The following is a 69,909-nucleotide window of genomic DNA, read 5'->3' on the forward strand; positions in this document are numbered from 1 at the left end:
GAGCCACTGTCTAAATTAGTTTGCTCTGGAGCCATTTTTCTGAGCTAAGACAAAAACGTTTGAGCCATAGGCTAAAAAACCTAAGAGCTAGCTCACACTAACTCAGCTTAGAGGGAATGATGTTTATGATATGTGAATATGTAGGAAAATCCACTGTTCCCACACAAGGAATGCCCGGAGATGCATAACACTGTCATGCTTCTGCCTTAACCATTTCCCCTGGTTTGCCCTCTGCAGAAACGGACAGAAGCAGAGAGGAAGAAGACAATAGCTACATTCAAGGACCTACGTCAGTTTTTGGATGAACAGGAGCGTCTTCGGCTAGCCAAACTGGTAGAGCTGGAGAAAGAGATCACAAGGAAGATGGAAGAGCATGACAAAAAAGTCTCTGATCAAATCACTCTCCTGGTCGATATCTACTATTGGATGGAGGAAGAATATGATCACAGGAAATTTCTGCAGGTGAGCCTAAGAAATGTTGGACTCAGTCAGGGTAGTTCCAGTGGTAGGCTCTTCTAGGAAATTGGTTGCAGAGCCATAAGAACATAAGAGAAGCCATGTTGGATCAGGGCAATGGCCCATCCAGTCTAATACGCTATGTCACACAGCAGCCAAAAAACCCAGGTGACATCAGAATGGCCATCAGCAAGGCCAGGACTCCAGAAACCCTCCCACTGTCCTCCCCCCACACCAAGCACCAGGAACAGAGAGCATCACTATCCCAGAAAGGGTAAACAAGGAGCTCATCTGAAGGCACTTGAATATGAGGGAGGATTGTAGGAGAGCATGCTATCTCCAGTTGACACACTGATTCAGTATTCTTCGTTTAGTGGAAAAGATCCCATGTGGCAGAGCTGAGAAAGACCCAAGTCTAGCTCAAGGGTGGCCAAACTGTGGCTCAGGAGCCACATGGGGCTCTTTCATATGTGTTGTATGGTTCCTGAAGCCCCCACCACCCCATTGGCTAGCTTGGAGAAGCCACTTCTCTTTTTAAATTACTTCTCCAATTACTTTAGCCAGTGGCTTGGAGAATGCATTTAAAGTTAAAATTGTTTTCTTTCCACCTCTCCCTCTCTTCCTTCCCCATTTATTTTCCTTCCTTCTTTCCTCCCTGCCTGCCTGCTCTCAAACATCTGATGTTCATGTCTTGTGGCTCTCAAACATCTGACATTTATCCTATGTGGCTTGCTCTTTAAGCAAGTTTGGCCAGCCCTGGTCTAGCTAGCACTGGAGTGTGGCTACCGGTTTGGAAGAGAAGGTCCTGGGCCTGATGAAGCCGTGTCTGGGCCAGTTTACTGTGAGGCACCTTTATATGCAGCACCAGCTCTAGGGTGCCAATGGCCTAGGCAAGACGCCCCACTCCCAGCAAGGGCAAGCCCAGCTGCAGCACAGTGTCTGCATCCAGAGCCACCGCTGACTGCCTTCACCTGGCAGCTCCCATGTCTGACATGCGGACAGAATGATGGCAGAGGTGGGACGACAGCAGCCTGCAGGTACCGTTCCGTGCCATGGCTGATGGGCTATTTCCCTAACTGTAGATACAAGGGTGAGAGGCAGGGCCCAAACCGGTACCCCCTGGGCCCCGCCCTAGGCAGCCACCTAGGACTGTCTAGCAAACAGGCCGCTCCTGTTTATATGTTCATGTGGAGGCTGGTGTGTTGGGTGGAGCTCTAGTTTGAGCAGATTAGCTAACAGATTTCTCTTTTATGGAGTAAGAAACCTTCAAGGGTTTGATCTCATGGCTGGGAAATGCTCTCTGTCAACTGGAAACCAATGAGTTTTTGGTATTATCTGAATGAAAGTTACCAAAGCTAAGCACCTTTATGTCTATTAATTTATACTTGCACACATTATCTCAGCCTCCTTATAACATCATCATCATCTCTCTCTTCTCTCTCGTGTCCAGGAGTTTGGAGGTGGCTTGTCCAGGTACGTGGCTTCCTTTTATCCTCCCAACTACTGATGTTCTATATGGCTCTGTTAAGAGCCTCCGGATTTTACTGGAGCCAACATTACTGCTGGAGAAGCAAAATACTGCATCTGCACACACCCCTTTTTTCTAACTTAGTCTAGCCTGGGAGACAGCCTCCGACTTTGATATGAACAATCTGGCCACCTGAATCTATGCCATGGTAACATCGAGACTAAACTACTGTAATGCACTTTACATAGGTCTCCTCTCAAAGTCAACTTGGAGACTCCAGTTGGTGCAGTACGCTGCAGCGCTGCTATTATCGGGAACCAGATGGGGCATGCGTATTACTCCCATGCTGCAGTCACTGCATTGACTCAGTTACCTGGCTGTCCTGTATGAAACCCATCATAGCCTTGTCATATATGCAAGACCACCTCTCTCTCTCCCTGTGCTTCTCCACGAGAGCTTTGCTCATCTGAGCAAGGACTTCTGCGGGTGCTACCCCTGCAAATGGGCAAAGTCAGCTACTGCCCACACAGGTGCACTCTTTGTTGTGGTCCCCACTTTGTGGAACAGCCTGCCTAAAGAGGTCTGCAAACTCTGCAAAACAGGAGGGCACTCTTATATAGGTTATGGGGCTGTCCTGCAACAAAACTGTTTCCGAAAGATCCTTGGATAAAGGATTAGGAACTGCGGATTATACCACTGTGTATAATGTGTGCTGTCTGTAGCTGTAGGTAGATTCCTGTTGTGCAGTTTGGCATTCTTTAATGCATTGTATTAATACTTATACTTTGCTTCCGCACCGTTTCAGATTTCTGGTTGGTTCCAGATATCTACAAGTCAAGTTTTATTGTAGAATATTCCATTCTATCGATTGTCTAGACTTATACCATGTAGTCCATCGAGTCCCAGTGTAAAAGGCAGACTACAGTCAACGCCAATCAGGGCTTTTTTTGAGCAGGAATGCAGTTCCAGCTAGCTTGGCATCAGGGGGTGTGGCCTAATATGAAAATGAGCTCCTGCTGGGCTTTTTCTACATAAAAACCCTATGTGAAAAAATGGTGATGGCAGGGGGCATGGCTTAATATGCAAACGAGTTCCTGCTGGGCTTTTTCTACAAAAACAAGTGCTGATGCCAATAAATAACTTTAAAAAATGTTAGTGGAAAAACTGCTGGCTTTTCTTTTCCTCTCCATCAGTTACGATGACAGGCAGCTGGAAAATCCTGTCCGTCTCCCCACTGATGTGAAAGACAAAATCCGGAACTTTTGTGACCGAAAGCTGTTCCTGGAGGACGTCCAGAAGGAATTCAATGGTAATAAAGAATTGATGAGGAGGTTTTTATACTTTGGTTCCTAGCGTGGAAAAGATGTTTTGGAGAGACTGTAAAATCCTGCCCAGCCCATGAGGTGGCGGCACAGTCCAGTATGAGCATAAGATTTATCGGGGCACCATCTTAGATCTTTTAATTACATGTCTAACTGTGTATTTAAATTCTTGTATGATTCTGTCTACTGTTTATCACCCAGAGCCCTGTCTTTACAGGGATGGGGTAATTCATAAATTGATGACATAACAACAACAACACTGTTGGGGACCACTGCATTAATTTCTCATGCAAGTAATGTAAAGTGACACTCGGAGTCTTACAACAAAGCCTATTTCCGTATATGAAAGAAGAACTGCCAGAAAATTATGGTTGGTTTTTAAAGAATGGCTGCGCCACAATATCTGACGGCTGCGATGTGAAATCTGTACTCTGGAGGAAGGGGCCATGGTTAGGAAAGAGTATGGAGAACTAGAATGGTTCCCACTTGGCAAAGGAGTCAGACAAGGATATATCTTATCCCTTTGTCTCTTCAGTTTGTATGCAGAACACATCATAAGGAAAGCTAGCTTAGATTTACATGACAGTGAAGTGGAAATTAAGAAGCCCCGTGGTGCAGAGTGGTAAAGCTGCAGTACTGCAGTCCAAGCTCTCTGCTCACGATCTGAGTTCGATCCCAGCGGAAGCTGGTTCAGGTAGCCGGCTCCAGGTTGACTCAGCCTTCCATCCTTCCGAGGTCGGTAAAATGAGTACCCAGCTTGCTGAGGGGAAAATGTAGAGGACTGGGGAAGGCAATGGTAAGCCACCCCATAAAAAAAGTCTGTTGTGAAAATGTGATGCGACGTCACCCCAGAGTCGGAAACACAGTGGACTGCCTTTACCTAAAGTGGAAATTGATGGGAGCAACATTAAGAATTGGATATGCTGATAGGAAAGGAAAAGGAAAGGTCCCCTGTTCAAGCACCAGTCATTTCCGACTCTGGGGTGATGTTGCTTTCACGTTTTCATGGCAGACCTTTTTATGAGGTGGTTTGCCATTGCCTTCCCCAGTCATCTACACTTTCCCCTCCAACAAGCTGGGTACTCATTTTACCGACCTCGGAAGGATGGAAGGCTGAGTCAACCTTGGGCCGGCTACCTGAATCCAGTTTCCGCCGGAATCGAACTCAGGTCCTGAGGAGAGAGGTCAGACTGCGCGATACTGCTGCTTTACCACTCTGCGCCAAGTACTTGAAGGGCTGTCATATAGAGGATGAGATCTGATATGGTGTGGTGGATCTGCGGCCCTGTGGGAAAGCCTTTTCTCTTACAGCTGTGCCCTCACTGTATATTTGTAAATAATTGTTTTTTAAAGCCAGAAGCCTCCAGGGTAATCTCTCCCCACTGAAACTGGTGGGAGGCATGTAAAAATGTTAGCAAGTTCATCAGGGACCATCTGTGAATGGATATGAGGCTCTCAAAGTGCTTTAGATTGGTTTCTGCCCCTGATATATTAATCTTGTCTACCCTTTTCCCTCTTCCAGATGAAATGGCTGCTCTTTTGAAAGGGAGGAGGAGGAAGAGAACAAGAATGGAAGTAACGGTGGAAGACAGAGGAACCAGAGGCATGTGATCTAAAGAAAATCTGTAATGTCTTGTGAGATGGGATGGTGGCTCATTGGAAGAGCATCCATTTTGTAGGCAGAAGGACCCTAGTTCAGACTTCGGCATCTGAAGTTTGAAAGGATCAGGTGTGGAGTTGTTTTCTGTTACCCCAGAAGGTTGGACTAGAACCAGTGGGTTGAAATTTAATCAAAAGAGTTTCCAATTCAACATTAGGAAGAACATCCTGACCATTAGAACAGCTTCTCAGTGGAACAGGCTTCCCGGGAAGGTGGTGGGCTCTCCTTTTTGGAGGTTTTTAAACAGAGGCTGGACAGCCATCTGACAGCAATACTGATTTTGTAATTTTAGGCCAATAATGTGAAGGCGGGCAGGAAGTTAGTGTTTAGTTCTTGTGGCACTTTGGGGTCAGGCAGCAGTTTTTCTCCAGAACAGTTTTGGCAAAGATCATGGAGGGTTTTGTTTTTTGCCATCCTCTGGGTATGGAGCAGAGATCACTGAATGTGTATGTGAGGGGGAAGGTATTTGTGAATTTCCTGCATTTTAGAATCATAGAGTTGGAAGGGACCTCCAGGGTCATCTAGTCCAACCCCCTGCACAATGCAGGAAACTCACAAATACTTACCCCAAATTCACAGGATCTTCATTGCTGTCAGATGGCCACCTAGCCTCTTGTTTAAAAACCTCCAAGGAAGGAGAGCCCACCACCTACCGAGGAAGCCTGTTCCGCTGAGGAACCGCTCTAACGGTCAGGAAGTTCTTCCTAATGTTGAGTTGGAAAGTCTTTTGATTTAATTTCAGCCCTTTGGTTCTGGTCCTACCTTCTGTGGCCACAGAAAACAATTCCACACCATCCTCTATATGACAGCCCTTCAAGTACTTGAAGATGGTGATCATATCACCTCTCAGCTGCCTCCTCTCCAGGCTAAACTTGCCCAGCTCCTTCAGCCTTTCTTCATAGGACTTGGTCTCCAGACCCCTCACCATCTTTGTCGCCGTTCCAGCTTGTCTATATCCTTCTTAAAATGTGGTGCCCAAAACTGAACACAATACTCCAGGTGAGGTTTTGCTAGAGCAGAGTAAAGTGATACCATCACTTCACGTGAACTGGACACTATACTTCTGTTGATACAGCCCAAAATTGCATTTGCCTTTTTAGCCACCGCATCACACTGTTGACTCATGTTCAGTGTATGATCCACTAAGACCCCTAGATCCTTTTCGCACATACTACTGCTAAGACAAGTCTCTCCCATCCTATAACCATGCAATGGATTTTTCTTACCTAAATGCAGAACTTTACATTTATCCCTGTTAAAATTCATTTTATTGGTTTTAGCCCAGTTTTCCAGCCTGTCAAGGTCATCCTGTATCCTGTTTCTGTCTTCTACTGTATTTGCAACCCCTCCAAATTTAGTATCTGTTAGCAAATTCTGTTTATGCACAAGTCACCAAAATTGTTCGGGGATTTATACTGTACCCCCAACAGCATGAACAAACTAAATCTGCAGTTATCAAAACAACCTGCAGTTATCAGAAGACTAATACATACTCACTAATAAGTTTTAAGACCTCGTAAAGCTTTATTAGACTCCCATGTTTGGAAAAGCAAAACAGTTTTTCCTGTTTTTCCTTTGGACAGAAGGCTTAAAATATAGTTAGAAAGGCAAAACAAGAGATTACATTAGTACAGTTGCTCGTACAGTTCCTTTAGACAGAAGGCTTAAAATATATGGATAGAAAGGCAAAATAGTTAGAACTCAGTCAAGCATAAAGCATAAAATACAATAAAGGAGAGAGCATACGGTACTGAAAAATATGTCCCAAAAGCAACAGGGACTTTACCCTATTGTTCTACATTTTCCCATTTCAAATCTAAGTCCCAAGTCCCATTCTATATTAGAGATCTCTAATAAGATTGTTAAGCTCATGGCCTGACCATGAAGTCAGCCCAGAGTCCAAGTTCCAGTTAGCTTGGCATGATCTGACACAGAGGCAGTGCAGCAAACCTCTGGTGCAGATCAGCAGCTTGTGCCCCAAAATCCACAGGTTTTAAAGGCTCCAACCGATCTCTTATCAGATCTACTGGGTCCACAGCTGTGCCTTACTGTAAACAATTTCACAGGCAAGCATAAACAATCAGAGCTCAGATTGTCCTTAGTTTATTCTCACCTTCAACCCACTTTATAGCAGGCTTCCTCCATCTTGTTTCCTGCCATACCAAATAAGGACCCAACCCAAATATGGTCTTCCTGTCATCAAAAGACTCTCAACTTTACCCTAGTTTTTTTTCCTATTCTGCTGCCCTGTAGCAATATGAATGCATGATAGTGCTGAATAGCTTAGAACTCTGGTGGCCAAGTTCATAACTGCAGCCAAAAATCATAGAGAGCCATCTCCAAGAAAAATTTAGAGGCTTAAGGTGTTTGCAGAACTTAGTGCCCATTTCATAAGAGACCCAACCCATAATTCTGCGACAGTATTATCTGCAAATTTAATAAGCAATCCCTCTGTTCCTTCATCCAAATCATTTATTGGAACCTTATTTTGAAGGGGGTTGGACTAGATGACCCTGAAGGTTCCTTCCAACCCTGATTCTAGTAGGTGGCACAAAAGACCTTGACCTGACACTTCTACCAGTTAGAGTAGACAATATTCATCTTGACATTCAAAGGGTTTTACTCAGTATAAGGCAGGTTCACACAGAACATAAGATCTTTGTGCTCATGTCATGTTCGGGACTTGAAAAGTAGGTTGTTCAGGAGATATAGATGGTGTCGTTAAGAGTCAGACTAGGATCTGGGAGACCCAGATCCAAATCTGCACTCTGCCACAGAAGTTTACTTGGTGACCTTGGGCCAATCACTTTCCGCCCAACTTCTCTCATGGAGTGTTCATTGTGAGGAGAAATGAAAGGGACAAGAATGACATAAGCTACTCTGGATCCTCACTGGGGAGAAAGGCAAGAGCATAAACAAAGTAAATAAACAGCAACAGTTCCTGAAGTGAGGCGCATCCAGAAGTGTGAGGGGAGGGATTTGAATGGCATCTGCCCCCAGGCACCTCCCTTTTTCTTCCAGTGGCAAGAAAAACTTAGTGGTGCCAGCAGTGTCTGTTCACATGTGGGAGGAAGCCTTTCCACTCTTCCAGTACTTTATTTTCTACGTTTACCACCCTGCTTTTCTCCCCAGTGAGGAGACCCACAGTGGCTTCCAGCATCTTTCTCCCCTCCTCCATTCTTATCCTCACAACGAGCCCTTTTCTTTCTCTCTGTCCTGTAGTGGATGTGACTCTGGATCAAGACACGGCGTATTGCTACCTTGTCCTTTCAGCAGATCAGAAGAAAATGTACCACAGTGTCTACTATACAGGTCCCTCGCTGAGAGAGCCAAAGAGATTTGAATCTATGCCCTGTGTGCTGGGTCGCCAGGCATTCACCTCAGGGAGACACTGGTGGGAGGTGAAGGTGGAGGGAAAAGGATGTGGTTGGGCTGTTGGGGTGGCCAGAGAGTCTCTGGGAAGAAACAATACAGGTAATATCTGGGATACAGGGAATATTTGGAATAAGGCTATTTGGGGTAAGATTTGGATTGTTGGGAAGCAGTCAAGCGGCCCTGTCCCTGCTCGAAGGCTCTTAGCTCTTTCATATCCCAAAGCCACCGAATTGATCCTGATCCATAAGCCCGAGAAGATCCGGGTGTGCCTGGACTACCCAAGGGGCCAAGTGGCATTTTTCAACGCAGAGACAGATGAGTCAATCTTTGTTTTCCATTCCTGTTCTTTCTTGGGTGAGAAGGTCCGTCCTTTTTTCTGGCTGACTGGGCTTTCAGTCACTGTGAGCTGTTGAAGAAACCCCCCAGTCATTCTACTGCTTTGATCATCCCTCCTGGAGAAAGATTATTCATTAGGTGAGCAATCTCTGGAGCTGTGATTTGAACAGAAGCTCCCTGTGGGAGTGAGATGGCAGAAGAGGGACGCTGTGGGGCTCTTAGAAAAAGAGGGATATGGAAGATGCTCTGGCTTGTGGAAGGGAAGTAAGTTCATCGGAACCTGAGGAGGAATTTTCACAGGAAAGTTTTTGTTTTTCTATGTAGGTTATCTTTGATATGGAAGGCATTTTGTCTAAGAGAGTAAAGAATTTGTTCACAGGGGGAGTTTGTTCACATTCAGTAAAAAGTTTATTCAACTTCTGCCCCTGCACAGGGAGACAGGAGTGACTGAATGTAAAGTTGGGTGCAGTCTTGGTGCTGACCTCTGAGGTAATCCTTTGAGGTTAATCCCCCAAGTAGCTTGAATGGCTACTTTTGGGACTCCTCAAAAGCCACTATTTACTGTTATTGATGTAATGCCACATATGTTTCAACATCTTGTGTTTCTCTCCCTCCCCATGTTGTGTACTAGAGCCAGGTTTTCTGCCAGCCAAATAAACGACTCTTACCTTTGCCTCTGTCTCTGATTTGTGATGGCAGGGTTGGGGTGGACTCAAAATCCCAGCAGGTTTCTGGGTTTTGCTATGTGAACTCTGTTATTCCAAAAAAAAATGAATGCTATCATTAGTTGTTACCCAAAAAGGCTCTATCCTAATTAACTGGGGAAATTAATTTTAGGCAGCAAGAGGGGGCAACTGGGAATCTCCACCTAGGTATACCAGGATCTTTCCCTTAGAGAACTCTCAAAATAAACAAGACTGAAGTTCAGCTGGTATTGAAAGTAAAAAGGTCAAACAAGCATACAAAACACTGAAAAACACACATTGCTTCCAAAGCAGCAATCAGGGACGAGTGGGAATAGATGAAGGGAGAGCAATAATTATTAATCTTGCAGGGGTCTGCAGTGAAGACTGAAAGGGCTGTCATTTCATGAAGTAGAAAAACCCACAAGCAAGTGGGGGTGTGAGGTATGGTGCCAAGAACACAACACACAGCTCTGGATCAGCATGCTTATAGGAAAATTGTTCCCTGGGCCTGTGTTGAGTGACTGCCAAAAAAATTAAAGATTTGAGAGATCCTTTGATGGTTCTTCCTGAGTTGGGTTCTAGCTGTAAATATTGCTTAATGACACTTTTTATTACAGGACAGGAAACTTAGAGTTGTGTTAATTGTGGCTCAGTTGGGGTAAACAGGTTAGAAGGAAGTGACTGGATTAAATCAAGGTGAGGTGAGATGTTTTCTTCGGAAATAATTTGTCCTTTATTGTGCATTTTTCCAGAGTGCAGGGAGGACTGTTAGTTGGTTGTACTTGTGATATTTAGAGTTATACAAAGGGTGTTTGTGCTTCTTTCTCTCTGGCTGCCAAATTGCCCCTCTGTGGGTGGAGCGTCTGACTGCTAACACAGTGTTCTTGCTTTCTTGGCTGCGGGATTTTGAGTTCTGCTTTATTTCTGACTACTGCTTACGTGACTTAGGTAAAGGTAGTCCCCTGTGCAAGCACCAGTCATTTCCGACTCTGGGGTGATGTTGCATCACAATGTTTCCATGGCAGACTTTTTACGGTGTGGTTTGCCATTGCCTTCCCCAGTCATCTACACTTTCCCCCCAGCAAGCTGGGTACTCATTTTACCAACCTCAGAAGGATGGAAGGCTGAGTCAACATTGAGCCAGCTACCTGAATCCAGCTTCCACCGGGATCGAACTCAGGTCGTGAGCAGAGCTTAGGACTGCAGCTTTACCACTCTGCACCACGGGGCTTTAGGGGCAGCCAAGGAGGAAGGAAGCGATGTCTTGCAACTGATATCTGAAGGGCTGCCACTCTAGGTTTGAGCCAGATCATGTAGGGTTCCTAGAGGGGAGCTGCAATACTGAAAAACACTTGTGTTGAAGTCTGAAGTGGTAGTCATGCTTACAATATGACCCATGCATCAAAGCAGAGGGAACACTTGATAATTGCCCTGTAAAAGTAGACAAAGAATCATAGAATCATAGAGTTGGAAGGGACTACTAGGGTCATCTAGTCCAACCCCCTGCACAATGCAGGAAACTCACAAACACCTTCCCCTAAATTCACAGCATCTTCATTGCTGTCAGATGGCCATCTAGCCTGTTTAAAAACCTCCAAGGAAGGAGAGCCCACCACCTCCCGAGGAAGCCTGTTCCACTGAGGAATCGCTCTAGCAATCAGGAAGTTCTTCCTGCTGTTGAGTCAGAAACTTCTGATTTAATTTCAACCCATTGGTTCTGGTCTTGCCTTCTGGGGCCACAGAAAATAATTCTACACCATCCTCTATATGACAGCCCTTCAAGTACTTGATGGTGATCATATCACCCCTCAGCAGTGTCCAGGCTAAACATCCCCAGTTCCTTCAACCTTTCCTCATAGGACTTGGTCTACAGACCCCTCACCATCTTCGTCGCCCTCCTCTAAACTCGTTCTAGCTTGTCTATATCCTTAAAATGTGGTGCTGAAAACTGAACACAATACTCCAGGTGAGGTCTTACCAGAGCAGAGTAAAGCGATACCATCACATCACGTGATCTGGACACTATACTTCTGTTGATACAGCCCAAAATTGCATTTGCCTTTTTAGCCACCACATCACACTGTTGACTCATGTTCAGCGTATGATTCACTAAGACCCCTAGATCCTTTTCGCACATACTACTGCTAAGACAAGTCTCTCCCATCCTATAACCATGCATTGGATTCTTCCTATCTAAATGCAGAACTTTACATTTATCCCTGTTAAAATTCATTTTATTGATTTTAGCCCAGTTATCCAGCCTGTCAAGGTCATCCTGTATCCTGTTTCTGTCTTCTGTGTTTGCAACCCTCCCAATTTAGTATCATCTGCAAATTTAATAAGCATTCCCTCTATTCCTTCATCCAAATTGATAAAGATGTTGAACAAAACAGGTCCCAGGACAGATTCTTGAGGCACTCCACTTGTCACTCCTCTGCAAGAGGATGAGAAACCATTCACAAGCACTCTTTGGGTGCAATCTGTCAACCAGTTACAGATCCACCTAACGGTAACAGAATCCGAACCACATTTTACCAACTTGTCAACAAGGATAGTATGGGGAACCTTATCCAAAGCCTTACTGAAATCAAGATAAATGATGTCTACAGCATTCCCCTGATCCAGCAAGGTAGTCACTTTCTCAAAAAAAGATCAGGTTAGTCTGACATGACTTATTCTTGAGAAAATCATGCTGGCTCTTAGTAGTCGCTTCCATTCTTTCTAAATGTTCCAGGACTGACTGATGATTTGTTATAAAACTTTTCCAGGTATAGACTGACGAGTCGGTAGTTACCTCTTTTTTCCCCTTCTTGAAGATAGGGACAACATTCGCCCGCCTCCAATCTTCCGGCATCTCTGCTGTTCTCCAAGCATTCTCAAAAATAATAGCCAGAGGCTCAGAAATTATATCCACAAGCTCTTTTGGAACCCTTGGATGCAATTCATCTGGCCCTGAGGATTTAGTTTCATTTAAAAAAACTAGGTGTTTATGTACTACCCCTATGCTGATCCTAGGTTGGAACTTCTTACCCTCCTTATACGTTCTGTTTTTGCCATGTTGAGCACCGTTTCCCTCAGAAGAGAAGACTGAGGAAAAGTAGGAATTGAACAGTCCCGCCTTCTCTTCATTACCTGTTACAATTTCACTTCCTTGCCCTCGCAATGGGTCCACCATGTCCTTGCTCTTTTTCTTACTCTGAACATAAGAAAAGAACCCTTTTTTGTTGTTTTCAGCATCTTTGGCCAGCCTAAGCTCATACTGAGCTTTAGCTTTCCTAACTTTTTATCTACAAGCACTGGTGATTTGTTTAAATTTATCCTTGGTTATAAGGCCCTCCTTCCAACTCTTAAAGCAGTCTTTTTTATTTCTCAAGTCTTTAGAGAGCTGTTTATGGAGCCACTTCAGCTTCTTTAGGCTTTTTCCATTTTTTCTTCTCACAGGAATTGTCTCTGATTGCCCTTTCAGTATTTCGCTTTTAAGAAACTCCCACCCCTCCTGAACCCCCTTCCTCCTAAGTATTTCTGACCATGGGATTTTACCCAGCATAGTTCTAAGTTTATCAAACTATACCTTTCTGAAGTTCAACCTATAAGTCTGACTGCGTATAACTTTTCCCTTCCCTATGACTGTAAATTCCAAAATCACATGGTCGCTACTGCCCAGAGTGCCCACTATTTCCACTTCTTCAATCAATTCTTCCTTGTTGGTGAAAATCAAATCCAAGATAGCAGATCCCCTTGTTTCCTTCTTCACTTTCTGGAAAAGGAAGTTGTCAGCAAGACAAGTCAGGAATCTATTTGACTTTTCATTTTTAGCAGAGTTGGACTTCCAACAGATGTCCAGGTAATTGAAATCTCCCATGATCACTGTATCCCTTCTCTTGGAGAACTTTGCAATCTGCTGTAGAAGTATCTCATCCAAGTCCTCTGCCTGACTTGGTGGTCTATAGCAGACCCCCACAATAATATCACTGTTGTTTCTTACTCCTTTTATTTTTACCCAGAGACTCTCAACTGAGCTGCCATGCTCAGATTCACATATTTCCTCACAAGTATATACCTCCTTCACATATACTGCTACGCCTCTGCCCTTTCTCATTTGCCTGTCCCTTTTAAATAAGTTGTACCCCTGAATCCTAATATTCCAGTTGTGAGTGTCATCCCACCAAGTTTCAGTAAGGCCTATTATGTCATAGTCTCCTTCCTTTATTAGGACTTCCAGTTCCTCCTGTTTGTTTCCCATACTCTATGCATTAGCGTAGAGACATCGGAATCCACGTTGTATGCATCCTGAGGGTTTGGTTTCCATACAAGCCTGCAGGTTAACATTACCTAGCGTATGCGCCACTCTTTGCAAATCTTTTATGTTCTTATCCCCAGTTTCTGGCATCATACGAGGCTTTGAATTATTGTCTTGCTCCCCCATACAATTTAGTTTTAATCCCTCCTTATTAGGTAAGCAGCATCATAACTATATGATTGACACAAGCTAGACCCTCATCTGTTCCATAACCTCCAATACTTGAAAATGGACGCTTGCAATAAACCCAGATGCCAACTTTGCTGCCACACCAATTTGCATCAGGTTTGACAAAACTGCACCTACACAACAATGCTCCCACTTCAAACTGATCAGCATCCATTAGCTTCACAAAGAACTGTTTAAACAAACTCTGAGGGGCAGGATTTTATTAAAACTCAATATCAACTACACTATCTCAGGCTTATTCACCTACTTATCTTCTAACATTGTACTTGCCATTAAATGCCAATGATGCCTTTCAGTTCTCAACATAGGACAAACAGGTCAAACCCTATGCCAAAGAAAAAATGGACACAAATCTGACATCAAGAATCACAAAACTAGAGAGACCTGTAGAATATTTCATCCTCCGAGGACATTCCATGGGAGACCCCAAAGTAGTTGCTTTATTGCAAAGGAATTTCAGAAACAGGCTGGAATGAGAGACTGCTGAATTACAAATTATTACAGCACTCAGGACAATGGCGCCCCTGGGGCTCAACAGAGATATCGGCTTCTTATCTCACTACACACTAAGTCTCCCAGTTCTTACTAATACCCAGAAATTAAACTTTTTTGGTCTTAAAGCGGTCACTGGACTCAAACTGTTTCAATGTATGTGAAGCAGTGTGTACATGCGAAGTCTCGCATGTACTCAGGGTTGAGCTTGGTTTGTCTTGGGGGTGCTGCTGGACTCTGGCTTCGCTCTCACATCTCTTTGTTAGCTCTTGTATTTATGCTAATTTGCTGCCATTCATTGATCACTCGACCCATGTATCTTTAGGAAGCAGAGAGATCTGACTTTTCAGCCAACCCTTATTTTATTTATACATCCTGTCTTGAAGCTAAATTTACCCTAGTACATAGTGCTTAAACAAATTATAGGATGCATCTGTTCACTGGAAGCAGACCATTTCTATACTGTTTACAGCAGGGGTCCTCAAACTATGGCCCGTGGGCCAGATGCAGCCCGCTGGGGACGTTTATGCGGCCCGTCGGGTTATGGCAAAATCAGACAGGAAGTGACGTTCGACCTAAACTCGCATTAGCAACGCACACTTCCGGCACTGGGCTGAGGCGGCGGAGACAGAGTGTGAGGTGATACCGAGGCGAGTTCCCAGGCCGGGGTGTGTGGTGTGGGGAAGGGAGAGAGATGCAGAAGACGGAGAACTGACGGCCCGCGGCCTTGTACAGTAACGGCAGTCCGGCCCTACAACAATCTGAGGGACAGTGAACTGGTCCCCTATTTAAAAAGTTTGAGGACCCCTGGTTTACAGGATTCAATACAGTCATCAATTTGTCAATACTGCAAGGGTCAGCATAAAGAGTGAGAATGTGGTTGAACACAGATGTGAGATGCCTGTGCCCTTTTGACTCTTCAGCCACAATAGGAAACGCAGGACTCAAGGCTGGTATGCCAGGCACATGGTCTCACCCACATTTCTATTTGTGGTCTTGAAATTGGCCATCTGCTCCAATTTCAGCTCAACTTATGCATCTTGACCCTTCCTGCCCTCCACCCTCTTTTCTGTAAGTAGGAGATTCTGTTGCATTGTTTGTATCTGAAGAAGTGAACTTACACATGAAAGCTTATACTTTCAAAAGTATATTTAAAAGCTTGCACACAAAAGCTTATACATGTATCCCCTTGCCCAGCTGGTGCAGAGTTTTGGGCTGGGTTGTCATCAATATGCTGATTAACAGCCATCTGTATCTCTTGTTGGGCAGTGGGCTGGACACCATCCCAGCTTATTTGGCTGAGGAACTGGAAGCCATGGTGGGATGCCTAAAGTGGAGTTGGCTGAGACTGAACCCTTCTAAGATGGAGATTCTATGACTGAGTCAGGCGGATGCTGATATGGGGCCTCAACGGCTATGGACAGTGAGCCACTGAAACTGGCCCTTTCTGCTTAGAGTCTGGGGGTGATTCTGGATGCCTCTTTCTCAATGGAGGCCCAGGTTTCCCACATTGCCAGGCTGGCATTTCTCTAACTATGCCAAATCAGGCAGCTTGCCCCCTAGCATACATAGCCACTATAATCCGTGCAACGGTCACTCACAGGTTGGATTACTGAAACTTGCTCTTGCCCTTGAGGCTGACTCAGAAACTCCAGCTAGTGCAGTGTGCAATGACTTGGGTCCTCACAGGACCCCATGCACAGCTCACAGCTCCCTCGTGCTACGGGAACTGCATTGGTTTCCAGTGGCGTACTAGATCAGGTTCAAGGTCCTTTTAAGGCCCTTAAAAGTCAGGTTGGTGTAGAGGCAGTATGGTTAGTGGTTAAGTGTGCAGACTCTACCAGATTTGATTCCTCACTCCTCCACTTGCAGCTGCTGGAATGGCCTTGGGTCAGTCATAGCTCTCGTAGAGTTGTCCCCGAAAAGGCAGCTTCTGGGAGAGCTCTCTCAGCCCCACCTACCTCACAAGGTGTCTGTTGTGGGGGAAGAGGATAAAGGAGACTGTGATCATACACCCTAAATAATGTACTTTCAAGCCACTTTCAGTGCACTTTCCAACTGGATTTGACTGTGTGAACTGAAAGTGGATTGAAAGTGCATTATTTAGTGTGTGGGATCACAGCCTGAGACTCTGATTCAGAGAGAAGGGCGAGGTATAAATCTACAGTTTTCTTCTTAATGGCGAGGGACCCACATCTTCAGGATCACCTCTCCTGGTGCTCTGGTCATCAACATCTGCTGGTGGTCCCTGACTTGAGAGATATCTGGCTGTCCGCAGCCAGGGCGTTCTCTGCCCTGGAGATCACCAGGCCGCACCTGAACTAGAGATTTTCTTCCAGTATGGCTTTTTTTGTTGTGTTTTACCGAGCATCCCCCAGCCCTCCTAGCCCTTGACAGTTGTCACAAGCCAAGTAAAGATCCGCTCAGGTGACTGTTTCCGACAGGGCTCCATCCAAGAGCAGCATTCCTACAAGAAAGGGGAGAGGAAAGGGTGAAGTGAACTCCTACCCCGCCTCGCGTCTCCCGCCCCAGCATTGGTGCGCGCCAGCAGCTGATCAGATTGCTGCCTTGTTGCCTCGGCGCATTCTGCGGTGTATAAAAGGTTCCCCGCGGGGATTGCTTCCTTCTCGTCTCGCCTCTCCTTTCCTTCTGAGCGCGCCTGGTTGATCTGCGGAAGGTAAAGCGCCCCCCTCCCCTTATGCCTTTACTTGTGCGGGTGGCTGTGGGGCTCGCCAGGAAATGTATTGTCTCCCTTTGGGAACCCCGGGCTTGAGACGGTCGGAGGAGGAAAGAAAAAAAGCAGCCTTGCCTTGGGTCCCTTCCATTCGCCGTGCAAACCTTTGCAGAGTTCCTCCGGGATGAAACTCACCGGCAGGCTGCAGGAATTCTGCCTGGGATTGCCCAGTGAATGTGCAGGACTGCGGAAGTTGGTCCTTTCCTCTCCGCCTTGTATTTTGGCGAGCATCAGAGGGACGATACACAAACTATTTATTTCTAGTTGCAGGGCGTCCATTTTTTTCCTTCTTCTTCCCAGAATGCTGTGGGTGAAGGCGAATTAGCCTGCCGTTCATTTGTCCCGAGGAGCAGAGAACAGGGGATTTGAGACGGTGGCTTGAAAGAGCGCCTCTTTCTGTCTGTCTCTCTGTCTTTCGACAACGTGATGGACCTTTCGGTAGTCAAAATACAGCGTGAATAGGACTTATGTAAATTTTTTTAATGAACAAAAATAGACTTCATTTGCATGCCACCTTTCTGCTTTGCCTAATGCTCCCCCAAAGTGGGCCATAAATTTTAAAAAATAATAATTTGACATTTAAAAGACAACATTCTGGACGTCCCACAGAAATGTTTAGGGAGGAAAATGAAAATAGGATTTAAATATGTAAAATAAAGGAGAGGGGGGAAATGTGGCAGGTATGTAGCTGTTTTGGGTGCTGAAAAGTAAGAAGAAATACAAAAATATATGAAACCTGCACTTTCTAAGTTACCTTTTAATATTATGTTTTTACTCTAATAACAACAGTAATAACAGCTCATTGCTTATACCTCCCATGCCTTTTTAATTAAAGTGACTTGGTCAAGGTCACCAAGTGAATATCATAGCCAGGCAAGGATCCAACCTGAGATCTAGTTCGATGCAAAGCAGGGAAGAATTTGAACAGGTGCAGATTCTCATGCCAGGTGTGCTAAAATACCAACTTTTACGGAGCTCTTGAAAGCTTTGACTGCTGCAAGACCCAGATCCATAGCCAGAAAATTTTGGGTGGAGGGGCCTGGAAGTTTAAAAACATTTTTGGGGTGTGTGTGTGTAGGTCTTGGCTGCTTCTTCCCTCTACCAGCCAGCCCGCCCGGCCCCAACTCTCTCTCCCGCTCTCTCCTCACTGTTGCTCTCTCACTCTCCCTTGTGCTCTCTCTCTATCTCGCTGTCGCTTACTCGCTCTCCCCCTCCCTGTTGCTCTCTCTCTGTCCCCCTTGTTCTCTAACATACTCTTTTGTTTTCTCTCTCTCTCTCACTTCCCCCCTGGCTGTCGCTCTCTCTCTCTCTTGTTGCTTTTTCTTGAGCTTGCTCTCCTCCCCCCCTCATCTTCGAGTCCTGCTGCCAAATTCGTATACGAGGCTCTCCAATAGAGGGGCCCTACAGAGGGAAGGGGGGTTGAATGGAGCTGCCTTCCCCCCACTGCCCATGGCTACGGGCCTGGTAAGACCTCACTGTCGGTGCGGGTGTTAGCAGAGAGAGCTGTGTGATGTGCTCAACGGTGAGCCCCAGGAAAGAAGTGAGCCAGACACCTGCAGCTAGTGCTAAAACAGTGTATTTACAGTATATACAACTCGTGCTCACTAGTGCAGTCAAATACATTAAACACAGGACCAAAGCGCTCCGCCAGCATGTGAACTCTCGAAGAGAGACCTGTGCATTGCAAGCACAGTCCATATATAGTTCTGTCAGCCAATCCTGGCAGTCCACAGTCATGCTGACTCAGCAGGTCCTTTCCACCTGTCTTCAGCCGGCTCAAACCGGCCTGTAGATAAGGTCACTGTGACCTAGCATGCCAGCTAGATCTGTCAGTAATTGAATCTATCTTAACACAGTTTGACAGCTCTATTATGACAGCAGGTGATCTAGCTGGCATGCTAGGTCACCGTGACCTTATCTACTGGCCGGTTTGAGCCGGCTGAAGACAGGTGGAAAGGACCTGCTGAGTCAGCATGACTGTGGACTGCCAGGATTGGCTGATCACCTGCTGTCATAATAGAGCTGTCAAACTGTGTTAAGATAGATTCAATTACTGACACTCACATGAACCAGTATCTTTTGGGGACATATTTGCAAGGTGATTGTGTAAGCAGCTGCCCTGCAGCATCCTGTTCCTCAGATCAGAAAAGGGAATTGAAATGGGAAAATGTGATTGTAAGTAGGTAACTTTCCTACTTCTTTTGTCCTGCTTACAGCAGAAAAGATATTTCTCGGGGGCTGTTGATCATTGCTACTTTCCAAAGGAGCAGAAACATCCGTTCTGCGTAAGAATTAGGTCATGGAAAGGAGAAAGGAATGGCTTGAGTCCCCCGTTCTTTCTGAAGTGTACCTTTCTGCTAGCACAAGATGTCAAAGCAAGGTAGGCTGTGACTTCACTCCGTTTTCTTATTTGAAGCTGTCATGAGTCTGAGGCCTAGAATGGCCTAGAATTCAGGGAGAAGCCTACATTGGAATTGCTGGTGGGCTTACATCTCTCAGGATCCCTGCAGTCCGTTTGATTGGGTGAAGAAAATTCAGAGGGAAAACTAGCCCAAGAGGGGTGGGACCAGCTGGCAGGAGAGCATAAAAGGCCAAGGCACCAACAGGGTGCGTTCTTTCTGGAAAAGCTGCAGGAGAAAAGGCAGCAGGAGAGATCCCTTACTGAACGGGTAAGTCTCTGTAGCTAAATCAAGGGAAAGTTTAGCAAGTCAGGGTAGGGCTTTTCTTTTTGTTTACACCAACCTTTACTGCAGGGGTCCTCAACCCCCGGTCCATGGACTGGTACCGGTCCGTGGACTGTTGGCAACCAGGCCACATGGGAGGCCGCTACCGCCTCCCCGCCACTCCGCTGCCACCGCCACCCTCTCCCTTCCCTTCTGCTCTGCCTCTTCCTCAGCGCGATCAGAGTGCACTGTGTCTCTGCCCCACTGGCTGTGACACAGCATGCATTTTATCCTTCTAAGAACGCACTAGAGGAGGCTTGGCTCCCCCTCCCTTCCACTTCCAGAAAGGAGGTGGGGAAGCGTCCTCCAGCGCATTCTTAGAAGAAGGATAAGATGCACACAACATCGCAGCCAGTGGGACCGAGGCGTGGCATGCTGTGATCGCGCTGGGGGGGAGGGAGGTGGAGCGGAAGGGATGGAAAGATGAAGGGGCGGCACCAAGGTGCACTCTGATGGGGGGGGGTGACGGGGGGGTGCAGCGTTGCCGGTCCCTGGTACCAAAAAGGTTGGGGACCACTGCTTTACTGTATATATATTTCACTACCCACTTATTATTTGAGCACTGTAAACAAACTGTTGTTTAACTGCCTGGGTCCTCACGTCTCTTTGGTCACAGTTAAAAGGTTTTACTATAAGGAAGACAGGTGGTTGGGTGTTTTCGGCCCTTCCATAAAGACCCTTACCAGAGTGGTCCTAGCCAGTAGAAGGCCCGTCCTGGCCCCCTGCTGTATGGCAGAAGCATTGGAAGAATTTTTTTTTTAAATCGCCATATCTGCCAACTTGTTGTTAGCCGAAGCATCTTGGTTCTTCCAGGGTCCTGTATCATTTGAGGAGGTGGCCGTGTATTTCACCGAGGAGGAGTGGGCTCTGCTGAATGCTGGTGAAAGAGCTCTTTACAGGGAAGTCATGCTGGAAAACTATAGGAGCATGGTCTCTATGGGTAAGCAAGTAGTTGGCTGGTCTGTGCATGGCCTGCTCTTTATTTCTCATTAAGTTCCATGGAGAATTAATGATAGTTAACCAAGTCTCAAAGATGTAACCAATAGGAATGGGTATAGACTGGCTCATGAGCTGAAATTTAGGCGAACTTGGGCAGTTTGGAGCTTGGGAACTGATGTCCGGAGAACTTTTCACCAGTTCGGTTCAACTGTCCAGGGCCAGTCATTTAAACCAAACAGCTGAGCAGTGCAGGGTCAGGCGTTAGGTTTAAATGGCTGCCAGCCATTTAATCCTTTGGATTTGCTTCCTGCTACTTTGAGGTGGTGGGGGTAGGGGGAGTAAAACAAGGTTTAAATGGCTCCCAGATGCTGGAAGAAAGGGGGAACAGAACTTTTCAGTTTGGGTGGGGCCTGTTTGGTTTGGGGGTTGTTGTCTGGGCTTCTTATCTTTCCTCTTTGTGCTCCTTATCTTTTCAAAAAGGCTCTTCGATCTGCAAACCTGACCTCATTTACTGGTTGGAAGAAAGGGATGAGATGTTCATCCAAGACTCTGAGGAAGCAAAGATCTCAACAGGTACTTCCTTAGACCTGTGGAGCAACCCTTCTGTGTTGGCAAATTGTGGTTCAAATTTGATAGCATCCAGAATATGTTCATCATTCTGCCTCTGGGTTTTTCTGGCAGACATCTCTGTGGCTTCATCCCCTCATGCCTTGATTTAAAGCATGTTTCCTTCAATGCTGTTTGCCGTTGAGGCCTGTTCTTTTAAAGTCATGACTGACTTGCATTCTTCTTTCTTAGATTCTCTTTCTTGCTGGAATAAGGAATTTCCTTTTGTTTCTGCCAAAGAAGACACCAGCGTGAGGGAGAAGAGGGTGAAGAGATTTTCACAGGAAGGCCTTACCTCAGAAGATATACCGGAGTCTTTCCTGGGATCAGTTCCAGAGATAATTGTCATCCTGACAGATCTGCCTGAGAGTAAGTTTTTGTTTATGGTCTTGCCAGAGAAACAGATCAGGTATAACCTGTGAGAGAGACATTATGCTGAAAGACCACAGTGTAGCCTATGGAGAAACTAAATTACCCATATCAGAAGAATACCCTGTCAGAAAGCAAGGCAAGACAGTGTGGTGTAGTGGTTCAAGTGCTGAAATGAGATTGAAAAGACCCAAATTCAGGTCCAGTTTTGGACATAAAGTTGCCCGGGTCATTCTCCTCAGCCTGTAACCTACCTCTCATGAGAATGATGCTTGTTGTCCTGAGCCCCTTGGAGGAATGGCAGAATGAAAATGCTATTTTTAATATAGATGCTGTTCTGCAATTCCCTGTGTTACAGGCCCTTTAAGAAATCTCAGCATGCTCTTTTTAATTTGTAAAAACACAATTTTACACTTTCACCTACATGTTTACTAGAGCAGTGGTCTTCAGTCTTTCTTTAGGCCGGGTTCCACCTTTAGAAGAAGAAGACTGCAGATTTATACCCTGCCCTTCTCTCTGAATTAGAGACTCGGAGCGGCTTACAATCTCCCATATCTTTCCCCCCAACAACAGACACCCTGTGAGGTGGGTGGGGCTGAAAGGGCTCTCACAGCAGCTGCTCTTTAAGGGACAACTCCTGCTATAGCTATGTCTAACCCCAGGCCATTCCAGCAGCTGCAAGTGGAGAAGTGGGGAATCAAATCCAGTTCTCCCAGATAAGAGTCCGCATACTTAACCACTACACCAAACTGGCTCTTGGTAGGCAGAGTATGGCCTGTTGAGTTGCTAGTACATGCCCAAAAATGTGCTCCTGTGACAGAATGAAGAGCCTGAGTTATGACCATGCCAGGCAGCGGGTGAGACTGTGTGCTGCAAGTGCTCACAGATCATTGGAGGACTGGGTGGTGCTCTGAGGAGTTGGCCAGGTGACAGGAAGAGAGAGGAGAGCTTTTGTGAGGGAGGATTTCTGACCCCACCTGACCAAAAAAGGCATCTTCTTGTTCCTTAGTGACTTCCTTTCACTCTCCTGCTGCTCCTTACAGCAAAGAGTGGCAGGAGATACAGTGTCCCTGTGCTCTAAACATTCCACACTTAGGTAGGAGGAGGTGCTTCTAAAAATCAGCACAAATGTTTTTTCTGCAATCCAGCCAGTGGGATTCCATGACCTGCTTGACGGTTGTGACCCATGGATCACCACAGTAAAGCAAGAAAAAGTCTTCTGCAGATGAGTGTGGATGGGTGCTCCATTTCTGCTGGTTGGATTTGTAGATCCTTGGTAGGAGGGTACAGAAGCATCTCTCATCTGCCTTCATCTGAAGGCAGGGAAGCATGGCCCTTGGAAGTGTCCTTATGGGAAAAGTGGCAGGATTGGGAAGTCACTTGAATATGACAGGAAGGAAGAAGCCAATGAAAAACAGGGCTGCTACAATGGGACTTTGAATAATTTCTGTCTCATAAAAGGTGTGAAATCCAAATGTAGTTAGATGTCCTTTTTCTTATTATTTACAGTGTGTAAAGAAATAAAGCAGTATATTTTGTCATATGGCTGCTGTGAGGGATGGTCAGGGTCAGCAGGTAGAAAGGGGAACACTCTGAAATTTTGTCGCCTTTACCCAGTACCTCAGGAAACCCAAATTAACCTTGTCAGAAAAAATAAAGGCACTGATAGCGTTTTAAAAGTTCAAAACAAGTAACAGATTTATTATGTTAAGAAAGGCAAGGAAGGGAGGAAATAATAGCTGATGAATGTTTTATAAAATCAGTTGGCAGGCAAAAAATCAAGTAATAATAACTCAAGAACACTAGAGATGTTGGCAGGCTGATATTGAAATATAAAACAAACAGTGTTTACCTCACACTGGAGAACACTCATTCAATACAGAAAGACTTTTAAAGTTAGTTCAGGCTTCTCAAATATATCTCCACACTGGACTGACTGAACTTGTGATGGATGTCCCCTTCACAGACCCTCTTCCCTAGCAATCAGGTGTCCTCTAGACAGTAGAGCTTTACCCTGGACAATAACACCCTTGAGGGCTCTTCACACTAGCACCTCATTTACTTGTGTTAAATCCTCTCACAGCCAGGAACTCTGTCTGACTTCTAGGATTTCCACACAGCCACAAGAACCTTTTGTCCCTCTCACAGTGTGTGTGTTTTGGTGTTCTAGCTTAGAACCAGGAGTCTGCCCTTTGGTCTGATGGAACTGCTCAGCAGGGTCTTAAAGCCTCACTCTGCCTTGTGACACTCTGCCACAGTCTTGAGAGTTTTCCCCAGAAAGTGCTATGGTTAGCCCCTTTTCTCAAATCAACTCTCAAGCAGAAGAGCTCTAAATAAACCAGCTCTGTCTCAGGAACTGATGTGAACTTCCTGCTCAGTCTGCTCTCAGCTCCAATCTCTACATTGATCTGAACTCTGAGGAGATTTTTACCTCCAGGCTGCCTTTTTACATTTGATACATTCGTTACTATGGAAGCGGTTCAGCTAATCAGAACTTCTCAATTCTCACTCAGGCAGACTGCTTTCAGTTCATCACAGTTGCTTTTCTTCTTGGAACCGAAATGGAATCCAGTTTGGTGTAGTGGTTATGAGTGGTGCACTCTAACCTGTAGAACCAGGTTTGATTCCCCACTCCTCCACGTGCAGCTGCTGGTGACCTTGGGTCAGTCACGGTTCTCTCAGAGTTGTTCTCTCAAGAGCAATTCTCAAAAGAGCTCTTTCAGTCACACCTCACAGGGTGTCTGTTGTGGGGAGAAGAAGGGAAGGAGACTGGTGGACCTTCTAATGGCACCTTGGTTTTTGGCCACTGCATGACAGAATGTTGGACTGGGCTTCTCTTACGCTTTTATATTCTTATGAGATTGTAAACTACTCTGAGACTCTTAAGGGTAGGGTATAAATCCAATCTCCTCTTTGTTCCAGCACTATTCTCCTTTGAAAATTTCTAAGTTAATAGAGAGTAATTAGAGGTTTCCTCAGGCATATCAGAAACTCTGAACTAATGACAGTTTTGGCTATGAGATAGTTATTGTGTGGGATGCTTACTGGGTTTTTCTTTGTTTTCCCGGAGGAGATCAGAGAAAGCAAAGTGCTGCTGACCATCTGAGAAGACACAGGAATTTGCAGGAGGAAAAAGAACCTTGGAATAAAAGAAGACTAAAGAGAAGTAAGAAGGCAGAAAACCAGAAGCAGATGACAAAATCAGTTGTCCTTCGCAAGAGAGATTGCCATGAAACCCTGGTCATAAAAAATTTACAAAAGGGAAGAAGGAATAAAGAAGGAAAATTTACAAAAGGGAAGAAGAATGAGAAAGGGTCTGGCAACAAATCCAGTCCTAAGAGAAATCAAAGAATTCTCGCAGGGGAGAAATCATATGCATGCTTGGTATGTAAAAGGAGCTTTAATCGAAAAGGCAATTTAGTTTCACACCAAAGGATTCACACTGGGGAGAAACCATACAAATGCTTGGAGTGTGGAAAGAGTCTTAGCTGTAGCAAAAGACTTACTATTCACCAGAGGATTCACACAGGGGAGAAACCATATCAATGCTTGGAGTGTGAAAAGAATTTCAGTTGCTTTAGGTACCTCAAGGTTCACCAAAGGACTCACACAGGGGAGAAACCATATCAATGCTTGGAGTGTGGGAAGAACTTTAGTCAGAGAACAGGTCTTATTTATCATCAGAGGGGGCACACAGGGGAGAAACCATACGAATGCATGGAATGTGGAAAGAGGTTCAATCGGATCCACCACCTGAATGGTCATCGAAGGAGCCACACGGGGGAGAAATTGTGCAAAAAGTACAAATGCTTAGTATGTGGAAAGGGCCTCACTAGCAGAAGAAACCTTTCTGCTCATGAAAGAAGGCATGAAGGGGAGAAACCACATAAGAGCATGAGAAAAGCTTCAGTTTGAGAGGAAGCCTCAGTTATCACCAAAAGGTGCACAAGGGAGAAACCATACAAATGTACCAAGTGTGAAAAGAGCTTCAGACATAGCTCACGCTTTACTGTTCACTATAGAGTCCACACAAAAGAGAAACCATGTAAACGGTAGTCATTGGTTTAATCTTTTTCACATTCTTGCACCAGAAAGCCCATTGTATTAGTGTGTTGTAGGGGCTGGAGTGTTGGATAAGGATCAAGGAAACCTGTGTTCCAGTCTTTGCTCTGGTGTGGAATCTTGTTGGGTGCATGGATCTTGTGCCATGCTGTCAGCCAAACATACCTCACAGGGTTGTTAGGATAAAATGGGGAAAGAGGAGAACAATTTTAAGCTGTTTTGAATCCCCATTGGGTAGGAAAGTGAAAGAAATGATTGTAAGCAAGGCTTGTTCAGTAAATCAGTGTTGAATAAGCCCATTACTGGCTGTTTGAGAACCTGAGTCAAGCCGCGTGTATGCCTGAATACCCGTTTTGCATGTTAAAATGCAAAGAGTGTTTCTTTGGGCTTTTTGTAATTGTTTTACATTATAACTTCTCTGTATCAGGTAGACACATTTGTGGTTGATATCCTTTCTTTGCCATTTGGAAATCTACTGTAGTAATAGGGGTTAGAATGTTGGTTGAAGACTGGAGAGCAGAGGTGTGGACCAGCCTCCGAACTTCCTGGGGAAAATTCTGTTGGGTTGCCCTCCTGAGGGGCTTGTGTTTTTCTTTCGATTTTAAGGTTTTTGTTACGTTTATAAGAAAAGGGAGGACAAGGGGAAAGGGGAGAAATACAGTTTACAAAATAATTTTTCTGCTTAAAATAATAACTTCATCATTACATACTAACGAAAAACAGTGCAGAGAAAAACAAACAGAAGACTACTCCACAGTACCTGCAAGTTCTCAAACACTGGGAAAATACTGCCCTAATCTTCTATATGTTGGCATAGGAAATAATGCCAGTAAGGCATGAGGCACTGCTGCTGATCGGACAGCTACTGTCAGGTAGATGACTCAGGAAGATCTGTCAGAGGAGAACTGGTTCTAGCCAGTAGAATGATGTAATCGGGTGAGGAGTACAGAATGACTCAGCACTGCCTCATTGGTACAGTAATTAGGAGCAAAAGTATATTAATGAAGCTATGCTGTACACATTACCCTCTTACTATTCTATGATTGATTGGCGGAGCATTATGATGGAGAGTTTGTATATATGTAAAATACAACCTTGTATATAGTTTAAAAACAGTGTGGTGTTGGCTGTGTTAAACTATTGTTCATCGGAGTGGACGGGCAGTGGCAGATAAAGGCAGTCACAAATCTGCTAACTTATACAACGACACTATAGACATTTTAAATCTTTATGTTGATAATATAAAATCCTGTAGTCTTACAAAATATTTAAACAAAATTTCCAGATCTCAGCGTCATCATTTTCCATTAGGAAATTTTCATATCTGGCAGCTACATGCATAGACAGTTTCAAGAGGGAATTGGATCAACATGGAGCAGAGGTCCATCAGTAGCTGTTAGCCAGCAGGTATAGATGGAACATTATGTCTTGGACAGTGATGCTCTGTATTCTTGGTAGTTGGAGGGGGCAATAATGGGAGGGTTTCTGGAGTTCTGGTCCCACTGGTGGCCTCCTGATGCCACCTGGATTTTGGCCACTGTGACACAGAAGCATGTTGGATCATGCCAATGGCATATCCAGTCCAATGCTCTGCTAAACCTTCTGCCCCCCCCCCCGCCAAAGAAAAAATCCTGGCTACTATGCTGTGTTCTCCCATGGGAAAAAAATGACAATGTGAACCGTTTTATCCTCACTTGGAAATTTTACATACACACAGTTGTAGCTCCCAAATTTCCCCCTAAAGGGGTAGAATATGTTGGGGAACGTGTCTGTTGAGAGAAAAACTGCTTGGGGAGAGAAGACTGTTCCATCTGTAGGTGCGTTCACACACACTAAATAATTTTAATGCAATTTGCAATTAGATTTCACTATGCTAAATTGAAAAATCCACTTGCAAACAGTCATTGCATGAATGCACCTTATGGCTCATTTTAAGGGATGCCAGCCTCCAGGTAGGACCTGAGGATCCCCTGGAATTACACAGATCAGTTCCTCTGGAGAAAATGGATGCATTGGAGCGTGGACTCTATGGCACTTGGACCCATTGTTCCCTCAAAGCTGCAGAATCTTGTGAGCAAAAATTCTATTTTGTGAGCTACTGTCATTAAAGTTGTGAGCTACTGCATAAAATATGGTGCTTTCGGGTCATCCTTCCTGAGCTAAGACAAAAGTTTGTGAGCTGAAGGCTAAATATCTGTGAGCTAGCTCACACTAAGCTTAGAGGGAACACTGGACCCAGAGCCAGCGCGTGGGAGTAGGCGGATGCCTAGGGCACCACCCCACCTGGGTTCGCTGCTGGGCACCCCCTCTCTCCCCTGATGAGCCAGCCCAGGGCTTGCATATGGCGCTCCTTGCAAGGAGCACGGTATGCAAGCGTTGGCTCTCCCCGCCCCTGATCAGGCTTCCTGCAAAGCAAGAAGCCTTAGCAGGGCCGGGGCTTGCTTGCCACCCTCCTCACCCCTGGGCTGCCTGATGACATCACTTTTGCAATTTTCTTTCCCAAAGGAATGAGGGGGGGAGGCGCTGTCCAGGGGTCTGCCTTTAGCGGCAGAATCCCTAGTGCTTGGACCCCTCTGAAGTCTCTGTTGTCCTTATGCTCCGTCCCCAAATCTGGAGTTTTCAGATCTTGATCTTGTAATCCTACCTCTCCCTCATCCCCCTCTGGGGGCCAGGGAGGACCTGGCAACCAGTGTTCCCTCTAAGCTGAGTTAGTGTGAGCTAGCTCAGATTTTTAGCCTCCAGCTCACACATTTTTGTCTTAGCTCAGGAAAAATGGCCACAGGGCACAATTTATCCAAATAGCTGACAACTTTAATGAGCAGCTTAGAGGGAATGTTACTGGCAACCCTTCAGCTTCCTAGCTGTTGGAAAACAAACTTTGATTGCAGAATTGCTCCCAGTCTTGAGTCCAAGGAGAATGAGTCAGGATAGCTTTAAATAAATAAATTCTTATTGGCAGACTGGAGTTAATACAAAAAGAGGGCAAGGAACCTAACTTCTATGTCAGCCAGGTCACTTCCACCGAGAGGCATTCTTGTAATTATGCCTTTTTGAACCACCAGCAACAAGAGATAGCGGGGCACATCCAACCATCTTCCTAGTGGCTTCCTCCAGCCAAAGTGGGCTTCCCCCAATGGAAGAAGACTCCTTAGATTGCTGCGAACCTTAGCCAAAAATGGGTATAAAGACTTGAATAAATAAATTTTGCTCAGTGGAATGGCAAGATAGGCATAGTATCCAACCCCATGTCCTCAGCTCCTCCCCCAGTCCTTGGTCCAACAAACACATTTAGAAAGCTAAAAAACAGTGTATGAGGCTGTTCATCCATTGTCATGTTGCCCTGCCTTCCCACTACCCAACAATTAGGCCAAAATGACCACCTCATCTTCTTAAGCCGAAATCAAGAACTGGCTCCATAGGGCATGCAAAGCAGTCTCTTTTCTCTCGCTTGTGATTTCTCACTCTTCAAATATCCATTGAGACTATAGCAGAGGTGGCCAAACTGAGGCTCAGGAGCCACATGTGGCTCTGACACATTGTGTGGCTCTCGAAGTCCCCACAACTCCATTGACTGGCTTGGAGAAGGCATTTGTCTCTAAATCTGGTGGCTTGGAGAAGGATCTTAGTTGCTTTCTTTCCACCTCTTCCCCCTTCTCCTCCCCCATCTATTTCCTTCCTTCCTTCTTCCCTCCCTGTCCCTTCCCTTCCCCCCTCCAACATCTGACCTTCATGTCTTGCAGCTCTCAAACATCTGATGTTTATTTTATGTGGCTCTTATATTAAGCAAGTTTGGCCACCCTTCTTTTATAAGGTTAGAGAGCTGGAAACCTGTACCACCATCATGCACAAGTATGGTTTCGAAGCATGGATCAACATGGATCCTCAGGATTTTTGCATCACCCCAAGCTCACCATTGAATCACATATAATTTCCATAGCCACAGACTGCACCACAAAAATCATGGGTCCACCTCTTCTTGGCAAGCCCACTGCTCAAAAACATAGTTCCAAAACAGTCGTGGAATGGCCTTAGATTAGCTATAGCTCTCACAGGAGTTGTTCTTGAAAGGGCAGCTGCTGCGAGAGCCCTCTCAGCCCTCACCCACCTCACAGGGTGTTTGTTGTGGGGGGAGAAGATATGGGAGATTGTAAGCCACTCTGATTCAGAGAGAAGGGCAGGGTACACACAGCTCTGGATCAGCATGCTTATAGGAAAATTGTTCCCTGGGCCTGTGTTGAGTGACTGCCAAAAAAATTAAAGATTTGAGAGATCCTTTGATGGTTCTTCCTGAGTTGGGTTCTAGCTGTAAATATTGCTTAATGACACTTTTTATTACAGGACAGGAAACTTAGAGTTGTGTTAATTGTGGCTCAGTTGGGGTAAACAGGTTAGAAGGAAGTGACTGGATTAAATCAAGGTGAGGTGAGATGTTTTCTTCGGAAGGTTAGTCTGACATGACTTATTCTTGAGAAAATCATGCTGGCTCTTAGTAGTCGCTTCCATTCTTTCTAAATGTTCCAGGACTGACTGATGATTTGTTATAAAACTTTTCCAGGTATAGACTGACGAGTCGGTAGTTACCTCTTTTTTCCCCTTCTTGAAGATAGGGACAACATTCGCCCGCCTCCAATCTTCCGGCATCTCTGCTGTTCTCCAAGCATTCTCAAAAATAATAGCCAGAGGCTCAGAAATTATATCCACAAGCTCTTTTGGAACCCTTGGATGCAATTCATCTGGCCCTGAGGATTTAGTTTCATTTAAAAAAACTAGGTGTTTATGTACTACCCCTATGCTGATCCTAGGTTGGAACTTCTTACCCTCCTTATACGTTCTGTTTTTGCCATGTTGAGCACCGTTTCCCTCAGAAGAGAAGACTGAGGAAAAGTAGGAATTGAACAGTCCCGCCTTCTCTTCATTACCTGTTACAATTTCACTTCCTTGCCCTCGCAATGGGTCCACCATGTCCTTGCTCTTTTTCTTACTCTGAACATAAGAAAAGAACCCTTTTTTGTTGTTTTCAGCATCTTTGGCCAGCCTAAGCTCATACTGAGCTTTAGCTTTCCTAACTTTTTATCTACAAGCACTGGTGATTTGTTTAAATTTATCCTTGGTTATAAGGCCCTCCTTCCAACTCTTAAAGCAGTCTTTTTTATTTCTCAAGTCTTTAGAGAGCTGTTTATGGAGCCACTTCAGCTTCTTTAGGCTTTTTCCATTTTTTCTTCTCACAGGAATTGTCTCTGATTGCCCTTTCAGTATTTCGCTTTTAAGAAACTCCCACCCCTCCTGAACCCCCTTCCTCCTAAGTATTTCTGACCATGGGATTTTACCCAGCATAGTTCTAAGTTTATCAAACTATACCTTTCTGAAGTTCAACCTATAAGTCTGACTGCGTATAACTTTTCCCTTCCCTATGACTGTAAATTCCAAAATCACATGGTCGCTACTGCCCAGAGTGCCCACTATTTCCACTTCTTCAATCAATTCTTCCTTGTTGGTGAAAATCAAATCCAAGATAGCAGATCCCCTTGTTTCCTTCTTCACTTTCTGGAAAAGGAAGTTGTCAGCAAGACAAGTCAGGAATCTATTTGACTTTTCATTTTTAGCAGAGTTGGACTTCCAACAGATGTCCAGGTAATTGAAATCTCCCATGATCACTGTATCCCTTCTCTTGGAGAACTTTGCAATCTGCTGTAGAAGTATCTCATCCAAGTCCTCTGCCTGACTTGGTGGTCTATAGCAGACCCCCACAATAATATCACTGTTGTTTCTTACTCCTTTTATTTTTACCCAGAGACTCTCAACTGAGCTGCCATGCTCAGATTCACATATTTCCTCACAAGTATATACCTCCTTCACATATACTGCTACGCCTCTGCCCTTTCTCATTTGCCTGTCCCTTTTAAATAAGTTGTACCCCTGAATCCTAATATTCCAGTTGTGAGTGTCATCCCACCAAGTTTCAGTAAGGCCTATTATGTCATAGTCTCCTTCCTTTATTAGGACTTCCAGTTCCTCCTGTTTGTTTCCCATACTCTATGCATTAGCGTAGAGACATCGGAATCCACGTTGTATGCATCCTGAGGGTTTGGTTTCCATACAAGCCTGCAGGTTAACATTACCTAGCGTATGCGCCACTCTTTGCAAATCTTTTATGTTCTTATCCCCAGTTTCTGGCATCATACGAGGCTTTGAATTATTGTCTTGCTCCCCCATACAATTTAGTTTTAATCCCTCCTTATTAGGTAAGCAGCATCATAACTATATGATTGACACAAGCTAGACCCTCATCTGTTCCATAACCTCCAATACTTGAAAATGGACGCTTGCAATAAACCCAGATGCCAACTTTGCTGCCACACCAATTTGCATCAGGTTTGACAAAACTGCACCTACACAACAATGCTCCCACTTCAAACTGATCAGCATCCATTAGCTTCACAAAGAACTGTTTAAACAAACTCTGAGGGGCAGGATTTTATTAAAACTCAATATCAACTACACTATCTCAGGCTTATTCACCTACTTATCTTCTAACATTGTACTTGCCATTAAATGCCAATGATGCCTTTCAGTTCTCAACATAGGACAAACAGGTCAAACCCTATGCCAAAGAAAAAATGGACACAAATCTGACATCAAGAATCACAAAACTAGAGAGACCTGTAGAATATTTCATCCTCCGAGGACATTCCATGGGAGACCCCAAAGTAGTTGCTTTATTGCAAAGGAATTTCAGAAACAGGCTGGAATGAGAGACTGCTGAATTACAAATTATTACAGCACTCAGGACAATGGCGCCCCTGGGGCTCAACAGAGATATCGGCTTCTTATCTCACTACACACTAAGTCTCCCAGTTCTTACTAATACCCAGAAATTAAACTTTTTTGGTCTTAAAGCGGTCACTGGACTCAAACTGTTTCAATGTATGTGAAGCAGTGTGTACATGCGAAGTCTCGCATGTACTCAGGGTTGAGCTTGGTTTGTCTTGGGGGTGCTGCTGGACTCTGGCTTCGCTCTCACATCTCTTTGTTAGCTCTTGTATTTATGCTAATTTGCTGCCATTCATTGATCACTCGACCCATGTATCTTTAGGAAGCAGAGAGATCTGACTTTTCAGCCAACCCTTATTTTATTTATACATCCTGTCTTGAAGCTAAATTTACCCTAGTACATAGTGCTTAAACAAATTATAGGATGCATCTGTTCACTGGAAGCAGACCATTTCTATACTGTTTACAGCAGGGGTCCTCAAACTATGGCCCGTGGGCCAGATGCAGCCCGCTGGGGACGTTTATGCGGCCCGTCGGGTTATGGCAAAATCAGACAGGAAGTGACGTTCGACCTAAACTCGCATTAGCAACGCACACTTCCGGCACTGGGCTGAGGCGGCGGAGACAGAGTGTGAGGTGATACCGAGGCGAGTTCCCAGGCCGGGGTGTGTGGTGTGGGGAAGGGAGAGAGATGCAGAAGACGGAGAACTGACGGCCCGCGGCCTTGTACAGTAACGGCAGTCCGGCCCTACAACAATCTGAGGGACAGTGAACTGGTCCCCTATTTAAAAAGTTTGAGGACCCCTGGTTTACAGGATTCAATACAGTCATCAATTTGTCAATACTGCAAGGGTCAGCATAAAGAGTGAGAATGTGGTTGAACACAGATGTGAGATGCCTGTGCCCTTTTGACTCTTCAGCCACAATAGGAAACGCAGGACTCAAGGCTGGTATGCCAGGCACATGGTCTCACCCACATTTCTATTTGTGGTCTTGAAATTGGCCATCTGCTCCAATTTCAGCTCAACTTATGCATCTTGACCCTTCCTGCCCTCCACCCTCTTTTCTGTAAGTAGGAGATTCTGTTGCATTGTTTGTATCTGAAGAAGTGAACTTACACATGAAAGCTTATACTTTCAAAAGTATATTTAAAAGCTTGCACACAAAAGCTTATACATGTATCCCCTTGCCCAGCTGGTGCAGAGTTTTGGGCTGGGTTGTCATCAATATGCTGATTAACAGCCATCTGTATCTCTTGTTGGGCAGTGGGCTGGACACCATCCCAGCTTATTTGGCTGAGGAACTGGAAGCCATGGTGGGATGCCTAAAGTGGAGTTGGCTGAGACTGAACCCTTCTAAGATGGAGATTCTATGACTGAGTCAGGCGGATGCTGATATGGGGCCTCAACGGCTATGGACAGTGAGCCACTGAAACTGGCCCTTTCTGCTTAGAGTCTGGGGGTGATTCTGGATGCCTCTTTCTCAATGGAGGCCCAGGTTTCCCACATTGCCAGGCTGGCATTTCTCTAACTATGCCAAATCAGGCAGCTTGCCCCCTAGCATACATAGCCACTATAATCCGTGCAACGGTCACTCACAGGTTGGATTACTGAAACTTGCTCTTGCCCTTGAGGCTGACTCAGAAACTCCAGCTAGTGCAGTGTGCAATGACTTGGGTCCTCACAGGACCCCATGCACAGCTCACAGCTCCCTCGTGCTACGGGAACTGCATTGGTTTCCAGTGGCGTACTAGATCAGGTTCAAGGTCCTTTTAAGGCCCTTAAAAGTCAGGTTGGTGTAGAGGCAGTATGGTTAGTGGTTAAGTGTGCAGACTCTACCAGATTTGATTCCTCACTCCTCCACTTGCAGCTGCTGGAATGGCCTTGGGTCAGTCATAGCTCTCGTAGAGTTGTCCCCGAAAAGGCAGCTTCTGGGAGAGCTCTCTCAGCCCCACCTACCTCACAAGGTGTCTGTTGTGGGGGAAGAGGATAAAGGAGACTGTGATCATACACCCTAAATAATGTACTTTCAAGCCACTTTCAGTGCACTTTCCAACTGGATTTGACTGTGTGAACTGAAAGTGGATTGAAAGTGCATTATTTAGTGTGTGGGATCACAGCCTGAGACTCTGATTCAGAGAGAAGGGCGAGGTATAAATCTACAGTTTTCTTCTTAATGGCGAGGGACCCACATCTTCAGGATCACCTCTCCTGGTGCTCTGGTCATCAACATCTGCTGGTGGTCCCTGACTTGAGAGATATCTGGCTGTCCGCAGCCAGGGCGTTCTCTGCCCTGGAGATCACCAGGCCGCACCTGAACTAGAGATTTTCTTCCAGTATGGCTTTTTTTGTTGTGTTTTACCGAGCATCCCCCAGCCCTCCTAGCCCTTGACAGTTGTCACAAGCCAAGTAAAGATCCGCTCAGGTGACTGTTTCCGACAGGGCTCCATCCAAGAGCAGCATTCCTACAAGAAAGGGGAGAGGAAAGGGTGAAGTGAACTCCTACCCCGCCTCGCGTCTCCCGCCCCAGCATTGGTGCGCGCCAGCAGCTGATCAGATTGCTGCCTTGTTGCCTCGGCGCATTCTGCGGTGTATAAAAGGTTCCCCGCGGGGATTGCTTCCTTCTCGTCTCGCCTCTCCTTTCCTTCTGAGCGCGCCTGGTTGATCTGCGGAAGGTAAAGCGCCCCCCTCCCCTTATGCCTTTACTTGTGCGGGTGGCTGTGGGGCTCGCCAGGAAATGTATTGTCTCCCTTTGGGAACCCCGGGCTTGAGACGGTCGGAGGAGGAAAGAAAAAAAGCAGCCTTGCCTTGGGTCCCTTCCATTCGCCGTGCAAACCTTTGCAGAGTTCCTCCGGGATGAAACTCACCGGCAGGCTGCAGGAATTCTGCCTGGGATTGCCCAGTGAATGTGCAGGACTGCGGAAGTTGGTCCTTTCCTCTCCGCCTTGTATTTTGGCGAGCATCAGAGGGACGATACACAAACTATTTATTTCTAGTTGCAGGGCGTCCATTTTTTTCCTTCTTCTTCCCAGAATGCTGTGGGTGAAGGCGAATTAGCCTGCCGTTCATTTGTCCCGAGGAGCAGAGAACAGGGGATTTGAGACGGTGGCTTGAAAGAGCGCCTCTTTCTGTCTGTCTCTCTGTCTTTCGACAACGTGATGGACCTTTCGGTAGTCAAAATACAGCGTGAATAGGACTTATGTAAATTTTTTTAATGAACAAAAATAGACTTCATTTGCATGCCACCTTTCTGCTTTGCCTAATGCTCCCCCAAAGTGGGCCATAAATTTTAAAAAATAATAATTTGACATTTAAAAGACAACATTCTGGACGTCCCACAGAAATGTTTAGGGAGGAAAATGAAAATAGGATTTAAATATGTAAAATAAAGGAGAGGGGGGAAATGTGGCAGGTATGTAGCTGTTTTGGGTGCTGAAAAGTAAGAAGAAATACAAAAATATATGAAACCTGCACTTTCTAAGTTACCTTTTAATATTATGTTTTTACTCTAATAACAACAGTAATAACAGCTCATTGCTTATACCTCCCATGCCTTTTTAATTAAAGTGACTTGGTCAAGGTCACCAAGTGAATATCATAGCCAGGCAAGGATCCAACCTGAGATCTAGTTCGATGCAAAGCAGGGAAGAATTTGAACAGGTGCAGATTCTCATGCCAGGTGTGCTAAAATACCAACTTTTACGGAGCTCTTGAAAGCTTTGACTGCTGCAAGACCCAGATCCATAGCCAGAAAATTTTGGGTGGAGGGGCCTGGAAGTTTAAAAACATTTTTGGGGTGTGTGTGTGTAGGTCTTGGCTGCTTCTTCCCTCTACCAGCCAGCCCGCCCGGCCCCAACTCTCTCTCCCGCTCTCTCCTCACTGTTGCTCTCTCACTCTCCCTTGTGCTCTCTCTCTATCTCGCTGTCGCTTACTCGCTCTCCCCCTCCCTGTTGCTCTCTCTCTGTCCCCCTTGTTCTCTAACATACTCTTTTGTTTTCTCTCTCTCTCTCACTTCCCCCCTGGCTGTCGCTCTCTCTCTCTCTTGTTGCTTTTTCTTGAGCTTGCTCTCCTCCCCCCCTCATCTTCGAGTCCTGCTGCCAAATTCGTATACGAGGCTCTCCAATAGAGGGGCCCTACAGAGGGAAGGGGGGTTGAATGGAGCTGCCTTCCCCCCACTGCCCATGGCTACGGGCCTGGTAAGACCTCACTGTCGGTGCGGGTGTTAGCAGAGAGAGCTGTGTGATGTGCTCAACGGTGAGCCCCAGGAAAGAAGTGAGCCAGACACCTGCAGCTAGTGCTAAAACAGTGTATTTACAGTATATACAACTCGTGCTCACTAGTGCAGTCAAATACATTAAACACAGGACCAAAGCGCTCCGCCAGCATGTGAACTCTCGAAGAGAGACCTGTGCATTGCAAGCACAGTCCATATATAGTTCTGTCAGCCAATCCTGGCAGTCCACAGTCATGCTGACTCAGCAGGTCCTTTCCACCTGTCTTCAGCCGGCTCAAACCGGCCTGTAGATAAGGTCACTGTGACCTAGCATGCCAGCTAGATCTGTCAGTAATTGAATCTATCTTAACACAGTTTGACAGCTCTATTATGACAGCAGGTGATCTAGCTGGCATGCTAGGTCACCGTGACCTTATCTACTGGCCGGTTTGAGCCGGCTGAAGACAGGTGGAAAGGACCTGCTGAGTCAGCATGACTGTGGACTGCCAGGATTGGCTGATCACCTGCTGTCATAATAGAGCTGTCAAACTGTGTTAAGATAGATTCAATTACTGACACTCACATGAACCAGTATCTTTTGGGGACATATTTGCAAGGTGATTGTGTAAGCAGCTGCCCTGCAGCATCCTGTTCCTCAGATCAGAAAAGGGAATTGAAATGGGAAAATGTGATTGTAAGTAGGTAACTTTCCTACTTCTTTTGTCCTGCTTACAGCAGAAAAGATATTTCTCGGGGGCTGTTGATCATTGCTACTTTCCAAAGGAGCAGAAACATCCGTTCTGCGTAAGAATTAGGTCATGGAAAGGAGAAAGGAATGGCTTGAGTCCCCCGTTCTTTCTGAAGTGTACCTTTCTGCTAGCACAAGATGTCAAAGCAAGGTAGGCTGTGACTTCACTCCGTTTTCTTATTTGAAGCTGTCATGAGTCTGAGGCCTAGAATGGCCTAGAATTCAGGGAGAAGCCTACATTGGAATTGCTGGTGGGCTTACATCTCTCAGGATCCCTGCAGTCCGTTTGATTGGGTGAAGAAAATTCAGAGGGAAAACTAGCCCAAGAGGGGTGGGACCAGCTGGCAGGAGAGCATAAAAGGCCAAGGCACCAACAGGGTGCGTTCTTTCTGGAAAAGCTGCAGGAGAAAAGGCAGCAGGAGAGATCCCTTACTGAACGGGTAAGTCTCTGTAGCTAAATCAAGGGAAAGTTTAGCAAGTCAGGGTAGGGCTTTTCTTTTTGTTTACACCAACCTTTACTGCAGGGGTCCTCAACCCCCGGTCCATGGACTGGTACCGGTCCGTGGACTGTTGGCAACCAGGCCACATGGGAGGCCGCTACCGCCTCCCCGCCACTCCGCTGCCACCGCCACCCTCTCCCTTCCCTTCTGCTCTGCCTCTTCCTCAGCGCGATCAGAGTGCACCGTGTCTCTGCCCCACTGGCTGTGACACAGCATGCATTTTATCCTTCTAAGAACGCACTAGAGGAGGCTTGGCTCCCCCTCCCTTCCACTTCCAGAAAGGAGGTGGGGAAGCGTCCTCCAGCGCATTCTTAGAAGAAGGATAAGATGCACACAACATCGCAGCCAGTGGGACCGAGGCGTGGCATGCTGTGATCGCGCTGGGGGGGAGGGAGGTGGAGCGGAAGGGATGGAAAGATGAAGGGGCGGCACCAAGGTGCACTCTGATGGGGGGGGGTGACGGGGGGGTGCAGCGTTGCCGGTCCCTGGTACCAAAAAGGTTGGGGACCACTGCTTTACTGTATATATATTTCACTACCCACTTATTATTTGAGCACTGTAAACAAACTGTTGTTTAACTGCCTGGGTCCTCACGTCTCTTTGGTCACAGTTAAAAGGTTTTACTATAAGGAAGACAGGTGGTTGGGTGTTTTCGGCCCTTCCATAAAGACCCTTACCAGAGTGGTCCTAGCCAGTAGAAGGCCCGTCCTGGCCCCCTGCTGTATGGCAGAAGCATTGGAAGAATTTTTTTTTTAAATCGCCATATCTGCCAACTTGTTGTTAGCCGAAGCATCTTGGTTCTTCCAGGGTCCTGTATCATTTGAGGAGGTGGCCGTGTATTTCACCGAGGAGGAGTGGGCTCTGCTGAATGCTGGTGAAAGAGCTCTTTACAGGGAAGTCATGCTGGAAAACTATAGGAGCATGGTCTCTATGGGTAAGCAAGTAGTTGGCTGGTCTGTGCATGGCCTGCTCTTTATTTCTCATTAAGTTCCATGGAGAATTAATGATAGTTAACCAAGTCTCAAAGATGTAACCAATAGGAATGGGTATAGACTGGCTCATGAGCTGAAATTTAGGCGAACTTGGGCAGTTTGGAGCTTGGGAACTGATGTCCGGAGAACTTTTCACCAGTTCGGTTCAACTGTCCAGGGCCAGTCATTTAAACCAAACAGCTGAGCAGTGCAGGGTCAGGCGTTAGGTTTAAATGGCTGCCAGCCATTTAATCCTTTGGATTTGCTTCCTGCTACTTTGAGGTGGTGGGGGTAGGGGGAGTAAAACAAGGTTTAAATGGCTCCCAGATGCTGGAAGAAAGGGGGAACAGAACTTTTCAGTTTGGGTGGGGCCTGTTTGGTTTGGGGGTTGTTGTCTGGGCTTCTTATCTTTCCTCTTTGTGCTCCTTATCTTTTCAAAAAGGCTCTTCGATCTGCAAACCTGACCTCATTTACTGGTTGGAAGAAAGGGATGAGATGTTCATCCAAGACTCTGAGGAAGCAAAGATCTCAACAGGTACTTCCTTAGACCTGTGGAGCAACCCTTCTGTGTTGGCAAATTGTGGTTCAAATTTGATAGCATCCAGAATATGTTCATCATTCTGCCTCTGGGTTTTTCTGGCAGACATCTCTGTGGCTTCATCCCCTCATGCCTTGATTTAAAGCATGTTTCCTTCAATGCTGTTTGCCGTTGAGGCCTGTTCTTTTAAAGTCATGACTGACTTGCATTCTTCTTTCTTAGATTCTCTTTCTTGCTGGAATAAGGAATTTCCTTTTGTTTCTGCCAAAGAAGACACCAGCGTGAGGGAGAAGAGGGTGAAGAGATTTTCACAGGAAGGCCTTACCTCAGAAGATATACCGGAGTCTTTCCTGGGATCAGTTCCAGAGATAATTGTCATCCTGACAGATCTGCCTGAGAGTAAGTTTTTGTTTATGGTCTTGCCAGAGAAACAGATCAGGTATAACCTGTGAGAGAGACATTATGCTGAAAGACCACAGTGTAGCCTATGGAGAAACTAAATTACCCATATCAGAAGAATACCCTGTCAGAAAGCAAGGCAAGACAGTGTGGTGTAGTGGTTCAAGTGCTGAAATGAGATTGAAAAGACCCAAATTCAGGTCCAGTTTTGGACATAAAGTTGCCCGGGTCATTCTCCTCAGCCTGTAACCTACCTCTCATGAGAATGATGCTTGTTGTCCTGAGCCCCTTGGAGGAATGGCAGAATGAAAATGCTATTTTTAATATAGATGCTGTTCTGCAATTCCCTGTGTTACAGGCCCTTTAAGAAATCTCAGCATGCTCTTTTTAATTTGTAAAAACACAATTTTACACTTTCACCTACATGTTTACTAGAGCAGTGGTCTTCAGTCTTTCTTTAGGCCGGGTTCCACCTTTAGAAGAAGAAGACTGCAGATTTATACCCTGCCCTTCTCTCTGAATTAGAGACTCGGAGCGGCTTACAATCTCCCATATCTTTCCCCCCAACAACAGACACCCTGTGAGGTGGGTGGGGCTGAAAGGGCTCTCACAGCAGCTGCTCTTTAAGGGACAACTCCTGCTATAGCTATGTCTAACCCCAGGCCATTCCAGCAGCTGCAAGTGGAGAAGTGGGGAATCAAATCCAGTTCTCCCAGATAAGAGTCCGCATACTTAACCACTACACCAAACTGGCTCTTGGTAGGCAGAGTATGGCCTGTTGAGTTGCTAGTACATGCCCAAAAATGTGCTCCTGTGACAGAATGAAGAGCCTGAGTTATGACCATGCCAGGCAGCGGGTGAGACTGTGTGCTGCAAGTGCTCACAGATCATTGGAGGACTGGGTGGTGCTCTGAGGAGTTGGCCAGGTGACAGGAAGAGAGAGGAGAGCTTTTGTGAGGGAGGATTTCTGACCCCACCTGACCAAAAAAGGCATCTTCTTGTTCCTTAGTGACTTCCTTTCACTCTCCTGCTGCTCCTTACAGCAAAGAGTGGCAGGAGATACAGTGTCCCTGTGCTCTAAACATTCCACACTTAGGTAGGAGGAGGTGCTTCTAAAAATCAGCACAAATGTTTTTTCTGCAATCCAGCCAGTGGGATTCCATGACCTGCTTGACGGTTGTGACCCATGGATCACCACAGTAAAGCAAGAAAAAGTCTTCTGCAGATGAGTGTGGATGGGTGCTCCATTTCTGCTGGTTGGATTTGTAGATCCTTGGTAGGAGGGTACAGAAGCATCTCTCATCTGCCTTCATCTGAAGGCAGGGAAGCATGGCCCTTGGAAGTGTCCTTATGGGAAAAGTGGCAGGATTGGGAAGTCACTTGAATATGACAGGAAGGAAGAAGCCAATGAAAAACAGGGCTGCTACAATGGGACTTTGAATAATTTCTGTCTCATAAAAGGTGTGAAATCCAAATGTAGTTAGATGTCCTTTTTCTTATTATTTACAGTGTGTAAAGAAATAAAGCAGTATATTTTGTCATATGGCTGCTGTGAGGGATGGTCAGGGTCAGCAGGTAGAAAGGGGAACACTCTGAAATTTTGTCGCCTTTACCCAGTACCTCAGGAAACCCAAATTAACCTTGTCAGAAAAAATAAAGGCACTGATAGCGTTTTAAAAGTTCAAAACAAGTAACAGATTTATTATGTTAAGAAAGGCAAGGAAGGGAGGAAATAATAGCTGATGAATGTTTTATAAAATCAGTTGGCAGGCAAAAAATCAAGTAATAATAACTCAAGAACACTAGAGATGTTGGCAGGCTGATATTGAAATATAAAACAAACAGTGTTTACCTCACACTGGAGAACACTCATTCAATACAGAAAGACTTTTAAAGTTAGTTCAGGCTTCTCAAATATATCTCCACACTGGACTGACTGAACTTGTGATGGATGTCCCCTTCACAGACCCTCTTCCCTAGCAATCAGGTGTCCTCTAGACAGTAGAGCTTTACCCTGGACAATAACACCCTTGAGGGCTCTTCACACTAGCACCTCATTTACTTGTGTTAAATCCTCTCACAGCCAGGAACTCTGTCTGACTTCTAGGATTTCCACACAGCCACAAGAACCTTTTGTCCCTCTCACAGTGTGTGTGTTTTGGTGTTCTAGCTTAGAACCAGGAGTCTGCCCTTTGGTCTGATGGAACTGCTCAGCAGGGTCTTAAAGCCTCACTCTGCCTTGTGACACTCTGCCACAGTCTTGAGAGTTTTCCCCAGAAAGTGCTATGGTTAGCCCCTTTTCTCAAATCAACTCTCAAGCAGAAGAGCTCTAAATAAACCAGCTCTGTCTCAGGAACTGATGTGAACTTCCTGCTCAGTCTGCTCTCAGCTCCAATCTCTACATTGATCTGAACTCTGAGGAGATTTTTACCTCCAGGCTGCCTTTTTACATTTGATACATTCGTTACTATGGAAGCGGTTCAGCTAATCAGAACTTCTCAATTCTCACTCAGGCAGACTGCTTTCAGTTCATCACAGTTGCTTTTCTTCTTGGAACCGAAATGGAATCCAGTTTGGTGTAGTGGTTATGAGTGGTGCACTCTAACCTGTAGAACCAGGTTTGATTCCCCACTCCTCCACGTGCAGCTGCTGGTGACCTTGGGTCAGTCACGGTTCTCTCAGAGTTGTTCTCTCAAGAGCAATTCTCAAAAGAGCTCTTTCAGTCACACCTCACAGGGTGTCTGTTGTGGGGAGAAGAAGGGAAGGAGACTGGTGGACCTTCTAATGGCACCTTGGTTTTTGGCCACTGCATGACAGAATGTTGGACTGGGCTTCTCTTACGCTTTTATATTCTTATGAGATTGTAAACTACTCTGAGACTCTTAAGGGTAGGGTATAAATCCAATCTCCTCTTTGTTCCAGCACTATTCTCCTTTGAAAATTTCTAAGTTAATAGAGAGTAATTAGAGGTTTCCTCAGGCATATCAGAAACTCTGAACTAATGACAGTTTTGGCTATGAGATAGTTATTGTGTGGGATGCTTACTGGGTTTTTCTTTGTTTTCCCGGAGGAGATCAGAGAAAGCAAAGTGCTGCTGACCATCTGAGAAGACACAGGAATTTGCAGGAGGAAAAAGAACCTTGGAATAAAAGAAGACTAAAGAGAAGTAAGAAGGCAGAAAACCAGAAGCAGATGACAAAATCAGTTGTCCTTCGCAAGAGAGATTGCCATGAAACCCTGGTCATAAAAAATTTACAAAAGGGAAGAAGGAATAAAGAAGGAAAATTTACAAAAGGGAAGAAGAATGAGAAAGGGTCTGGCAACAAATCCAGTCCTAAGAGAAATCAAAGAATTCTCGCAGGGGAGAAATCATATGCATGCTTGGTATGTAAAAGGAGCTTTAATCGAAAAGGCAATTTAGTTTCACACCAAAGGATTCACACTGGGGAGAAACCATACAAATGCTTGGAGTGTGGAAAGAGTCTTAGCTGTAGCAAAAGACTTACTATTCACCAGAGGATTCACACAGGGGAGAAACCATATCAATGCTTGGAGTGTGAAAAGAATTTCAGTTGCTTTAGGTACCTCAAGGTTCACCAAAGGACTCACACAGGGGAGAAACCATATCAATGCTTGGAGTGTGGGAAGAACTTTAGTCAGAGAACAGGTCTTATTTATCATCAGAGGGGGCACACAGGGGAGAAACCATACGAATGCATGGAATGTGGAAAGAGGTTCAATCGGATCCACCACCTGAATGGTCATCGAAGGAGCCACACGGGGGAGAAATTGTGCAAAAAGTACAAATGCTTAGTATGTGGAAAGGGCCTCACTAGCAGAAGAAACCTTTCTGCTCATGAAAGAAGGCATGAAGGGGAGAAACCACATAAGAGCATGAGAAAAGCTTCAGTTTGAGAGGAAGCCTCAGTTATCACCAAAAGGTGCACAAGGGAGAAACCATACAAATGTACCAAGTGTGAAAAGAGCTTCAGACATAGCTCACGCTTTACTGTTCACTATAGAGTCCACACAAAAGAGAAACCATGTAAACGGTAGTCATTGGTTTAATCTTTTTCACATTCTTGCACCAGAAAGCCCATTGTATTAGTGTGTTGTAGGGGCTGGAGTGTTGGATAAGGATCAAGGAAACCTGTGTTCCAGTCTTTGCTCTGGTGTGGAATCTTGTTGGGTGCATGGATCTTGTGCCATGCTGTCAGCCAAACATACCTCACAGGGTTGTTAGGATAAAATGGGGAAAGAGGAGAACAATTTTAAGCTGTTTTGAATCCCCATTGGGTAGGAAAGTGAAAGAAATGATTGTAAGCAAGGCTTGTTCAGTAAATCAGTGTTGAATAAGCCCATTACTGGCTGTTTGAGAACCTGAGTCAAGCCGCGTGTATGCCTGAATACCCGTTTTGCATGTTAAAATGCAAAGAGTGTTTCTTTGGGCTTTTTGTAATTGTTTTACATTATAACTTCTCTGTATCAGGTAGACACATTTGTGGTTGATATCCTTTCTTTGCCATTTGGAAATCTACTGTAGTAATAGGGGTTAGAATGTTGGTTGAAGACTGGAGAGCAGAGGTGTGGACCAGCCTCCGAACTTCCTGGGGAAAATTCTGTTGGGTTGCCCTCCTGAGGGGCTTGTGTTTTTCTTTCGATTTTAAGGTTTTTGTTACGTTTATAAGAAAAGGGAGGACAAGGGGAAAGGGGAGAAATACAGTTTACAAAATAATTTTTCTGCTTAAAATAATAACTTCATCATTACATACTAACGAAAAACAGTGCAGAGAAAAACAAACAGAAGACTACTCCACAGTACCTGCAAGTTCTCAAACACTGGGAAAATACTGCCCTAATCTTCTATATGTTGGCATAGGAAATAATGCCAGTAAGGCATGAGGCACTGCTGCTGATCGGACAGCTACTGTCAGGTAGATGACTCAGGAAGATCTGTCAGAGGAGAACTGGTTCTAGCCAGTAGAATGATGTAATCGGGTGAGGAGTACAGAATGACTCAGCACTGCCTCATTGGTACAGTAATTAGGAGCAAAAGTATATTAATGAAGCTATGCTGTACACATTACCCTCTTACTATTCTATGATTGATTGGCGGAGCATTATGATGGAGAGTTTGTATATATGTAAAATACAACCTTGTATATAGTTTAAAAACAGTGTGGTGTTGGCTGTGTTAAACTATTGTTCATCGGAGTGGACGGGCAGTGGCAGATAAAGGCAGTCACAAATCTGCTAACTTATACAACGACACTATAGACATTTTAAATCTTTATGTTGATAATATAAAATCCTGTAGTCTTACAAAATATTTAAACAAAATTTCCAGATCTCAGCGTCATCATTTTCCATTAGGAAATTTTCATATCTGGCAGCTACATGCATAGACAGTTTCAAGAGGGAATTGGATCAACATGGAGCAGAGGTCCATCAGTAGCTGTTAGCCAGCAGGTATAGATGGAACATTATGTCTTGGACAGTGATGCTCTGTATTCTTGGTAGTTGGAGGGGGCAATAATGGGAGGGTTTCTGGAGTTCTGGTCCCACTGGTGGCCTCCTGATGCCACCTGGATTTTGGCCACTGTGACACAGAAGCATGTTGGATCATGCCAATGGCATATCCAGTCCAATGCTCTGCTAAACCTTCTGCCCCCCCCCCCGCCAAAGAAAAAATCCTGGCTACTATGCTGTGTTCTCCCATGGGAAAAAAATGACAATGTGAACCGTTTTATCCTCACTTGGAAATTTTACATACACACAGTTGTAGCTCCCAAATTTCCCCCTAAAGGGGTAGAATATGTTGGGGAACGTGTCTGTTGAGAGAAAAACTGCTTGGGGAGAGAAGACTGTTCCATCTGTAGGTGCGTTCACACACACTAAATAATTTTAATGCAATTTGCAATTAGATTTCACTATGCTAAATTGAAAAATCCACTTGCAAACAGTCATTGCATGAATGCACCTTATGGCTCATTTTAAGGGATGCCAGCCTCCAGGTAGGACCTGAGGATCCCCTGGAATTACACAGATCAGTTCCTCTGGAGAAAATGGATGCATTGGAGCGTGGACTCTATGGCACTTGGACCCATTGTTCCCTCAAAGCTGCAGAATCTTGTGAGCAAAAATTCTATTTTGTGAGCTACTGTCATTAAAGTTGTGAGCTACTGCATAAAATATGGTGCTTTCGGGTCATCCTTCCTGAGCTAAGACAAAAGTTTGTGAGCTGAAGGCTAAATATCTGTGAGCTAGCTCACACTAAGCTTAGAGGGAACACTGGACCCAGAGCCAGCGCGTGGGAGTAGGCGGATGCCTAGGGCACCACCCCACCTGGGTTCGCTGCTGGGCACCCCCTCTCTCCCCTGATGAGCCAGCCCAGGGCTTGCATATGGCGCTCCTTGCAAGGAGCACGGTATGCAAGCGTTGGCTCTCCCCGCCCCTGATCAGGCTTCCTGCAAAGCAAGAAGCCTTAGCAGGGCCGGGGCTTGCTTGCCACCCTCCTCACCCCTGGGCTGCCTGATGACATCACTTTTGCAATTTTCTTTCCCAAAGGAATGAGGGGGGGAGGCGCTGTCCAGGGGTCTGCCTTTAGCGGCAGAATCCCTAGTGCTTGGACCCCTCTGAAGTCTCTGTTGTCCTTATGCTCCGTCCCCAAATCTGGAGTTTTCAGATCTTGATCTTGTAATCCTACCTCTCCCTCATCCCCCTCTGGGGGCCAGGGAGGACCTGGCAACCAGTGTTCCCTCTAAGCTGAGTTAGTGTGAGCTAGCTCAGATTTTTAGCCTCCAGCTCACACATTTTTGTCTTAGCTCAGGAAAAATGGCCACAGGGCACAATTTATCCAAATAGCTGACAACTTTAATGAGCAGCTTAGAGGGAATGTTACTGGCAACCCTTCAGCTTCCTAGCTGTTGGAAAACAAACTTTGATTGCAGAATTGCTCCCAGTCTTGAGTCCAAGGAGAATGAGTCAGGATAGCTTTAAATAAATAAATTCTTATTGGCAGACTGGAGTTAATACAAAAAGAGGGCAAGGAACCTAACTTCTATGTCAGCCAGGTCACTTCCACCGAGAGGCATTCTTGTAATTATGCCTTTTTGAACCACCAGCAACAAGAGATAGCGGGGCACATCCAACCATCTTCCTAGTGGCTTCCTCCAGCCAAAGTGGGCTTCCCCCAATGGAAGAAGACTCCTTAGATTGCTGCGAACCTTAGCCAAAAATGGGTATAAAGACTTGAATAAATAAATTTTGCTCAGTGGAATGGCAAGATAGGCATAGTATCCAACCCCATGTCCTCAGCTCCTCCCCCAGTCCTTGGTCCAACAAACACATTTAGAAAGCTAAAAAACAGTGTATGAGGCTGTTCATCCATTGTCATGTTGCCCTGCCTTCCCACTACCCAACAATTAGGCCAAAATGACCACCTCATCTTCTTAAGCCGAAATCAAGAACTGGCTCCATAGGGCATGCAAAGCAGTCTCTTTTCTCTCGCTTGTGATTTCTCACTCTTCAAATATCCATTGAGACTATAGCAGAGGTGGCCAAACTGAGGCTCAGGAGCCACATGTGGCTCTGACACATTGTGTGGCTCTCGAAGTCCCCACAACTCCATTGACTGGCTTGGAGAAGGCATTTGTCTCTAAATCTGGTGGCTTGGAGAAGGATCTTAGTTGCTTTCTTTCCACCTCTTCCCCCTTCTCCTCCCCCATCTATTTCCTTCCTTCCTTCTTCCCTCCCTGTCCCTTCCCTTCCCCCCTCCAACATCTGACCTTCATGTCTTGCAGCTCTCAAACATCTGATGTTTATTTTATGTGGCTCTTATATTAAGCAAGTTTGGCCACCCTTCTTTTATAAGGTTAGAGAGCTGGAAACCTGTACCACCATCATGCACAAGTATGGTTTCGAAGCATGGATCAACATGGATCCTCAGGATTTTTGCATCACCCCAAGCTCACCATTGAATCACATATAATTTCCATAGCCACAGACTGCACCACAAAAATCATGGGTCCACCTCTTCTTGGCAAGCCCACTGCTCAAAAACATAGTTCCAAAACAGTCGTGGAATGGCCTTAGATTAGCTATAGCTCTCACAGGAGTTGTTCTTGAAAGGGCAGCTGCTGCGAGAGCCCTCTCAGCCCTCACCCACCTCACAGGGTGTTTGTTGTGGGGGGAGAAGATATGGGAGATTGTAAGCCACTCTGATTCAGAGAGAAGGGCAGGGTACAAATCTGCAATCTTCTCCCCCCCCCCCTCAGGAATTTTACATGGGCTCCTGCAAAACTCAGAAAATCCTGCGTCACATCCATGCCCGCAGAATGAAACACAACCCCACCCCCCTGAGATCCTAGTCTCTGTGGCACAATATAATGCATATAGTATTTGTGCAAAAGAAAGATTAGTTTTCCCCACTCCCATTCTAGGAAGGAAAAAAAGTCATCTTATACTGGCATATGTTACAAGTATGTACAGTAATTTAAAAAGTTTTGCATGTTTTCATATTTAGGTAGGGCCAGCTTACATTCAGCATCATTTGCTTTGTGTCAATACAGTAGGGTTGCCAATCCTAAAATGGGGGCAGGGGATCCCCTGGTTTGGAGGTCCTTCCCCCAATTCAGGATCATCAGAAAGTGGTGAGGGAAATGTCTTCTGGCACTCCATTATTCCCTGTGGAAACCGATTCCCACAGGGTATAATGGAGAATTGATCTGCGGGTATCTGGGGCTCTGGAGGGCTTGTTTTTTGAGGCAGAGGCACCAAACGTTCAGCATAGCATCCAGTACTTCTCCTCCAAACACCCTCCAAGTTTCAAAAAGATTGGGCCAGGCAGTCCAATTCCATGAATCCCAAAAGAAGGCGCCTCCTAGCCTTCATTTCCAATGAAGGAAAGGCATTTAAAAGATGTGTGGTTCCTTTAAATATGATGGCCAGATCTCCCTTTGGAGTTCAATTATGCTTGTCACAACCTTGCTCCTGGCTCCACTTACGAAGTCCCCAGATATTTCTTGTATTGGACCAGGCAACCCTACTAAAAACAATGCCAAAAATTGCATTAGAAAAGCAGAAAACTGTACAATTGAAACAGTACAAGATGTACAATAAATAAATAATGCAAGAAAACCTTGCCTACAGTTCTCAGGCATTCAAGTTCAAATCCTGTTCATATGATAAAACTGGCCTCCTAAACAGATCTGTAGAGCTACGTTTCCTCAGTGACGCACAAAGAGCGCCCGTTCTTCTAAAACAGGGGTGGCCAAACTGGCTCTTTCATACACAGGGGTTTTTTTGAGCAGGAACGCACAGGAGCTCAGTTCCGGCTGGCTTGGCATCAGGGGGTGTGGCCTAATATGCATATAGGCTTCTGCTGGGTTTTTTCTACAACCCCCCATACTAAATGATGATGTCAGGGGGTGTGGCCTAATATGAAAATGAGTTCCTGCCGGGCTTTTTCTACAAAAAAGGCCCTGTTCACACATATTGCGCTGTTCTCAAAGCCCCCACTGCCCTGTTGGTTGGCAGCTTGAAGAATGCATTTAAATTTAAGTTGGGCTTCAAGAGGGGTTTGGATAAAAATATGGAGCAGAGGTCCATCAGTGGCTATTAGCCACAGCATATTATTGGAACTATCTGGGGCAGTGATGCTCTGTATTCTTGGTATTTTGTGGGGGGGAGGAATGCAAAGTAGAAGGGCTTCTAGCCCCATTTGTGAACCTCCTTTTTTTTTTGGCCACTGTGTGACACAGAGTGTTGGACTGGATGGGCCACTGGCCTGATCCAACATGGCTTTTCTTATGTTCTTATGGTTTTAGAACGGGGGAGGCCAAACTTGCTGAATGTCAGAGTCACAGAGAATAAACGTCAGATGTTTGAGAGCTGCCGATTTGGTGTCAGGCTCCTTTGCGAAGGAAGGAGGGAGGGAGATGGGGAGAGAGAGGTGGAAAGAAATTTCCATTGGTACTTACCGTGAGGGGTCATTCTCTGAGTACAGGAGGACATCTTGGGTGCTTTCCACCATCTTGTCAGGGAGGCAGGAAATAGAATTATTCTTCTTCCTCTTCCCATGACCCTGGAACACCCATCTCCTCAGTTGGGATACTCCGAGAAGCAGTTCCTAGACTATCAACCTTACTCAGAAAAATCAAACAGCAATAATAACAAGTTAAGGTGCAACAAGCATAACAGAAAGAACTGTAAAGCACCAAGGAAAAAGGAACAGACATGGCAGAACAGACCCTAGTAGGAGCGATGCAGCAAGGTGGGCAAGATGTCCTCTTGTACTCAGAGGAGAATGACCCCTCACGGTAAGTACCAATGGTCGTTCTCCCTCTGAGTCGGAGGCCATCTTGGGTTCTCCTATAGCAGTAGATTAATGACTGGGTGGGGCATCGCTCTCTTCCAGGAACACATGTTGTAAAACTTTTCTGCCAAATGCTGCTTCTGCTGAGCTGTAAGTGTTCAGTTTGTAGTGACGAACGAATGTTGAAATAGAGGACCATATTGCAGCCCTGCATACTTCGTCTATTGAAGCATATTTGTTAAATGCCGCATTAGTTGCCGCACTTCTGGCTGAATGTGCTGTGATTCCCCTGGGTACATCTAATTTCAGTGCTTTATAGGCTTCCGTGATGCATTGCTTTATAGCATAGCTGATGGCTGAAGTTGACATTTTTTGGCCCACCTTTGGAGGTGCAATATTGATAAACATAGCATCCGTCTTCTGGATTGGTTCAGTCCTAACTAAACATGCCTTCAGGCATCGTCTAACATCTAAGTTATGCCACGAATGATGGTAAATGAAGTTCCTGGGACTTGTGAAATCTAGACACAATCTTGGGTTGAAAAGTGGGATTCGTACGAAGGACTTGTCCTTGTGAAAGATGCAGAGTTCTCTCTTCACGGACAGCGCATTAATTTCCAATACCCTTCTCGCTGATGTGATCGCTATCAGAAAGATGGTCTTCAAGCACAACCATCTTAAAGAAATGTCCTGTATAGGTTCAAAGGGTGGTTTCGTGAGTGTGGACAAAACAGTATGTAAACGCCACGTTGGAAATCTGTGAGCCTGTGGAGGACCCTTGAGTGTGGCCCCCCTCAGGAATCTCTGTACGTGTGCATGTCTGGAAACGTCCCTTTCCTGTATCAGTCCCAAAACTGAAGTTAATGCTGCTACTTGTCTACGTAAGGTGGCTGGCTTCAGTCCAGATTGAAGACCATCTTGTAGAAACTCCAATATGGATTGAATTGATGGATTTAGGGGATCCTTCGCTTTTCTGCGACACCACCGATGGAATGCCTTACAAGTAGTATTGTAGATCCTGGTGGTAGACTCCTTCCTGGAGGCCAATAATGTGTTAGCAATCTCCAAAGAATAACCTAACTTCAGGAATGTAGACCGTTCAATATCCACACGGTCAATTGCAGCCATTCTGGATGTGGATGCCAAATTGGACCCTCTTGTGAGCTCCTGCCCAAAATGAGGCCTGATAATAAGAAAGACACAGGGATTTGGTGGGTGCTCTGAAACACCCCCCCGCCCCACGACAGACCCTTGCCAGAGTGGTGGCAGCCAGTAGAAGGCCCTTCCTGGTCCCCGGCTGTGTTACACCCTTCCATAAACAGAGCCGTTCTCTTGTGTAGCTGCAAGAAGCAAAGGGCTCTTTCATACCTTCAGAATTTCAGTATCTGGCTGCTGCTGCTTCTCTTCCATCTCCTTGATGAGACTTTCAAGAGAGGAGAACTCCTTGGAGAATGCGGCTAGACACTCATCCCTTGCTCTTGCAATGCCCTTTTCTATCTCCTCCAACTGGAATAGCAGTAGTTTCTCTTGATCTGCTAGAAATTCATGTAATTGTCTAAACAGAAGCACTGTATTTTTTCTTTCCAATTCCGTTCGTTTCTGCAAGTAGGAAACAGAAAAAAGAGAAGAGAAAACCCAAGTGAGGAATATGGTGAATCCTTGTAGGGTCAAGAGACCAGTTATGAGGATTCTGGGGCTTTCCAGAGAGTCAGGGCTTATCCTTGTGTTCATATGTGAATAACACTAGGGCTTTTTTTTGAGAAGGAACACATAGGAATGCAGTTCCGGCTGGCTTTGTGTCAGGGGGTGTGGCCTACTAGGCAAATAAGTTCCTGCTGGGCTTTTTCTACAAAAAAGCCCTGTGTGAAACAATGGTGATGTCAGGGGTGTGTGGCCTAATATGTAAATGAGTTCCTGCTGGACTTTTTCTTACAAAAGAAGCCCTGAGTAACATAACTTTACATCAGATGTGTGATGGGAGTTTTGTGCCTCTGATACCCACACCCCAGCTCTTCTCTGTTTGCGACCAAAGCAGGCAGGAAGAAGCAGCTTAAGCCTCTCCCTGCTGCTGTTTTCACATCTGCAGACCACTCAGTGGAGCTGATGTTGGCTCCATTGTTAAAATCATGTTGCTTACATGGCTGCACATAAGTAGCACAATGGAGACAATAATAAATAGTAAATAATGATGCTTACAAGCAGGTCTTGGATTTCCTTTTCATCATCTGCTTTATAGGCCAGAGTTTTCTTTCTCTCATTCTTCACAGTCTCTAAGCATCTTTGGATCTGATCCTGAGAAAAAAGCAAACATTCTGGATAATTTCATTTTTTAAAGGCTTATTAGTAAAGTAAATTTATTTTTATATCCCGCCGGTGGGATATAAAAAAAAATATATAAAATATATAAAAATATATCAAGTATGTCCAACAGGTAGATCGCGATCTACCAGTAGATCGCGGAGGGGTCAGAGGTAGATCACCAGCCCCACTTGGTCTCATGGTTTGCTGGACAGGTGTTTGAATTTTTTTGATGATTGTTTGGTGTGATGGTATTTGATTATTGGTGCCAGTATGATGAATTATTATTTTTACTTTTAGAACTGCATGTGTGGTTTTGGCATCATCCAGAGGTCTTCAGTTCCTGTTGATTTTTAATACTTTGGAACAGTGACAGTTTTGGAGCAGATGCAGCCAGTGTTAACTTAGCACTCCAGCCACCCCAGTATAATGAAGATGAGTGTTCCAAAGAAGAGCAAAACCTACCACTTTCATGATGAATGGGAAATGGACTACTTCTTCATCATGGTGAAAGACAAGTGTTGTTGCCCACTTTGTAATGCCGCTGTATCCTTGCCCAAAAAGAATAATCTGGAGCGTCATTATAAGGCTCTGCATAGCAATAAGTTTGATGCTGATTTTCCACCCAAAAGTGATGGTAGATCACCAGCACTTTTGTCCAGAAAAAATAGATCATGACCTGTTTGAAGTTGGACATGCCTGCTACATATGCTCATGAAAAAATGTTTTTTGGGGGGGCTTTTTTTTTTTTGCAACAGGAACTCCTTTGCATATTAGACCACACCTCCCTGATGTAGCCAATCCTCCAGGAGCTTACAGTAGGCCTTGTAGGAAGAGCTCTGTAGACTCTTAGATGACTGACTACATCAGGAGGGTGTGGCCTAATATGCAAAGGAGTTCTTGCTACAAAAAAACCCCCTGGTTCTTCCAATGAAAACAGGGCCTAACTGCATCATATGCCCAACATGTGCCTTGTCACCAACTGCACACAAAGATGTACATTAGGAGAACTAATCTTATAAAGTGCTTACTTGCTTATCCGGTTCTAGAAGAGTTCCTACATTATGTTGCTTAGCAGCCTCTTTCAGGCTGAGTAATTTGTGTCCTTTGTGTTCTGGGGAACGCTCACAGACAACACACACCAATTTTTCATCCTCTTTGCAGAAGAGGTGGAGTTTTTCCTTGTGTCTCAAGCAAAGATCTTTTTTTGGTGAACTTAGCGACAACTGTTTCATTTTTTCTACCAGGTTTGCCAGTTGCCAGTTTCGACAGAAATCCCCTTTCTGGAACTTGAATTTGCAAACAGGACACTTCAAGGACCCCAGTCGTTCCCATTTCTCACAGATGTTGGTGATGCAGCCTTGGCAGAAGCTGTGCCCACAGTCCAGGACCACGGAGTCTGTCAGCCACTCCAGGCAGATGGGACAGTTAGATTCCTGCTCCATCTCTGTGGATGGTGGGGCTGAGGCCATGAGGGCTGGATTCTTGCTGGCTTGGATGACAGGGAAGGCAGCTTGTCAGATCTGTAAAAGACCAGCAGAAGAGGAATTAGCTAGAGAAGAAGGAGAGCCAGTTTGGTGTAGTGGTTAAGTGTGTGGACTCTTATCTGGGAGAACCGGGTTTATTTATTTTTTGCTTTCGAGCTTTCCCAATCTGCGTACTGCTCTCTATGCTAAAAACCTGGCAATCTCAATTGAATTGTTTTATAAGGCAGTATACAAAACCCAGTGTGAACTTCTTTACACTTCGCCATCCTTTATCTTAAGGATATCTTTTATCTTGATGCGATTATTTTAGCAGGCTTGGTGAAAGTATCGCACTTCACATCAAACAGATTGGAAATGGATGAAAGCGTCCTATCTAGCTCCTATTTTTTCCCAGGAGAATTATGGAAAGTAACAAACACATTTTCTGCTAGTTTGTATTCTAATGTTTTTACTGCTTCGGTATTCCAAGTATGGCACAGACGGTTCAAAACCTTAGCTCTCTCAATCTCCTTGCTTACCACATTTATGGGCCAAGGCTGGTTCAAACCAGCAGTTTCCCCCACCTCTTTTATTAAATGGAGGCAAGCAAAAATAACCCGTCTTATTAATATTACATCCAAAGGGAAACTATATGATAAATCGACCCTCGACACCAAATATGATACAAAGCTCCCTTGATTTGAATATTTGCAGCTCAGGAATTTAATTCATTCCAAGAGTTTTAGTTCAAAGCTGAGGCTACTGTTATCAGATTTTAAAAGAATTTTGCATTTTGACTCGATTTCCATCAGAGGCCTGATCTCTAAGATATATAAACTTCTACTCTTTTCAACTCCCTCACAACTATTACACTACCAGAAAGCAAGGCATGCAATTTCATATATTCCATTCTGAACGTTCTTCCAGCACTCTCTAGTTCTATGACCATCCCCCCCCCATTGGTTACCAGTGTGACTAAACCCCCCCCAATGTCAATTATATACAAACATCGTAATCACACATTTGGTTGCCAGGGAACCTGGAGATTCAACTTACACACATCTGCTGTAAGACATGTTTATCTACTATGTTATAAGAGACTCATATGAGTACTAACAGTCTCAGCGTTACAACAGCACTCTATATCTCTGGAAAAGCACTAGCCAGAAGTACAGATGGGTCTCCAGCCGCTCCGTGCGTGCACCATCTTGGCCGTTGCAGTGGGAGAAGTTGCGCTGCCAGGAACTGTCTGGGCAAGCCGTTTTCAGCCTCAATCACGAAAGCCATGTTGGTAAGCTAACACCACCAGCAACCATCTTCCTGCAGTGCCAGACTCCATGACAGCGAGGCGAGAGGCTCACGTACTCAACAGTTGTTACTTTTGCATAGCGCAATCAAGTCCATCTTAAGCAAAGACCCTGCCAGACTGCTTTTGATCAACAGAACCCAAGACAATAGATGAAGAAGAGGAGGAACATCTTCACCTATAGCCAGAGTTCTTTGTGTAGATCGGGTGTCACCTTAGGTAACAATGTGGTCCCCTATTGTGCCCTTTAGATATGTGTATATAGCTTGTTAATCACTTCAACCCCAACACCTTCTCCAACTCTTTGCCTTAATGGTTACCCTGAAGCCTCCCCTTTCCCCATTGTTACCTGGAAACCCAATCAGGTAACCAGGGCCAGGTCCACTTATTGGCTAGGTATGGGCGTCCAATCAGGTACCCCAAATAAACTAGCCATTGGCCACCGCACAAGTCGCACAAGGGGAAGGGTCCAGACTCCAAAAGGAAGCATTCAATAAGCTCAAAAGGCTGTTCACAAGCGAGCCAGTCCTAAGCCACCCCAATGAATTGAAGCCTTTCATTGTGCAACGTGACGCTTCTGACGTCGCGGTCGGAGCCATCCTCATGCAAAGGGATGAGGAGGGAAGGCTAAAGCCCTGTGCCTATATTTCTAAGAAATATTCCCAGGAGCAGAGAAATTGGTCGGTGTAGGATAAAGAGGCTTTCGCTGTGACCTATGCGTTAAAAACATGGAGGTCATGGCTGGAGGGTGCTAAACTGCCATTTGAAATTTGGACCGACCACAAAAATTTGGAGGCACTCACCGGCCGTTGCAAACTCACTGAAAAGCAAATTAGGTAGACATGGTTCTTTTCTAAATTCGATTTCGTATTGAAGCACATCCCGGGGACAAAGAATTTCTTGGCAGATGCCCTTTCACGTCTCCCTCAGCACAATAGCCAAAAAGAGGAGGTAGTGGACTCCTTGATCTCCCCCTCTCAAGTGGCTGCCATGGCAACCACATGGTCCAAAGCAAGGCAGAATCTGCAAAAGAAGAAGTGTGGCGGGGGGACGACTGGCTACAGAGACCGAAAAGGAAAGGGAAGACCGCCTGGGGGAAGTACAAAGGGGAGAGGATGGGTTCTGGTATAAGGATGGCAAACTTTACGTCCCTAAGAGCCCATGCTCAGAGATCCTGCAATTTTGTCATTCCAACAAGCTAGCCGGGCACTTTGGGTATGTAAAGACACTGCATCTAATTAACAGGCAGTTCTGGTGGCCATCTATGAAAAAGGACGTTTCTGAATTTGTGGCTTCCTGCCCCATTTGCTTAATGGCTAAGAGAAGAGGGGGGAGGCCCCCTGGGTTATTGAAGCCTCTAGAAACCGCCACACATCCTTGGTCTGTAGTGTCAATGGATTTCATAGTCGAACTACCAGCCTCGCAGGGGAAAACCGTAATTCTGGTAGTAGTGGACACCTTTTCCAAACAGGCATACTTCATTCCTTGTGTGCAACTTCCATCCGCTAAGAGACTAGCTTATTTGTTTTTCCACCATATTGTGAAACACCACTCCTTCCCCGATAAGATCATTAGTGACAGAGGCCCACAGTTTGTTGCCAACTTCTGGCGGGAGTTCTGCAAACTGATGGGTATAGAACAGGGGTTGAGCTCAGCTTACCATCCATAGATGGACGGACAGATGGAATGGGTGAACGCGCTTTTAGAACAGTATTTACGGTGTTACGTAAACCACCAAGTCTAATTGGGTGGATCTCTTGCCGTTTGCTGAATATGGTTACAACAACAGTGTGCATAGCTCAACTAAAGCTTCCCCGTTTCAGACTGTAAATGGGTACGAAGGCAAGCCTGTCCCATTGTTGTCGGGGGGAGAGCAAGCCCGGGACCCCACCTCTTTCGAGCAGTGGTGGGGCAAATTGGAGGGCAGCTGGAAGGGGATCCAAGAGAACCTAGAACTGGCCAAGGAAGCTTATAAAAAACAATATGATAAGTCCCATGTGCCCGTGTGGGATTTCCAAGTGGGGGATTCTGTGTTTGTGTCAACAAAAAACCTTCCACTGAATCAGCCTTCAAAGAAGCTGGCTTATAGAGTTCTGGGTCCATTCAAAATAAAAAGGGTAATCAATAAAGTGACAGTAGAACTGGAGTTACCCAAGATGTTTAGTAAAATACACCCTGTCTTTCATTGCAGTCTTTTGCGAAGAGACCCGGGTGGTACTCCTTGGCACCCTCGACCGCCAGCTCCACAACCTATCCAGATTGGGAATCAGAGTCATCATGAAGTACAAGAAATTTTAGATGTTAAAGTGAAGCGTGGAGTGTTGTATTATTTAAGTGGAAACATTTCCCAGCCAGCCAAAATGAATGGGTAGCAGAACAAAATGTTTTAGCTCCTGATTTGATAAACAAATTTTATAAAGCATTCCCTCAAAAACCTCGACGCTGAGGTTAAGGGGGGCAGTATGTCAAGCATGGTAAAATTCCATTGGTAATTGATTGTTTTAGGGTCCTCCATAAAACTGGTCTGCGAAATATCACGGAGGACCAAGGTCTGCTAGCTCTGTTATTCTTTCCCCTCCCCCTTTTTGCTTTATTGCTTGCAAAGTAGAAGTAGAGAGAAACGAAACTAGCTTGAGAAGAAGTAATCAGCACCTTCCCATACATTCCTGTTAGGGAGTGCGACACATGTGGGGAAAGCAAGGACGGAGTCCTGATAATGCCATGAGAATGTAGACATTTATGATACTTTATGTGTGAGAGCGCATCCCTCGCCCCCCACCTTTTGGAATCCTTTTGAAGTTAGCCTTAAAAGTATTGTACCAATGTATCTTTAGCATCACTCTCAAGAATCTGTTACACTGAAAGTATCGGTCTATCAATAAATGTAGTCTTGTATCAAACTCGACTTGTCATTGAACCTGCATGCTTGACATTAAGTTCCAAAGCAGATACCTTCTGTATAAATCGGTTTTTGATCTCGCTAAAAGGCAGATTGCCCTCCACTCTAAATCCCCCAAAATCCTATTTTTAGGGCAGTTTGCTTAACACTAGGGGGTACCACCTGGCTACCCTAGTACATGGACAGGGAACAGCAGAGCAATTGAAATCCTGGGGTGAATTCTTGAGTGGAGAACATTTCTCGACATTTATGTTTCCAAAATCTTTCAGTCTGGAAGAGGTGGTGTTTGCTAGTGAACCCAATGGTAAATATTCGTCTTTCAGTTTTAAGAGATAAAATCTTTCTGTTCTGTTAATTCTCATAAGATTTTTTTTAAAGGCAAGACTCATCTCTAGCTTCTTTTCCAACTGAGGAAAAAAATTACATTGACTCAAGAAGCAGTGAAAAGAAGGGGGTAGGGTGGATTTCATTCTACTCTCTAAAAAGGTAAAGGTAGTCCCCTGTGCAAGCACCAGTTGTTTCTGACTCTGGGGTGACATCACATCATGATGTTTTCAAGGCAGACTTTTTACGGGGTGGTTTACCCCCAGCAAGCTGGGTACTCATTTTACCAACCTCGGAAGGATGGAAGGCTGAGTCAACCTTGAGCTGGCTACCTGAACCCAGCCTTTGCTGGGATCGAACTCAGGTCATAAGCAGAGCTTGGACTGCAGTACTGCAGCTTACCACTCTGCACCATGGGGGTCCCTATGTCTTGTATTATTCATATATAAATACTGGTTTAGATGGGAAAAGGAGCCTAGGAGAGAAATGATAGAAATGTATACCCATATTAATTTTTGGTAGCAAGATATCGTTATGAAACTGATAGTCACTGTGTTTAGGGCAAACAAATGGGAACATAAGAAGAAACTACTGAATCAGACCAGTGATCCATCTAGTCTTGCATACCATTTCACATGACTGCCAATTAGTTGCTGTGGAGAGCTAACAGGATAAGTGCTGGTGATGCCCAGTGGCTTAGGGCTAAATCAGACAAGGCCATCCTTTTGACAATCTGGTCTGGATTTCCCCAACCTGACTTTCAGACCAATAGCTGACAGAGTCCCTTGGACTGCAAGAAGATCAAATCAGTCAGTCCTAAGGGAAATCAACCCAGACTGTTCCCTGGAAGGTCAGATGCTGAAGCTCAAATAGTTTAGCCACCAAATGAGAAGGGAGCACTCTCTGGAGAAGATCCTGATGCTAGGAAAGAAAGACAAAAGAAGGGGGCAGCAAAAGATGAGATGGCTGAACAGTATTACAGATGTAACAAACATGAATTTGAGCAGACTTCGGAGGATGGTGGATAACAGGAGGGCCTGGCGTGACTTTGTCCATGGGGTTGCAAAGAGTCGGACTCGATTGCGTGACTGAACAACAACAATTTTCCCCATTTGGGGACTACAAATGTAGTTTATCAGCACATACAGAGCCCTCTCAGCCCCACCCACCTCACAGGGTGTCTGTTGCGGGGGAGAAGATACAGGAGATTGTAAGTTGCTCTGAGTCTCTGATTCAGAGAGAAGGGCGGGATATAAATCTGCAATTCTTCTTCAAGGCACCATTTCTTAGCTTGAATGTTTTTTCCCCCTTCTCCCCCTCACTTCAGAGACAAATCAATGGCATTCACTGGTTGGAGGGCTCGAAGCACAGACATTGTAAGGAGAAGTTGAATCTCCTTGTTTTCTCCCAACCAACCAAGATGGCTGCTGCTCCATTATGCAAGAATTACCTGCCGGTTGTCTCACACCAAAATCACTAGATGAGCACAACAGTCTCCTCCTCGATTGGGATCCCTCACTCTTTGTAAATCTGTGGAGAGTCAATGAAAAGCAGATCTGAGATCCCCTTGGCAGCAGATGCCCCACACTGCTCTGTCAGTGGTTGCCTTTTGCTTCTTCAGGAAGCAAGGATTGGAAAATGCACAGGTGATAAATGCATGACTCCAAAGTCCATTTGAAGTCTAAATTCCAAACCATTATTGAATTTCATGTCCTTCTGACTCCACTGTTTACACAGTTCTTTTTATGAACGTGCAGCAGTAAAAATACAGATCAGACATCTTAGGAAGAAGGCTGCATTCCATGAACAGTTATGACATTCAGAGTGCCGTAGGATTCCTTATTGGTTTAAATCAGGGCTATTTTTGTAGCAGGAACATCTTTGCTTATTAGGCCACACCCCCTGATGTAGCCAATCCTCCAAGAGCTTATAGGCCCTGTAAGCTCTTGGAGGATTGGCTGAATACAGGAGTTCCTGCTCCAAAAAAAGCCCTGGTTTAAATACAACAGACTGAGTTGGCTGGATTGTCACCCCATACAGAGTGAAACCCAGGTTTAAGAGTTTTTCTGCTATTGAATGGACTGTGAACCGAATATACATAGAAATGCAGAGCTGGAAGGTACCCCAAGGGTCATCTAGTCCAATCCCCTGCACAATGCTAGAAATTCACAGCTACCCCAACCTTCCCCAGTGACCATTTTCCTATGCCCATAGGAAGGCAAAAAATCCTCAAGGATCCCTGGGCCAGTATGACCTGGAGTGTAATTCATTTCTGACCTCAAAGTGGTGATCAGCATTTACTTGGGTATATTTTGTTGTTGTTCAGTCGCACAGTCGAGTCCAACTCTTTGCAACCCCATGGACCAAGTCACGTCAGGCCCTCCTGTCTTCCACCATCCTCCGGTCAGCTCAAATTCGTGTTAGTTACGTCAGTAATGCTGTCCAGACATCTCATCTTTTGCCGTCCCCTTCTTCTTTTGCCTTCTGTCTTTCCCAGCATCAGGATCTTCTCCAGTGAGTGCTCTCTTCTCATTTGGTGGCCAAAGTATTTGAGTGTCAGCTTCTGACCTTCCAGGGAACAGTCTGGGTTGATTTCCCTTAGGACTGACTGATTTGATCTTCTTGCAGTCCAAAGGACTCTCCAGCATCACAGCTCAAAAGCATCTATTCTTCTGCGCTCGGCCTTCCTTATGGTCCAAGCTCTCACAGCCATACATTACTACTGGGAATACCATCGCTTTGACTATACGGACTTCTGTTGGCAGGGTGATGTCTCTACTTTTAATTAAACTGCCCAGGTTTGCCATAGCTGTCCTCCCAAGGAGCAACCGACTTTTAATTTTATGGCAGTGATCTTGGATCCCAGAAATGTGAAGTCTGTCACTACTTCCATGTCTTCCCCAGAGCAGTGGTCTGTCCCTTCCTGCCCTCCTTGTTATGATCTGCCTACTTTTAAAATGAGTTATAGAATAGAATCTCTTTAAGATGTGCCTGTGCCTTGATATCCAGTGCCCATCCTGCTATGTTTATTTTATGTTTCTTGTTAAAGATTCAGATTCCCTTTTATCAGACAGAGGGATCTTCTTCCTTAACAAATTACTGCTTCATGATGATCCGAGGGGGGCATTATTGCTTTCTGCTTCTTAATGTTTCTTCTGCAGCTGCTCTGATTTTTTTTTACTTCAAACACAGAACATGATTGTCCTAGGAATGGTGTTTCCTCATGACAGCAGTCCCTAAGAGACCAAAATGTCACCTCTCCCTTACACTTCCCAGATTGTAGGGTTTTACTGACCACTATACATTGCTATCTCTGTATTCTTGCACTTCCTCATAGGAGCTGTAGTTATTTATCTGGGGAAGACTAAAGTTTTTTAGATGAACACATAGCCCTCAGCCTGCGTCACGGTGCCTTCACATGTTCTTGACCAGCACACAAAGCAACTTATGTACAAAAGCTCGCAACACCCAGCCATTTCATGTTTTCCTCTGGGTCTTAGGCTCAAAGGATTGGCCATGAGATTTCTGTAATGAATGTCAATAAATCAAAAGCAAGTTTGCAACTTACAGATACATAACTTAGCAATACCTAAACAGCATATTCAAAAGATTGCTATAACATAGACATTTTGATGCAATAATTCAGAGCAAGAGGTGTTAGTTATCCCGGACTGTTAAATAAACAAAATGTTGCAAGTTTCATTTTGAGTAAAAAAAAAATCTTTAATTGTGTTTGTGGCCTTTATAAAGTTTATATCTCCACTACCTAGCATTACGTTTTATGATACACATGGCCTGGCCTAACAAGGTCTAATTTATGTCATATCTGGCCCTCATAACAAATGAATTCAACACCCCTGTGTGGAAGCTTTTTATTGAACCAGAAAAGGGGCTTTTTGGCAAGACATGTTGGCTGTTCTGTATTCATCTTCCTGGTCTCACAAACACCAGCAGGGCCTGTCAGGGAGATTTCACTGCCTTAAAAATGGATCCACAAGTATCCATCACCATACACAGCAAAGAAGGGATGAAGGGGCTCACCACAGAAGGAGGCTCCAGAGAACTCGTAGAGAAGAGCTGCTCTGTCAGCATCAAAAAAGGCCACTCGCCCCCCAGCGTAGTTCAGATGCACTCGGATGCAATTTTGCTCCCACCTCAGTGGCAGGGGAGGGTCCTTGCCCTTTATGAAAGCCTTGTACTGGCCCTTCCACCTCCCCACAGCCCAGATCCCTTCCTCAGGAGTCAAACTGACTCTGCCCCTCACAGACTTTCTGGCCACCCCCACAGCCCAGCCGTCCTCACTTCCCACAACAACTTCCCAGAAATGGCAGCCTGATGTGAATCTCTCACGGCCCAGCACAAAGTCATAGTGTTTCTCAGGATCTTCAGATAAGTCTTCAGCTGTGCTTTGCCTCTTCATGCTTTTCCAGTCCCCAGAAAGGACAACATGGGAACTAGCTGAGGCTGGATCCAGAGTCACCATTGCTGTTGGGAAGAAATGAGGTGACAGAAGAGATGTAGAGTCAGCCAGGAGATGGATTCACTCCCAAAAACTAAACACATCAACATATAAGATCCAACATCTCCTGGAACAAAACCCACCCTGGAACAATTCTGTTTTTAAAGCCGTAGCATTGGTTTTACCAACCCTGGAAGAATGGAAGGCTGAGTCAACCTGGAGCTTGCTTGCTGGGGGGAGGGGAGTGTAGATGACTGGGGAAAGCAATGGCAAACCATCCCATTAAAGTCTGCTGTGAAAACGTCACGATGCAACATCACCCCAGAGTCGGAAACGACTGGTGCTTGCACAGGGGAGTACCTTTACCTTTAGCCTTAAGGCAGCCCAAAACCAGGGGATTCCTCATTGATGCCAAGAGGGCCTGCCAGGCGTGGCCAGATTTTAATCAGCTGGGCCAAGGGTAGAGAACCTTTATAGTTCTGATGGGAGGGGAGGGAATTCTTCTGAGGGCTGGGGTGGGGCCATGGGGAAAGGAAGATGTCTGAAGGAGAGGCTGGTTCTAATCTATGGACCACTCCTGAAGAGCCACCATCTTGAGCAGCCTGTGGTGGAACTTGTGGGAGACAGATAAGAGAAACAGAAAAAGGAGCACAGCCAGGGGAACCAAGGGAACTCTCCTGTGAGGCAAGCCTGCTCCCAAATGAGAAATTGCATCCAGGAAACTCTTGGGAAAAAAGGATGATTGAATTACCTCTCTGAGTTGGACTTTCCTTCCAGGCATCCAGGCAGGGCTATGGAGGCAAGACCACCACCACCCAGCCTGTTGCACCCTCCACAGTTCAGTATCTGTTGATGGAACCAGGACTCTGGACTTGATGGACCTGGGACTGATCCAGGAGGGCTTATTTTGTTTTCAGCCCAAAAGGCTCACATTCAAAATCACTTTCTGCTTCCTCATTTCTCTTTTCCACTATTTCTAACTAAAGCAGTTATGATTCTCATGTTCATAGGATGGAACTCTTGAGGATCTATGAGATACAAACAAAAAACCTCCTGACAATCCCCTCTCCTTGGGAATTTTGTTCTTTCTCAGGTTTCAAAATTTACCTTTTTGCTTCAGAAGTGGACGAGCCAGGCTGTCTGGAGAAGCAAAAGGAAAAGAGAATAAACGTCAACCCATTGTATTTATAAAGTATCTTGTAACAAGAACAGCAATTCCCTAAAGCATTGATGGAGGCACAAATCTGAGGGAGTAGGTGGGGATTCTCCATCCATCTTTGCTCGCAAATGCCGACATTTCTCTTATCCTAATGTAATCTTCAACATTCTCAGTTGCAGCTTCTAAGATACACAATATGTGACCTGAAAAAGTCAACACTTGGCTTCAGCACAACTTTGTGCGAGGAATTTGTAATCCTAGTCTGAGTTTCTAAAATAGTTCACTGCTATATAAGTCAAAGCAAGTTCTGGAATAGACTGAACAGGGTGTGGATGCTACAAAGTGACAATCTTGAATCCCAACAACACTCAAGCCACAGGAGTTCTTCACATGAGCCAAAGGGACAATTTGGACAGATCCATTTTGGCTACAATTGTACAGCAGCCAGAAACAGGAATCCCACAAGCACATTCCGTAAACCTCCCCCTCCCGGCATTTGGTCCAGTAATTATGAACTTACTCTATGAATGTCTAAAAAATGTCATGACTCAATCAAAATGTCCTTTTCTAAAGGTCATATTTATGTGAGAGAAGTCCTGCTCCTGGAGCCTACACTGATTTTCCGGAATGCTATATGACTTGCTGGACATGGGGGGATGTCAGACTCTGTTCATTGATACTCTTCTTGAATACTGATCACTAACCATATTGAATAATAAAGATATATGCTTACTAACCCATATGAGTAGAGTAGCAGAGGGGGGCCAAGTAGGGGATAGCCCAAGAGTAGCTTCCCAGGAATATCAAAGGTTGTTAGCCAGCCTTTGAAGTAGAAAGTGCCTGGCAGATTCTCACCTCCCCGCTAGAGGCAGCAAGGACATCGCCCCTGGGAAATGTAACCACCAACTGTAGAAGATAAGGGGGAGCCGTGTGAAATGTCTCACATGCAAAGACAGCCTTTGTTTTGGGAATTGGGGTAGATGCGAATGCTTTGATGTATAATGTTAAATACCAATGACTCGAACTGCTAGCCATCAGTTCCAATGTCTTCCATGCTGAAGTAACTTTGGAGAATACAATAAATGCAACTTTGTTTCAAATAACTAAGTCTGCTCATTTTGGGAACTTCAATGAACCTTCGCTGACGGGGGGGGGGGGGGGGGAGCCAAGTCATTGTTGTGTAAATGGAAGTCCCCTTTACGAAATCCTCCAGTCAATTTCTGCTATCAGGAAGGAAGGAAGGTTGCTTCCCTATTTCAAGTAATCAAGTATTGATTATGCACCTAGAATAGCTTTCAAACTCAGATGCCTGTATCAACTGCACAAGTGTAATAACAGCACATCCGTTGCCATGATAACTTCCAAATGGCAATTGAAAAGGAAGGCAAATGTGTACCGGGTCATTTAAAACAGTCATGAGCCTCACTAATCAGGTTCCCTCCTCTCCCTTTGAAGACTTCTTCTTTGCCAGCCTTCCTCCTAACAAGGCAACACCTTATAGAAATAAAAAAATGAAGGAATTTTTTTAACATTCTAGATCAGGGGTATCAAGCATGTGGCTCAGGAGCCGAATCAGGCCCCCAGAGGGCTCCTATCAGGCCCCTGAGCAACTGGCTAGGGATGTGCATTCGGTTCAGCCGAACCGTATTTACAGCCGAATCAGCACTGATTCGGCTGTATGCGGAATAGGCTGAAGCCGATCCCCATAGGCGCCCATTATACGGCAGCCGAATATGGCTCGCTGCATACTTACGAATAGCTATTCGTAAGTATGCGGCTGTCAATTCAAAAGGCGGCAAAGTAGCTTCTGCAGCTTCAAAGGAGCTGCTTGCCTACTCTGGCGCCTTTAGTGGCCTCTTCCCGCCTCTCCCTGGGATCAGGGAGGGGGGAGAGGGGGAAGAGGAGCCCCAGCAGCCAATCCAAAGCATGCATTTGCAAAATGCATTGCAAATGCATGCTTTGAAGGGCTTTTTAAGGAGTCTTCCTTCCTGGCTGGATTAACTCCTCCATTGCTGCTGTGTGTGTGAGAGATTGTGCAAAGGGCTGGCTGCCCCTTGTCTTAAGCTGCTGCCTGCAGCTCTCTCACTCAGCCTTACCAAGTTACCAGACTTCCCTGGACTAGAGAAGACAAGGTAAGACACTCTTGGGGTTCTTGTTTTTATTTATTGTTGGTAAAAGGACTTTTTTAAAGACTTAGAGTCCCTTTACTTAACCAGATTTGGGTGGTGGTGGTGTAGCTTATTTGGGGGTTTCTGCTTGGGGAGGGGGCCTGGGGTGGGGGGGTTTGCCAATTTGCCCATATCTTAATTTAGTGAGAGGACTTTTAAAAGTGCAGTGTCCTTTTACTTCTCCTGATTTGGGTGGCTTGGATTTCTTGGGGTTAGGGTGAAGGGTTTTTTTGGGGGGGAGGGGGTGGCAAAGTTCCTGTATTGTTAAAAGTTAATTTTTTACTGTTTTAAAAGTATTCAGTGTTTGATTTGTTGCTGCTGTGTTGTGCTGCTGCTGTTACTCTTTTCTTTGGGTTCTTGGGGGGGTGCTGTTTGGCCTAATTTCCATTGTTCAAAAGGCCACTTTTGTCCCCTTTTTCCTGGTTCTGGTTTTAGGGGGGGGGTGTTGTTGACTTATTTGGCCTGAGCTTTCTTGTTGGTGAAAAGGCCACTTTTTTAACACTTGGCCTTTTGTGATTCTGCTGGTTTTGTTTTGGTTTTTTTAAATTGCCTCTGGTTGGTGTGGGGGTTGGTGAGGGTGTGTGGGGGCTGGGTCACTTTCTTGTTTTTATAGAGTAGATTGTGTGTTCTGTGGCAGGGAAGCTGGCACCTGGGTGAGAGACCCAGAACCAGCAGGTTTGTTGTGGCTGGCCAGCTCTCCCCGTGTTGTTTGGGGCAGGGCTGGAGAGCTGGCATCTGGGTTTGCTGCAGCCAGGTCTGCAGAGCAGACCTTGAGCAGATTGTGTTTTGTGTGGCAGTGACGTTGGCAACTGGGTTTTATATTGCTTCCAGGCCTGCCCTGCAGGGTTAGAGTAAATAGAGGGATGTAGTGCATTTGGGTCCTATAGAGATTCTCTGATGTGGTTAGGTTTGGCTTTGGGTGCCCCAGGAATTGGACCCCCTGGTCCAATTTTTTTTTGGCCTTGTGGGTTTTGTGTGGGACAGTGCCCTGAAGCTGCACAGCAGTTTGGGGGCTCTCCTCAAAACCCCCTGCTCCCCAGAGCCACTTTTCCCACGACAATTACAGTGAGGAAGTGGCTAATTGGGCTTTCCCCATCATTGTTAGCAATGGGCCTTTTGGGGAGCCCAAAGACAGGGACCCCCTGGCCCAATCTTTTTGGGACTTGGGGGGGGGGTTGAAGGGGAGAGTCCCCTGCAGGTCCCCTGCAAATTTGGGGGCTCTCCCTCAAACCCCCTGCCCCCTAGTAGCCTCTAATTATGCCCTATGTTGCCATTGATTTCAATGGCCCATAGGGTATAATGATGGAATAGGGGCACCCTCTTTGGGTGCCCCTGGAATGGGATCCCCTGGCCCAATCTTTTTGGGACTTGGGGGGCTTGCAGGGGAGAGTCCCCTGCAGGTCCCCTGCAAATTTGGGGGCTCTATCTCAAACCCCCTCCCCTACATGCGGCTTTAAATATACCCTATTTGCCATTGATTTCAATGGCCCATAGGGTATAATAGGGCTGTATATTCGGTAATAGCCGTGCATCTACCGTATATGCGGCTATTCCGAATGCGGTATTCAGGAGTATACGGGGATTCCGAATTCCCCCCCCCCGTATACTTCCGAATCCGTGTCAATCCGAATTTTTTTTTTTTTGCACATCCCTACAACTGGCTATCATCTGCTTCCTTCCCCCTCTTTCTTGCTTCCTTCTGCATAACAGCTTGCATTGGCAGGCTTGCTCAATCACACAGCAGTTACAGAGCAAAACCTCTATTTTCTCCATTGGCTGAGGCTCCTCCCTTGGGGAGGAAGGTGGGAAAGGCTTGCTTTGTCAGGCGTTCTTAATTGCACAGCAGAGCTACTGAGCCAAGCCTCTCTTCCTTCCATTGGCTGAGGCTCCTCCCCCTCCGGGTCCCCTGGGGAAGGAAGGAAAGTCACAGCTTCCTTTAGCCAGTTCCCTGGATCCCATTGGAGAGATACAAAGCAAGCACCTTTAAGATCAAGGAGTGCTAATGTTTTAAGGTTTGTTTTTTTTAAAAAAACCTTTAATTGTGATTGTCTTTATAAAGTTTATATCTCTACTACCTAGCATTACATTTTATGATGCACATGGTCCAGCTTGACACGGTCTCATTTATGTCAGTCCGGCCCTCATAATAAATGAGCTCACCTAAATGATTTGTTTTTGAGCAATGATTCCAAGACCAGTCTTAAGAACTACTCTCTCTATGCTGAATGAAAATTGCCTTCTCTGCTGACATTTTTGAATGACCCAGAACCCACTATTTGCATTTCTGTACTGATGGAAATGTTCTCTCTGAAATCCCAGCAGTCATTCACTCTTACCTTTTAACTGCTTCATGGTATTCCCCAGAAAGGAGCTGTCGCAGCAGTCCCAGAGCTTCCATTTCAGCTCAGGAGGGAAAGCCTTTGGATTCACAAACGTCTCCTTCTTCTCATACCTAAAGAAAGATGTTGTTAATGGGTCACTTGTCCAAACAAGAGTTATTGAGAGGAGCAAACGAAGAAAATGGCAAAATATGCAGAACTAAGACAACGGCTGTGGTCAGATGACAGGCTTGGCATGCTCTGGCCCCACCTCTAATTTCTCCATTTTGTTTTGTAATGAAGAGTTTTGATCAGGCATCCTACCCTGAGCCCACCTCACCGCATGCTCATTCCATGACTGACAGTTTAGATTACTGCTGTCCAGTAACCACAAAGTGGATGGTTGGACAGCATCCTTTTTTTTTAAAAAAAAGTCTTTCATGCATGCACAGAAGCATTCATTCAAATAATGGCTCTGCTCTTTATGACTGTTACCACAGAGATGGGGAAATTCCTAGAGAAGTGTGAAAGGCGACTCCCAAATGATCCCCTGGAATTGACATCAAAGCATCAGCAATACTCCCCCTCTCAGGACTCCACCCTGTCCCCAAGAGCTCATTACGTTTGCCATGTTGACACAAGGTTTGCAACCCTATGTTATCCAGACACTTTTCAAAATAATGAAGGGACATGAATGGGATCCACTTACTTCTGCAAGGTGCTTCTGACATCCTGGAAGGAATAAAGAGAAAGAAAAGGAAACTCAGCGGCTGCCAAGGACCACACTAGCGCAAGGAAGTATTTTCTTTGCAGTGGGTTTCTTTGGAAAATTCACATTTCCTCATCCTCCAATTGTCCTCTGTTCATGTCCTCAGTACATTTCTTCTCAAACAATGCAGCCCAAGTATGTTAGTACCAGTGTTCCCTCTAAGCTGAGTTAGTGTGAGCTAGCTCACATTTTTTAGCCTCTGGCTCACACATTTTTGTCTTAGCTCAGAAAAAATGGCACACAACAAATTAATTTATACACTAGCCAAATTGCTTGCTCACAACTTCAATGCCAGTAGCCCATGAAGTAGAATTGCTGCTCACATGACTCCACAGCTTAGAGGGGATAATGGTTAGTACAATATCTGGATGGAAGGTGCACATTTTCAAGGCTCCCCTCACATTTGTACCATTTTCCATCTGTCAGCCCATCAAGGCCACTGTTTTCCCTGCTTCACCACTGAAGAGCTGTTTTTGAACTGCTACTTGTTATTATGCTATAGCTTTCATTTTGAGAAAAAAGGTCTCTAGCCCTTTTCACCACAGAGAAATAACGGAACTAGCCATGCAACA

At 45.3% G+C, this 69,909-nt stretch overlaps 4 protein-coding genes and 1 long non-coding RNA gene across 7 annotated transcripts in view; 4 read left to right on the plus strand and 1 right to left on the minus strand.

Annotated features, from left to right (window-relative positions):
* LOC132571904 (E3 ubiquitin-protein ligase TRIM39-like) overlaps positions 1–2,314 on the plus strand; it is a 13,759-nt gene extending 11,445 nt beyond the window's left edge. Inside the window, exons 4-6 of the mRNA XM_060238697.1 lie at positions 238–462; positions 1,907–1,929; positions 2,173–2,314. Of these exons, the coding sequence (XP_060094680.1) occupies positions 238–462; positions 1,907–1,929; positions 2,173–2,314 (390 nt within the window). The remainder of the gene's footprint in view (positions 1–237; positions 463–1,906; positions 1,930–2,172) is intronic.
* Positions 2,315–3,114: 800 nt separating this feature from the next.
* LOC132571357 (uncharacterized) lies at positions 3,115–4,830 on the plus strand. The gene is made up of 2 exons (XR_009555385.1): positions 3,115–3,233; positions 4,769–4,830. It is a non-coding gene; the product is annotated as an uncharacterized LOC132571357 (long non-coding RNA).
* Positions 4,831–16,833: 12,003 nt separating this feature from the next.
* On the plus strand, positions 16,834–26,830 carry LOC132571312 (zinc finger protein 583-like). 2 transcript variants are annotated; one of them, XM_060238114.1, is made up of 6 exons: positions 16,834–16,961; positions 19,235–19,398; positions 20,555–20,681; positions 21,161–21,253; positions 21,479–21,655; positions 24,726–26,830. In XM_060238114.1, exons 2-6 carry the CDS (start codon positions 19,318–19,320, stop codon positions 25,568–25,570), a joined length of 1,323 nt encoding a protein of 440 aa, XP_060094097.1. In that variant the 5' UTR covers positions 16,834–16,961; positions 19,235–19,317; the 3' UTR covers positions 25,571–26,830. The 2 variants fall into 2 exon arrangements, with proteins under 2 accessions (XP_060094097.1, XP_060094098.1); XM_060238115.1 differs by having other exon boundaries at positions 16,903–16,961; positions 19,238–19,398.
* An 8,204-nt stretch (positions 26,831–35,034) lies between these two features.
* Positions 35,035–45,031, plus strand: LOC132571313 (zinc finger protein 583-like). Of its 2 annotated transcripts, none has more exons than XM_060238116.1 (6): positions 35,035–35,162; positions 37,436–37,599; positions 38,756–38,882; positions 39,362–39,454; positions 39,680–39,856; positions 42,927–45,031. In XM_060238116.1, the coding sequence occupies exons 2-6, from the start codon at positions 37,519–37,521 to the stop codon at positions 43,769–43,771; spliced, it is 1,323 nt and encodes a 440-aa protein (XP_060094099.1). In that variant the 5' UTR covers positions 35,035–35,162; positions 37,436–37,518; the 3' UTR covers positions 43,772–45,031. The 2 variants fall into 2 exon arrangements, with proteins under 2 accessions (XP_060094099.1, XP_060094100.1); XM_060238117.1 differs by having other exon boundaries at positions 35,104–35,162; positions 37,439–37,599.
* A 17,310-nt stretch (positions 45,032–62,341) lies between these two features.
* Positions 62,342–69,909, minus strand: part of LOC132571906 (zinc finger protein RFP-like) — a 14,823-nt gene continuing 7,255 nt past the window's right edge. The window contains exons 5-8 of the mRNA XM_060238698.1: positions 69,278–69,300; positions 68,587–68,702; positions 64,031–64,063; positions 62,342–62,949 (exon numbers count right to left, since the gene is read on the minus strand). Coding sequence (XP_060094681.1) covers positions 62,444–62,949; positions 64,031–64,063; positions 68,587–68,702; positions 69,278–69,300 — 678 coding nt within the window. The 3' untranslated portion in view covers positions 62,342–62,443. The remainder of the gene's footprint in view (positions 62,950–64,030; positions 64,064–68,586; positions 68,703–69,277; positions 69,301–69,909) is intronic.

The sequence above is a fragment of the Heteronotia binoei genome, chromosome 5 (assembly GCF_032191835.1).
Source record: "Heteronotia binoei isolate CCM8104 ecotype False Entrance Well chromosome 5, APGP_CSIRO_Hbin_v1, whole genome shotgun sequence".
NCBI lineage: Eukaryota > Metazoa > Chordata > Lepidosauria > Squamata > Gekkonidae > Heteronotia > Heteronotia binoei.

Excerpts from the sequence above, each read along its gene's own strand:
- LOC132571312 (XM_060238114.1), top strand. The coding sequence starts at position 19,318 with ATGGAAAGGAGAAAGGAATGGCTTGAGTCCCCCGTTCTTTCTGAAGTG. Across the intron at positions 19,399-20,554 it reads GCACAAGATGTCAAAGCAAG|GGTCCTGTATCATTTGAGGA; the intron begins GTAGGCTGTGAC and ends TGGTTCTTCCAG. Across the intron at positions 21,656-24,725 it reads CCTGACAGATCTGCCTGAGA|GAGATCAGAGAAAGCAAAGT; the intron begins GTAAGTTTTTGT and ends GTTTTCCCGGAG.
- LOC132571313 (XM_060238116.1), top strand. The coding sequence starts at position 37,519 with ATGGAAAGGAGAAAGGAATGGCTTGAGTCCCCCGTTCTTTCTGAAGTG. Across the intron at positions 37,600-38,755 it reads GCACAAGATGTCAAAGCAAG|GGTCCTGTATCATTTGAGGA; the intron begins GTAGGCTGTGAC and ends TGGTTCTTCCAG. Across the intron at positions 39,455-39,679 it reads GGAAGCAAAGATCTCAACAG|ATTCTCTTTCTTGCTGGAAT; the intron begins GTACTTCCTTAG and ends CTTCTTTCTTAG.